The 60,948-nt window shown below is 37.0% G+C and overlaps 1 protein-coding gene and 1 long non-coding RNA gene across 6 annotated transcripts; both read left to right on the top strand.

Moving 5' to 3' along the window:
* The first annotated feature begins 354 nt into the window (after positions 1-354).
* ZDHHC21 (zinc finger DHHC-type palmitoyltransferase 21) lies at positions 355-42,724 on the top strand. Of its 5 annotated transcripts, XR_010386316.1 has the most exons (9): positions 355-537; positions 2,237-2,435; positions 4,798-4,896; positions 7,756-7,867; positions 9,561-9,699; positions 18,523-18,639; positions 33,476-33,519; positions 34,048-35,587; positions 37,529-42,724. XR_010386316.1 is itself a non-coding variant. In XM_064502708.1 (8 exons), the coding sequence occupies exons 2-8, from the start codon at positions 2,282-2,284 to the stop codon at positions 34,178-34,180; spliced, it is 798 nt and encodes a 265-aa protein (XP_064358778.1). In that variant the 5' UTR covers positions 355-448; positions 2,237-2,281; the 3' UTR covers positions 34,181-42,724. The 5 variants fall into 5 exon arrangements, 4 of the variants coding, with proteins under 4 accessions (XP_064358778.1, XP_064358777.1, XP_064358779.1 ...); XM_064502708.1 differs by having other exon boundaries at positions 355-448; positions 34,048-42,724; XM_064502707.1 differs by having other exon boundaries at positions 34,048-42,724.
* A 4,542-nt stretch (positions 42,725-47,266) lies between these two features.
* Positions 47,267-51,737, top strand: LOC135324912 (uncharacterized). The gene is made up of 2 exons (XR_010386149.1): positions 47,267-50,585; positions 51,461-51,737. It is a non-coding gene; the product is annotated as an uncharacterized LOC135324912 (long non-coding RNA).
* Positions 51,738-60,948: the final 9,211 nt, after the last annotated feature.

The following is a 60,948-nucleotide window of genomic DNA, read 5'->3' as shown; positions in this document are numbered from 1 at the left end:
ACCCAAGAACTGCTGCAATAAGGAACCCAGAACGCAGGGGTGACACTGTTTTCAGGCCTGTAGCTAGGGAGAGAAGGTTACTGCACCACGACCTCTTCCTGCGCCAAGAGGGAAGGGAAGGTGCGGAAAAGCTAAACCCACCCCGCGCGGATAACGTCCACGTTACAAGATGAAAACTCCCTTTCCCAAGCGGGCTCCGCGGCCCTGCCCCGGCGGCGTCGCGATACGCCGCAGGGCGACGAACGGCACTAACGGCCGACGGCGTTAACAGCCGGCGGCGACGGGGAGGGACAGCGCAGCCTGACCCCGCACCCGCCCTTCCCTTTCCGCGCGGCCCCGCCCCCTCCCGCCCCCGCCGGTCCGGCGTGCCTTCAGCGCGCATGCGCGGCCGCGGCGGGCAGCGTGCCGGGCTCGCGGCGGCGTGGGCGCGCGCGCGGGAGCGGCGGAGGTAGTTGGTCCCCGCGGTTGCTATGGAGAGCGGGGGAGAGGGGGGCGCGTGACCGCGGCCCCGCCCTTCTCCTCGGGGTCTCGCCAACGGTTGGTTCCGCCTCGCGCCCCGGCGGGGGGCGCTGCGGGGGCGGGGGCTGCGCGGCCCCCCGAGCGGCGGGGCCAGGTGGGGGCGGCCGGCGGCTGCGCTCGGGGGCCGCGGGGCGCTGTGCCGCCGGCGCGGAGCTCCGGGCTGCGGTGGGCTGCCGCCGCTCTGGGGCTGCCGCCGCTCTGGGGCTTCTGTTTCAGCCGCGTTACGTTTAGCGTGGGAAACGCGATTTTCCGCATAAAGCGCTGGGGGAGGCGGGCTCGTGGTCGACTTCACGAGGCCTTGCTGATTGGTGCGAGAGACGAGTAAATGCAGTGCTGAATCTTCTTTGTGATTGCCATAAATTTGCAAAAGATGTTGAGGGCACAGTGACTGTGTTCAGAATGCCGCATGAGTTTACAATGCATTTCTATGTATTTTTATGCATTATTTGATGCATTTTAAAATAAAAACTAGCTCTTAATGTTCTGCTGTACTTGAATAGGAATACTGCTAGGCTGGAAGACAGTGAACAAGCGGTTGGGATAAACAGCGCATAGAAGAAGGGTGGGAAAATTGCAGTTTGTGTGGGTCTGATTTTGATTAATGATCTGGAAAAAGAGGAAAACAAGGAATGAATGGAACTTGTCGATACTGTTAAGCAGGGGAATTGTTAATGCCAGCAAGTGGCATGAAACAAGCAAGTAAACAAGACCTTTTCACATAGAGATGGTGTCTGACTGATAAACAAGATGAAATTTCAATGCAAAAAAAAAGATTGTAGGAATGGGAGGAAATCCATCTGAAATTCACATCTTTCCAGAAGCAGAGAAAGCAGGGAAACTAATGTTTACTGGACTGCCTGTTGGGTAGGAGAGTAGTTTAAGGTTTGTGTGTGTGTGTTTGGGAATAAGATCTGTTGCAATATTAAGATACTTAGGCAAAGGCATCCTGCCAGGAAAGAATAGTAGCCCTTCCCTTCAAGGTCCTGATGAATGTTGCTTAAAACTTTTAGTCCTGGTAAAGAACCAAAAAAAAAAAAAAACCCCAAAAAACAGGTTATGAAGTTCTGAAGTTTTTAATGTAGGACTTGGGGTTTCTTCAGTATAAAAACTAAAGCACAGCATGCTAAACACTATCAGAATAGAAACCTTGATATTCTGAGTATGAAAAGTAGTGGGAAAGCATGCTATCGTAAGATTCCTCTTGCTGATCTGTGTGAAAGATGTCAGGGAAATTTGTGGTCCCATTCTCTACAGATTTGTTACAAATGGCGTGAAGGAAAATTTTTGAGCCATGAGGAAAGACAGTAAATTCCCAGGATGCTTGTGAAACTTTTGTCATATCAGCTTTTAAAAATCAGTCTTCCAAAATGTGTTGGGAAAATACAATAGGCAGGTAGGAGGAGAGCGTTTGTATCCTTTTCTGCTGCCACCTGGCAGACACTAATTGCTCGCGTTTCTTACGACTTGCTGGGTTTCCCAGGCACTTGTTTTACTTGCATGTTGGTGATAAATGTGACTTTTTAGTGAGGTGTAGCTAGTTAATGATATCATAAGGTAGTTCTCTTCCTGGTGCACTAACTGTGCAAGTGAAACACAAGTTTTAATTTAGTTCCTTAAATCATAAACTGACATTTTTTTCTGTTGAGTGTATATGGAAACGTGTAGGTGGCATGATACTAGTTTCATTTTCAGTTTTGTTTTTTTTTAATCTCTCTAGAATCATTTTTTCTTCCTGGATGTGACAAATTGTCATCTGTGTTCAATGGGTCTACGAATTCACTTTGTGGTTGACCCTCAGGGTTGGTGCTGCATGGGCCTCATTATCTTTGTCTGGCTGTACAACACGATCTTCATTCCCAAAGTCATCCTTTTTCCTCACTATGAAGAGGGACATATTTCAGCTATGGCAGTTTTGTGTAAGTCTGTTTAATTTGGATCTTTTTTTTTCTCTTCACAGTACACGTAATGTCTTTAGGCAATAGTTAATATATGTTAGGTAGGAATATAAAGGGGAGGATGAAGGTGTGTGGCTTTAAGAGCACTGGGATACATCCTATATTTTTGTGTTCTGGTAATTTGAGACACTTTCATCCTTTCAAAGGTATTATGGTAAAACTTGCTTGTGTGGAACCTGGGAGAAAGAATTAATAAGGCTAGGAAGACCTTTAGCTGGAACTCATATGCTAATAATAGTTAATGAACTATTATAGTTAGGAAAAGTTGACAGAATTTCAGGCCTGCAACCCTTAGTGCCTATAAGAAATTGGGTGGTAGCATTGATGACTGACAAATTGGGTTTTGCTAGTTTCATCCTATGTCCCTTCATGGGTCAGCCGGTAAGAATTATGCTGGGTAAAATGCTTGAAATACAGTTGGAGCTGACTTACTGTGAAGATGGACCATTGTGAATGTCCTTTCACAAAGAGGCTATGAGGTGTAGAGTGATTTGGAATGAAAACTGTATCTGGAACTGAAAGGAAAGACTGAGTAATTTCCAACTCAGTGCTGGAGCATCAACATTTTGGATTCAGTGGGATGTATATCCTGGACACTTCTGAAAATTAAATTTGTTGCTACTGGAGACCAAAAATGAGAAAACATTACTTACATATGGCTGGTTCCAACCATGGATTGTTTCTACAGTATGGTTAATATATATCTTCCTAAACATTGATATGTTGTCGTTTGAGGAGCATTTGCATCTCTTTAGGTGGTGGTTTGTTTTTATTGTTTTTTAGTATAACCAGTTCTGCCATGATAAATGTCATAATAACTGTGTAACTAATTGTGTAATTGCTTTGTTCGTGATGTTTCATAGGTGGGGATGTTTTGGAGTGGAGAAGAAAAGCCTGTGTTAAATCAAGCATGAAAATGTGCTCTATTCAACTCAGAATTTTAATTTTTCTTTTGAAACACCTTAATGTTTTTGCAATATTAGTGTAAAAGCAAGGTGAAGAACATTATATTGGCGGTTTGGAAAGTTATAAGAAAGCTGGCGATTATTTTGAACTACTCATCCTAAAATTTGATGTAACTGTTGTTTCTTTAATACAGGGGCTAGCGTTACTACATGCTACAGTTGTTTCATTTTTGATATGTTATTAAGAGTTTCTTGAAATCAAAACTTTATAAATAGGATATGAAAGATTCAATATGACTTTGAATCTTTGCCAGGGTGAGGCTGAGCTATCTCTACCATTACTGCAAAGTTTTGTGAAAAAGAGGCAGAGGCTTGCAGGCACGTACATGTTCCTCACATCAGTGTTTGAAATAGAACTTTGGATCCCAAGTTTTACTGCTCTTACACATCCAGCATTCATGGAGGATAGATTAGGGGTTAGGCCCATCATAAGCTAATAATGACAGGTCTTTGGGGGTTAATGAAGGAAGTTAGGGAAATGTGCTTGTTGCTAATAGCTGTAAAGCAAGCTGAAGGATCACTTTATACTTGCCAGCTTTTTGGTTTATTTTCCTGAGTATCATTGACTAGCCACTGAGAGCTAAAGTAGTAGGCTAAAGGGAGATATAGGTAGCTGGTCCAATATCACAGTTCTTGTGTTTGTGAAACCAACGGGCCAAGTACATCTTCAAGAATACGTTCCTTTGCAGTTTTCAAACTATGTCCTGTGAAGTTTGGTGGGTGGCACAGAGCCAATTTGAGGCTGATGGATCTGTGAAGTTATGCTGGTTAAAAAGTTAGGTTTACAGCTGTTCCAAAACTTTGGAACGTCATAAGTTACTCTGTAAGACCAGTTGACGGAGGTTTATCCAATGAATGTAAGAGTTGATGAATGATGTAGATAGCGATACAATGTGTTGTGATGGAAATTTTTTTCTTTCAGTTCGTTTAAAAACTAAAGAAACTACTTGTATGGACCATCACTTTAACATCTATTAAAGTAGGTAGGGGTCTTGAAAAAGCAGTTATCTACACTTTGTATGATTAAAGACTGTTATAATCTGTCCCCACAAAGGTAATAAAATAGAGTTGTAGAAAACTTTTTTGAGTGTTAAACACTTAAGTGATTATTCTTTTAACACTTTGCTTAACATTTGCTTCGTAGAGAGGGTTTATTATTTATGTTAGTAAGTACATTTGTTAGCAAATCCGAAATACTATTGACTATAATCAGATGAAATTTTTGGTATGTTATTTTATCTTCATTTTTTACACTTCTCTTTTGCAATTTTTACTTGCTTGAAGTAACTTAAGTGTGATGTATTATTACTCCTGCTTTTTTTCTGCCAAAGTGTAACCACTGTTATGTAATTTTTCAGGTTATTACTTTTGCTCGTTGTTTTGTATAACTTCGTTACTAAGAGCCTCAATAGCTGATCCAGGAAAACTACCTGAAAACCCAAAGATACCACTTACAGGTATAAGATATTTTTAAATAATACAGGATAGGCTGCTGCAGTTGTTTTCTTAACTTAATTTTAGTAAGTCCTAGATTATAAATAACAATAACAATGAAGTTTAGGTGCTTTTGAATTTTTGAATAAAAACCACTTTTATGCCCTCAACAACTGGGATTCAGTCTCATCTTACGAGATTTAGTTGAAACTAGGAGCAGTCTATGCTGAAACCTATGTGGTGTTAATGACATGAAAAAGGTCATTTTAATTTACTGTTTCTAACTCACAAATTGCTAGCATTTTTACTTGTATAGACCCAAAACTTCTTTTTAAAGACTAATATTTTATCAGCATTTTTGTTATGCAGGATATTCTGCTAGGTGGTTTTTGCTGGAAAGAATTGTTTTGGGTTATAGACTTTCAGACACGTTGCGTATACTTCTGACTTGCTTATATTTGCTAAAAAAATGTTTAGAGATACTTAGTGATTATAATTTATAGCTTTTTTCTAAGTATGTTTATGAGATATTAAAAGCAGTAGTGTAGGATACTGTTATGTTGGATTTTACCTGCCTGTGAGGGACACATTTCACTTCAGTGAATTATTTTTGTATGGTGTGTTAACCAAATAAAGGTGGCACTGGTTTACCCCACAATTCCTACATGATATGCAAGGCATCTGAAATAGGAGAAAATTTAGAACATTCTTAATTGTCCATGGAGAAAGCCAATATTTGAATGAACTACTTGTTTTATGATATTAAGGTATTTTTCTAATGGATAGAGCTTTTACATTCTAAACTGCCATGTAGTAGGGCTGTTAAACTGCATGAGCTTTGTCACATAAACAGAAAATACTCTTTGACTGTAGAAGATGTATCAAGTGTAGGGAGTGGTGAATGTTTCACTCTCCTCCTACAACGTGATGGAGGCCAGGAGTAACATTGCTCTCTTTAAGCGCAGTGAGAGTCTAGGATGCATCTGTTTAGAAACACTACCTCTTTGGCCTCATCCCTGATGTTATGACACCCTTAAACTATAGAGCAGGAAGAGGTGTATCTCCCTGAGATTCAGATGTGAAGTTGATCTTAGAAAGTCTCATGTCAGTGTTCTGCTTCTGATAACTGAGCCTTCTACTAAATAAAAGGAAAAGTGGCTTAGGCTTGGGTTCCTCAATCAAAGCTGCTGCTGCAGGAATACCAACATGGAATCTGCAATCTGATACAGTGAATGAACATACTTTATTAAGTTACAGACAGGTTCATGACTGAATTTCTTGTTCATTTCCCTGCAAAATACCAGGATTAATACAAACCATTTACGTTCATGCACAAAGGATTCTTGCTCTTTTAGGGGATACCTTTGAATAGCTCTTCAAACTTTGATATTCATGCTTCACTTATTTCATGACATCTTTGTAGACAGTTCTGAGAACAGAACACTTAGGCTTTATTATGATAATGATATTATGGTTTGATTTGTACTATGTAAGGGGTTTTGTCCTTTTTAAAGTAGCACTTCAGTTCTGTGGTGTTCTGTAGGTTGGTAGCAAGACATGTTTTTGCATGGTCTTAATCATATTCGATAATGAGGTTGGGGTGCTTCTGAACTCTCCTGGTAGCTACCCTATTACGGAGTGACACCTTTGTGACATTAGATTCATGGGAACAGATTGTAAATCAGTTTCCATCTGGCATCATCACTAGTTCAATGATCTCAGTTACTGGGTTTCTTTACTTCTAGTGTCAGATGAGAGCAGCCAGCAGGTGGCCCAGAAATGCTAAATTTAACTCTCTTTTCTTTACACAGTGAGAATTGTTTTACCATACAAGATTTCAGAATGCTCTACTGAAAAACCGAGCTTAATTTTACTTTTCTCCTTGGAATTTAATAAATTTCTCTACATTTAAAAAAAAAGTGCTGTTTAAATGGAAACAATCAGTCAAAGCATTTTTTAATATTCTTAGGCATGCACCTGTTTCCTTTAAAAGAAAGAAAATATGTATTTTTGTGAGTTAAAGTATTACAGTGTTGTTGTGATTTTTTTTTTATAGCTCTGTAAGGATGAAGTACTTTCTGAACATGTCATTAGAGTTCTCACCTTCAAAAGTTTCCTCTATTTCAGGGGAGCCACTTTGAGATAAATAATGTATAAACTGAACGATAGTAGCTCTTGTTAGTTTCAGCTGTGGTACTTGTGAGTATTCCTATTCAGTATCTCTGGAGATCACCTTAAAGAATCTCACACTGGGCATTCAAAACTAGTGTATAATTTTAATTACAGACCTGTCTTGTATCTGTGTGTTCTTTGGTTGCCCTATGTATAAAACTGTGTGTTTTGAGATGCATATCTTAAAATGCTTTGAGGTGGAAGATAGTTCAGAAGTGTTCATTGTGTGTTTAATTTTAGTTAGCTTGTTTTGACAAGTATGTGTAGCAGTCTTTCCTCAGAAGAGTTTGGAATGGTAGGGAGATAGTACTATGATTTTACCTAGCAGGTATGTTTTTTCGCAATAAATGTATAACAAAAAAATAGAGCTAAGGAGCTTTAGAATGAAAAATTACACTTTTCCTTGTTTATACCGTGTTTGAGTGACAGCTTTTGTGCTGTAATAATAACTCTCAAGAAATATGTGAAAAGAGAGAATTTTGGAAAAGGAAATTGGCACAGAATAGTAAAATATATGGTAAAGTAGTATCTTCTGGTTTAATTAAGGTGGCAATGGGAAAAGAAGTTTCTTACAACCTGCTTAGTTGTGACCCTATGCGTTGGTTATAGTAAGAATTTTTTTCACTTGGAATTACTTGCATATGCATTTATTATGAGCTTACTGTATTGTGTTAAAATCTGTCTAATCTGTCTCTAACCTTTTTCTCTAGAACGAGAATTTTGGGAATTATGTAACAAATGCAACATGATGAGACCAAAGCGCTCCCACCATTGTAGCCGTTGTGGACATTGTGTTAGGAGGATGGATCACCACTGCCCATGGTAAGACCATGCCATTTGTTCTAACAATATGCTCTTGTTTTAGTGAGTCAGGTCTTTCTTATTCATTTCAAAGTTCATGATCTTTATTATTGCTCATTTTTCATTTTTCTTTTCCAATTGTGCTTAATTGTTTAGGCATTTAGAGCAGGGTAAGAACAGCTTTGGGACATCCTTATGCCTACAAGTGCAGCTGACAGTAAGAACTGTTGCTGTGTTTCTTTTAATTATTGTCAAATTGTTATATGCTGATCTCAGGTTGATTTGGAGCATTCACATATTTTGATTAAAGAATTGCACCTTGTATTCCTAGAGCTGCCATCAGCATAATTCATTTGTAACTTTTTTGTTGCAGTTTAAATTCTCATGCTGAAAAAATTATCCGTTGTAGGAAGTAAAACATAGAATATTAGACATAGAAGTAAATGTAGACATCAGACGTAGTAGAACATAGAATTTATGTTTATTGGGTTGAAATAAAATACTGGACATCTTTTTTATAATGACCAAAAAAGTTCTGTTTTTTAGATAGTTTTGATTTTTAGTTTACTGAAAGATACATGGATGGCTGTGCTGGGTAGAAAATGTTACTGCCTCACACTGTACCCCACTTGTTATTGTATTTCTGATTTCCTAGTGCAATTGGTCATGTGAGTGTTTCCTAACTAGTTTCAATCAAAATGAACTAAGTCAAGCTGTCTATTTAAACTAAGTCAAGCTGATTGGTTGTTGCTTAAAATGAAGATGAACGTTTCTGCCAGTGATCTGAGGGGTCATTTCCAGCAAGACAGCAACGATGAGCTGCAGAGGACAGAACTGAGGTCAGGATCCTCCTACGTTGATTTAGACATTTTTCAGATTAGCCTTTCTGTCTATCTCCAGTTTAGAAAATAGTGCCAATATAATGCTTTTGTCATTATAGCTTAGCTTGGTATTAATGTCTGTGCCAGAGCTTGTACTAGAGTTATTGTGCTTGTATGAAGTTGCACCCTTGACCAGCCTGGTTATATCAGTGTAAGTTTTGTGAAGCAGTCTAGACCTAGTTTTCAAAGGTTTTGAATCTCGTAGTTAGTATTTACAGAATCCTTGCCATTCTTTTACACCTTTGTGTTCCTGCCTGAAAAAGAACTTTCTTAACAGAGGTGCCTATTTTATGTCTTCCAGTGTCTTGCATTCCTTCCAAAGTCATGCATATATTTTATTGGGGTACTATGTGATTATATTTATTTCAAACTGTTCATTTGCTTTTCGAATTTCTGCGTCCTACACAGTTCACCATGGGTGAAAGCTATTGAGTGGCAATAAATTAATATACAATAGTGTGAAATTTTGCAAAGTTCTTTTTTATAATCTTGTTACTCTGGTATTACTTGAAATTGTAACATACCACACAAAGTGTGTCTTCATTACATGAACATAGGGAGAACTGTCTCCTGTTCTAAATATTCACTTCAATAATTTAGCCTACATTTTAAATGATAGTGTAGGCAAACCTTTCTTCACAATAACTACCATCTTTGACATAGAGACCATCACTTTTATTAGGAATGGAGTAGCTCTTGCATATTGCCTGTGAATTATCATAACTTCTCTTATACATAAGTGGTAGTAATCTTCAGTTGTCTCTTTACATTGTAGCTACAGTGTTAAAAAGCCTTGATATTACTGTCTTTACATATACCTTGTTTCTCCGCAGGATTAATAATTGTGTTGGTGAAGACAATCATTGGCTGTTTTTACAATTATGTTTCTACACTCAGATTCTTAGTTCCTATACGTTGATACTTGATTTCTGCCATTACTACTACTTCTTGCCACTGAAAAAAGATAACTGGGTAAGAATCTGATTTCTCTACAAAGGGAATAAATAGCTAATACTACAATATAATTTATTTTGATATCTAGCTACTAAACGTTACTGCCATGTCACCTGTTCACACAGATGTGTATTTTCAAGTGAGCACATAGATTTGTGGTAAGTAACAGAGTGCCATTCTGAACTGAGTACCATCTTTATGTTAAAAAGACAACATTAATTTTCTTAGAAATTTAGGAAAGGAGGATAAAACCAGTGAGGTTCCTTTAGAAGTGACTGGTGAATAGTGGGAAGAAACACCGTAACTGCTTCAGTTGTATTAATATTCCTTTTGGCTTTCTCCAAAGTAAATTTATGCAGAGTGTATTTTTCTATCCTGAATCTCTATTGGATAATGCTGATATCACCAGAGAAGTGAGAGAAAACATAATAATTCTGAAAGGAGAAAAATGTACATTGCTTTTGAAGCAATATTGTGTGTTGCTTTGAAAAGATTATAAGAAATGTAGATAAGAGGAGAGTGAAAATTGTCTTGTTAGAGTTGGTGTTCTTCGGTTATGAAGTTGAAGTCATAAGGTCTCTGTAGCCAGTGCTTGTTTATCTGTATTATCAGTAATGTTCAGAATATTCAAGAGTTTTGCTTGAAAGTTGCTGAATGTTTGACAGTCTTGAAACAGGAAAGCCGATACTGTTTTGAAAAGATATTATAAGATCTTGCTCAGAAAGAAAAGTAAAAGTCTCTACCCAAAATCTGAAAAAAACTTTGTATTTGTCTTGGGCTGTGAAGAGTACAAGCATACTGAACAGAAAACCCTAGAAAGCGGATTCTAAATTAGATTTAAGATTATGTTCCAGGTGCCCCACGTGAAGAAGAGACCAGAACCATTCAAAAGATTGGTAATGTGTACTAAATTTAGTTTTATTTTGTTTTTTTTCCCCCAAGTCCTGAAGTGCTGCAAACTTTTTACTCCACTTTGATGTGACACACCAGCATATTCTCTTCTGGTGACTTCACACCCATCTTTCAAGAGTGCTGGAAACTGGCACTCAGTTATAGGTAAGGTAAGTCCTATTTTTCCCATTCTGTTGAACAATGTAAAAGTTTATTATCTTATTTTGTATCCTAAATGGTATAAAATAAGATTATTAAACTTTCTGAAAATTTTCTACTTCTGAAAAAGAATTGGACTTACCCTTTTAAGCTTCTTATTTGCTCCCATATCAGTCTGCACTGGGTGTGAAGTCCCCAGGGAAGCATATGTGAAGATGATGAGTCAAATGAGAGCTGAAAAGTATAGGAGGATTGTACTCCTTGCAGCATCCAAAATTAACAAAAAGTCTGAAATTGAAGTTGATAATGTCAAATTTTTATTATTTGGAATCTACCAAAATTGTGGATTTTTGCAAATCTTTCTGAAAATAACTTTTTGATTCTGAGGTGATTTTTCCATTTTAACTTTTTCATTTATATGAATATTTTCATTTAAAGATTTTAAAGGACTCTAGAAGGATTGAAAACAGAAGAGGTTTTGTGTACTTTGATTGTCTTTAGCCACTGCCTTATAAACTGAGACAAATCTGTAATATATGTCTCTGAAAGTGAAGTGCCCACATTAATCAGTACATCTCCAGTTTGTTGCCTAGAAATGAGCTTTTTATACTCACCTTCTTACAAGCATTGTGAGATGTGAGGGGACTGTTTTTATTTGCTATAGTTGCGTTCAAGTTAAAAGAGATATGACAGTTGCAGTGTTTCTATAGTAGTGATGAAGACAGTTATCTGAGTAAAATTATTGTGGATATGTTATGCTTTGACTTTTGAAAAGTCGACATCTTTGAAGATGATGAAATGTAAATGTCTTTGGGTTTTAGTTTCATTAGTTCTTCCAGTGCTTGTAATTTTTAAAGTAGATTAGCCTGCTGCGTTGTAGAGGTATAATCATACACTATCTATGTTCTGCAGGCTTCCTGTGTAAAGAATTTTCAGGTTTTAAGTGCAAGGAACTCTGTATGTTTTAGTATTAGAACTGAGTATTGTGTTGGGCATTGCAGTGCTTCCCAAAGGAGTGTTACTTTCCTAAGATAAATTCTTTGCACAGCATAGGCAGAGCTTGTCTAATAATGTAGTTTAATGGTTGAGAATGTTTCCTTTTAACTTGTGAAAGCCTCTTGAACGCTGCAGTTTGCTGTAAGTAATTACATTGTGTTTGGACAATGAACCCAACTTCTGACTGTTGGCCTTACTTTTTTAAAGGAGGATGGGAAGGCATCAAATTCTTTGTTTGGAGATGGTAGGCAAGAGGAGAAATGGGAAATAATGTTTACTTTGGTCAGATTAGGACTTCTTGATGGTCATAATAAATGGTTCTGAAATTGAATATGTATACAACTTTGATCTTGTTCAACTGGGTTAATTTCAAGCCTTTTGGAGAGAGGCCTATTTTTAATATGTACCCTTAAGGAGATGTGGCAAGTTAGGATACAGAACAGTCAGTAATTGTTGTAATCCGGTTTAGGGCATTTGCCTGAGTAGTGCATTTGATTCCTGTGTTTGGATGTCTAAATCTGCAGAGAGTCATGAAAAAACATAGTTCAGTGCAGGGGGTTGTTTTTGGCATGATGATCAATTTGTATATATGGACACTTCAAATGACACTCTTTTGAAAAGCTAGATCTGTGTTATAGTATGTCTGTGCTCCAGAACGATAAAGCTGTTTACACTGTGTATAAACTTGGTAGATACAGCAGGTCTAATCTATTCCTGGTTGCACTGCTTTATTAAGTCTAGACACTTAACAGTATTTGGCTTTCTCAGTTTTTCAGCTGCAGGATGGGATGTCCTAGTTGAAGTACAGGAAATTAAGAATGGTTTGTCTAGGAGTCTAGTCAGCATTTCTGCCTGGAAGAGGATGTCAGAGTTCAGTTTAGCTGGTTTTTGATAGTGTTGCTGAAGATTTAATGTCACATAACTGTATGCCACACAATCATTTGTCAGAATTATGTTCTTCTGACGTCACATGAGCAAGAGAAGTGATAAAATGGGGTCACCATTGGTTAGGTATTTAGGCAAGCATCCTACAAGATTGTTTTAATCTCCCAATGCAAATTAAGCCTGAAGTACCATGGTGTTCCAGATAGCCCAGTACATTCTGCCTTTCACAGGAGTGCCATCCCTTGTAGACGTTTCTGGCTTTAACCAAGAGCTTTTTTTTTCTTTTTTTTTTCTTTCTTTAATTGATAGGAGCTAGTATGTACCACAGACTCAAATACTGGATAATTTTTTCTAAATGGCCATCTGGAATTCGCTTACTTCCTGCTCATTAAAAATACTTGTGATCTTTTTGGCTGTGTGCCTTCATCTTTTTTTATTTTTATTCTTTGGATATAAAATAATACACAGTACGGAAACTGCAAAATTAAAACTGTTTTTAATGCTTTTATGAAAGAATCACTTTCTCACAATGCTGGTTAATATGTTGTGAAAATATGATCACTGTGTGCATTTTAGCATTTTTTCCTCTAATCAAAACTTGCATTTTTATTTTTAACAGTTTAAGTAAGAAAAACCTGAACAGTTTTTAATTAAGTATACTAAGGTAAGGGTGATAGCTTTAAAGCTAATGAAGGAAGGTATTTATCTTAAGCAGAGGTATGATCTTTCAGTGTTGTGCCTTATAAGCAGAAGGCTGCTTTGTAGTATTTTTGGCTCTTGGAATTGATGTACTTTCAGGATGATGTGTTGCCGTTATTGCTTCTGTTTGTCCAGCAGGAGGAGTACAATTACTGCTAGAACTGAAAGAAATAGGGTCTAGTAATTAAATCATATATGTAAGATACTAGTAGAAAAGATGTAATTCAAATAAGACAGCATATGAGTTCCTCAGCTAGCTTGGGTGATTTTCAGAAGCTCAGTTTGGGATGTTCGTAGTTTTGCACCTTCATTAAAACATCCAGAATAAGAAGTATCACTCGTGGTTCTGCAGTTATACACTGTATATTACAGAAATACCATTACTTAACTAATTCTTGAAGAGTGTTCTGAGCTGTATTGGTAGAGGTGGAAGGAAACATCAGGTAGGAAGCACTGTAGCATGATCCACCTGCTAACCAGAACTCAGATTTCTCAGTTTCAAATAACAGGTGTTGGGAAAAATTCATTAAATTTTGTGAGAATAATTTTTAAGGTAATATTTATTTGTTAATTGAGTTTTTTTAATTAACTATTAAATTAAAAACTGGAAAAGTGTGTCATCCTCTGAAATCCAACCAGCTTTTTTATAAAGAGATTCTAAAGCAAAATTTTCGCTTAGGGTTGTGAAGTGTCCTAGGGTCATGAAGTGACCAACAGGATAGGAGAATTTGTTTATAAAAAAGGACAAACATTGCCTCCTCAATGCTCAAAAAAAAAAAGCAACCTAACCCTGCTCTCCTACTATGTAATTATAAGGACAGCGTATAAACCTTGAATGGAACGGGGAAAGTAAATTACATGATCTACAGGGGAAGATAGGAATGAAAGGATAGTATTTTGTTAAAACTGAATATATTGGTAGTGTCATTTTTATGCCGAGATCATGTTGCCTATTGTTAAAGTCTTTTCTACGTCTGTGATTGTTTCAGAATTATTACTGTAGAGTGAACTCTGTGTAGACCGTCATTTTTAGAATCTCTTCTAAAAATACTCTTCCCATTTTTACTTTAATCAAAATCAGACTTGGATCAGACTTTCAAAAATTAGAGATTTAATAGACCTGAAGTAGGTTTGAATCAAAAAAGTGCTTAACTTAAGCATCCATCCTTACTCATAATAATTGTGTTTACAAAAGGACTTATTCAGAATGCAGCTCTTGAGCTATGAATTCATTTTTTATTTTGTTAAGCTGAGTGAATATTCTCCCCTCTTTCCTCTTTCCTCTTGTTAACCCTGTAGCCTGTATTTTTTTCTTGTGTCTTTTTTCAATCTGATAGCCTGGCTTTGTTGTCTGTTTTACACTTTTTTTTATTGTAGCCAGGTTGATATACTGACTTCATCATCAGCCTGAGGCAGACATCTGCAACTGAGAATAGACGAGCAGACTACCATGTGTTACATGAGGTTTCTTCTGTATCCATCTCCCCAAGAGAAAGATAAAGTGTCTCACTTTATTTTGTTAGTATGTTAATTTCTGTGTATATCATATTTCAGTAAAGAAGCAAGACTGAAGAAATAAATCTTACATTAAAAATGAAATGTTACGAAGGCTGTTCTGTACCTTTTCTCTTCTGGAACCGATACTGTGGCCCTGTGTTGTCCCTGCAGAAAGCTCTGCTTTCTCTACAGAACATGCTGTTCTTAGATGCTGGAGTAGTGGAAAGTAACCAAGGCTGCACATACAAAGCTTTGAAAATAACCCAGTGCTCCTAATGGCAGAGACCCATTAAAAGTTTTTGTGCCTGTATTAGCCGGGTAAAAAGAAACTTGCATTTGGAAGTGGTGGTCATATGTTTTCAAAATGCTTATGACTTCCATTAATCAGTAAGGGAAAGGATTTGGTTATGACCTTGAGCTGGAGCCTTTCAACCCATCCTCTGTGTTAACGTAAATCTGTAATACCTATTTTTCTTAATCACCATTAACACTGATTATAGGGAGCATCTGTGACAGTTGATGCTTTCAGATAAAAAAGCAGTGTATGTTCTGCCCTGGGGCTGAGGAAGTCTTGTTTGAATCTTTGTCACAAAGATTAGCTTTCTGTGGAATATTTTGGTACTAACTATGAAGGTAAAGGTGCTAGACCTCTTGGTTTGTAATGCAGCCCTCAACATAAACCTCCATATGTACACTGTCAGTCTCATTTTGTGTTAAGTTTCTGTTGTACATCTGCTATACATTTTCTGCTCTTCATCTCTTTTGTAAGAGGCCAAGAATCCTTGTGGTTTGACTGGAAGGCTAGAAGTAGTCCGAAAGGGTGCCCCCCCCCCCCCCCCCCCAAAAGAGGAGCTAAAAAGTTTGCAACAGGCACCAGGCGGAAGCAGGCACGCTTGAGCAGAGTACTGTATGTAGAAAAAAAAAATGGCAATAACCCACATGAACTCTGAAGATGAGAGGGGGCAGTTAGGTTGTGGTGCTTGCAAAAAGTAAGGAGAAAGGAGGCTACCTGAAGTGCTGGTCTCATTATTAAACCTCTGCACAAAGTGATGGCCTAAACCGAAGTCACAGCCTGGCCCAGTGGAGAAAAAGTGCTATGGGACAAAACCCTGCTGTGCCATGAGAGACAGTTCTTGTGTTGCTGATGTTAGCTAAGATGTGCTTTGCAGCTTAATCTGTTTAGTTCTTCTTTTGAGCACATACAGTGTGATTTTTTGGGGGGTGGAGGGTGTCAGACAATCTCAGTACTCACTCTGCACAGAGATGGGTGAATCTCTGTTGGTGTTTGGACTAGATGGATCTGTCCAAAATGTATTGAAACAAGGACTGATTAATTGTTAACAAATTATTTTTGAGGTGATTTTATAGTCTTCAGTGGTTTTCTTAGGGGGAAAAATGCTTCTGTCAGTCTTGAGAAGGAATAATAAAAAAAAATTGGGGTGAACTTTTATGTAGTGTACCAACATGCTAGATGTGTAATTACTATTATTGCTGTGATTTAAATGGTATTTTTTACAATGTCTTCCCCACCCCCCCAATCTTTATGCAGTTGCTTTTCTGTTTCAAGATATAGTGGTGAAAGTGGTTCTGTTGTTAAGGTCTGATTACCAAAAGAATCTATTCCTAAATATGCTGAGGGTCTTTCTAATGAATGTAGTCCTGTCTGTACAGATTTCTAGGTGAGGGCCCAGTATTGTTTTCTAGGCCATCATTGCCTCAGAGACAAATCGTCTAAAAGTTAGTACAGTTGGTTTTGAGTTGGTGCTCCTAGGGACAAGTAATAGCTAGAAAAACGTTGATGATACCGCCACCTCTCACTATTTGTTCTGCAAAAGAAATCCTTTTGTGGTGGATGCTTTCTTCTTTTAGGGAGAAAGGAAGGAAAGACAGACCAAAATTCTGTGATGTTTGCTACTGTATGAAAGGTCTTTCCTTTTCTGTACCACTTGCCTCATAATACCGAACAGTTAAAAGACAGTTTGTAGTTTTAACATGATTTAGAAGGATGAAATACAAAATGCATACTGCCTTCTTTTTCACTAGGATTTCCTTTTGTAGTGTGTAAGTTGATGTCTTTCCTTCCTGCTGAAAATGGTCCCTTTAATTAGCATCTTAGGGGGGTGCTGAGATTTCTTTCTTTTTTTTTTTTTTTAATTAAATGGAGAAACTTGATGCTAGATCCAGAATGTGACTTCACTTTTGGAACTCCTCTTACATTTCTATGTCTTCTGTCAAGTTGAATTTGAATTGAATGTGCGATTCAGTTAAAATACATTAAAACGTTTCTAATAATAAAGAGACAATACATATGGAATTATGAAGAGAAAGTGTTTTAGAACCAATAGATCTTGGTGTCTTACCCTGTTTTTCCTTAGAGGTTTGATTGGGGGGGGTGTGGAAAGGAAAATAAAAGTGAGCTTGCCTGCTTTTTTTGGGTTGGTTTAACTGTGAATGAAGTAGTTAGTGAGTAAACAGAGTTCCAAAAAAAAAAAAAAAAGGAAATGAAGAATACTTTCTCTAAGTTTTGACTTTTTTCACAGCTTTGCCAGCCAGTATGAACATCTTTATAATCTTTGTTTAATGTTCCTGACTTTATTGTTTGAACTTCCACATAAATAATTCAAATCAGATTTTTTATCTAAAATAATTTGCCCTAACTGTTCCTTGTGTAATTAAAACCCAGTATTCCTAGATCTAAGAATTCCTTTTCCTTAAGTCATAGTGATTCTAAGGAAATAAAGTTCAAAAGCAGTAGGGTTTTTTTCATTCAGTTCACTTTTATGTTCTAGTTGTAATTTAAAGTTTACTTGAAAGAGTTTTAATAGTTCCCTGCTGTGATCAGGCTTTTCTAAGTGAAAGAACAGATGTGTATATTCAGAAGACAGCCTTGAGAACATAATTGTAACTTATAAATAAGGGAATGGGTGTGCTAACTCATTATGAAGGAGTAAGAAAAGGTGTGAACTTATAGTACGTCTGTAGTAACTGCCATGTACGAGTGTTTTCCTGTGATAAAAATGAGGTAATTTATCCTTTGAAAATGATCTAAAAAACTGTCCTCTATTTACTGCTAGGTAAAAGCAAGCTTTCCAGAGCAGCATCTACCTTAAGGCAACTTGTTTGTGCTTCCATACAAAATTATAATAAGCCACTTGAGGTCAAGATTTAATAGAAAAAGAGAGGTTTATGTTGGATAATAGGCAGCTTTATAGTTAGACCAATCCAATACAGATACTTTGATTTTATAGGTACCATCTTCAGGAGTAAAGCTAGGAATGTTACTGTTTTTATTACAAAAGAGGTGATGTTAAAGTGAAATTTGCTGTGGCTGGGAGCCAAAGTTAAAAAGCCTTATAACTGAGATGTTTTAACAGATTGGTTTTCTTACATTTCCAAGCTTTTGTGTAGCAGTCCAGCATGGTCTGAGGTGGAAAAAATCAGGATTGAACCATCTGAGTTTACTGTATTCCTGAACCTCAAAATATCTGAGTGAGCTTTTTGGTTATCTTGTGTTTACATATATAAATAAAAGATTCTCGTTTATAATTTTAGCACATAAATACATCAATGAATTGCCATGTAGCTCAAAATCCACTGTTTACCTTTAGCTGTAAGTCTTTGAGGACAGCTGTTATCTACTACTACCGCTGGGTTCAAAGACTTAATTTAATTTTTAAGTGCTAAAGTCTCTTTCTTCTTTCTCTCTTCTTCTAGGATGTTTTTGTATATAGACATGAACTTGCTCTTCTAAGAATATCTGCCTTCATGGGTCTAATAATACTAGGTGGAATAAGTGGACTCTTTTACACTCAGCTAATGGGTATTTTCACTGTGAGTATCTGTTCCCTTAATTTTAGAAATATATTTTAATTTTATTGTCAATAGAATTAATAAAAGCAGAATGCATTATAAGGAAATAATAGAGAAGCAATTCCACCATGGGGCACCTCTTTGGTATATGCTCTGTCAGGTTTCTTGTCTCTAAGCAAATCTTATGAAGCCTTCTTGTAAAGAAGTGTCTAATAATTCACCTATTGAGGCAATTTTCTGATTTATATTAATGAAATAAAATCATACACTGCCCTGGAAATGAATAATGGATTTACAGTGAAATACAAGGTATATATTTTGCGGGTCTTGATTTTTGCTTTTATGTTAAACTCATGTGCTCTGGTCTCAGTTAGACATTGTGACAGTGAGGCCCACTGGTTAATCATACATTTTGAGAACACAGTCTTTTTGTAGAGTATTTTAATCTGATTACCTTCGTATCTTTCCAGTTAATACACTGCGGCGTGGGATCACGTACAACATACAGTCTAAATGCATATTAATGCACATTCTGTAATTAAAGTTACAGGAAAAAAAAATTCTGCATGGAAACATTTACTTGTTAAACGAATTTGACAATGTAATAAATATCTTCAAGAACAAGCTTTTCTTTTCTTTTTTTTTTTTTGCTGCAACGTGCTTTTCTGTAGCTAGAAATTAATCACTGCCAGTGAATCATCTGAAATTGTCTTGAGAGTCTGTAAAAGTGAAGTTCTCCAGTTCTGAACAAAGTATGTTAGTCAAATCTGAACATGTCTGAAAGAGTGTATGATTCTACCTGCAAAACTTTTATTAATGACAATAATGTACAAGATGACAGCATCTTCTGCATGGTGAGTTGCATGGTGACTGCAGCTGATTCTGAGGTCTTGCTGAGATTCCATTTTGGGGTTGTGAGGATATACAGAATCTTAACCCGTGTAGGTGCATAATGGAAAACCTCCTAACCATATGGCAAAATGCCTACGTATGGAATAAAGGACAAGAACTACTATATGGTTTTTACTTGTTAGATAAAACCGCAATACTGTTAATATTACCTTTCTCTAAGTTATTGCTCTTTTTTGTCTGACTTAATCTATGCTGTGTATTATTTTTGCTGTTCTCCAGCTGCTCAACCAGGCTGTTTTTCGCACCCTCTTTTGACCTGCTGGCCTTTTACCTTTGCCCCTGTTTACTGTGTGCCTCTTCTGCTCTGAGGTTTGCTAACAGGATGTCACCTCCGTGTAAATGCTGGCAAACAACCTTTGTGTCTGTCTACTATAGAGTCAGGAATTTATTCTAATCCTGTACTCTGCCCTGCTGAGTATCTAGCTGAAGTGGTGCAGACATCTGGATTTTGCTGCCCCTCACTCCCAGTGCAAGGAGAGATAGAAGTTCAGGGAGCCTTAGAGTTCAGACGTTGGGATGGAGATGGCCTTTGAGTTTCTGTTAAATAGATATCTGAGAAGTACTACAATAACAGATGGAAATGATTTGGAAGAAAGCAAGGGACAAACCCTAAATCTACAGCTGTGTTCAAGTCACCTGTTTGTGCTACTGGGAGCTGGTCTCAATTTTGGTAGTGGTCATTAGCATTTATCCAGATGGCACTAGTATACATGAAACAAACTCTCAGACTGAAGCTGATTCTGTTTACAGAAACACCTGAAACTTGGGACATTTCTGTTTTGGCACAAGGTACCAGCTGTGCTGCCTCTGAGACAGGCATGAATTCCCAGAATGTTCTTCTACCCTTGTGTGCCTTAACACCTTCAGGTGGTCAGCAACATTGCAAACTCTATAAAACAGTATAAAGCTTCTTTATTCTTCGTCAGTTGTACAATATACTGTGATGTATGTCATTGTACTTACTGAGCTGACCACTACCTTGGAACAGGTGTGAGCTCATAGCATTTTCAAGTCTAACCTCCTTTTTCCTGCTCAAAATCATAGTTCCATGGACGATTGAGCTGCAGTAGCCCTGGATGCTCTCTCTTCTGTGCTCCTTGTCAAACTAAATAATTGCGTTGTAAGGGCCTATGGCTACACTTTCTGACTGTGGTGGGTAGAGAGAGTGTTAGGCTCTAACTCTACGGTACCCTGAGGGGGGCAGAAACTGCAAGCATGCAGAAGCTTGCCACAGCCCAACTTTAGTGCGGGGTTTATTCAGGTTTGGGCCACTGTGAAGGAATAAATATGTAAAAAGCATAAGTACCTGCCCAATGTTACCCAAGGAATATCCCCTTTTGGCTGCTTAAACAATATGACATGCTGCTATTTGTTTATTTGAGAAACTCTAAGGGAAACTGTACTGGTGAAAGAAACTGGCTTTGTAATTCAAAGTATGGGCACTGGATAATATTATTTAGAAGGGTGGCTCAAGGCATCCTTTAAGTTTCTGAACTGCCATCCTTTACCTTTTTGCAGACCTTTTTTTGTCACAGAAATTTGTGGCTATGTACATGTTGAGTGATGTTTGGATGTCGGTAACCCTCCTTTCGGCAGTTGCTGGTCTACAGAAATACTCCTGTATTTGTTTAGGTGAAATTGGTACTTTCTTAGACAGCAAGCTCAAGTGAAAACCTTTAACATAGTATTTGTGGATAAGCGGGATCTTAAAGATTCTCTTGTGATTACTGTCCCTGTCTACTGGCCTTGTTAGTACTTGAGGATTTTTTCTCCATAAAATATGAGTGGATTCTTTAAAATTTTAGTAACTTTACCTGATCAGAGTGTGTTTTGACTTTGGTAAATTTATAGAGTGTTCACCAAGTTCTATCTGACTAGAAAGGTACCCCAATTTCTTTATATGATAAGGCCCAAAATGTTGGCAAAATAAATAGAAATAGGATTGGAGAAACAGCGCATGATTTAGCGGTGACTAGCAAGGTTTGCAGTTTGGGGAAACACTGCTTTCAAATACTGACATGCCTCAATATTTAGTCATGTGATAGCTCCTGCTTGATGCATCTCCATCATGATAAGGAGCAGTGATAGAGGAAGTCACAAGTTTCTATAAGACATTTATGAATTTTCTCCATGGACAGAAGAGCTTGTTTTCTAAGTGTATGTAATATGCGTGCACAAAATCACCCTTCTGCAGGCACCCTACCTTGTTCCATACCAGCACAACAGTCCTCCTCTTTCCTTATGTTGCTTCTTTCATGGGTACAGAATTGCTAAGAAAATCCAGTGTGGTCATTTTGAGGAATTCTGTGTGGAAACAACTAATCAGACTTCAAACAAAACCAAACCTAAGTTAATTGGTAGGGTGGCTATTGATTTGCAGGTCATGTCAGATAGATCTATCTGTAAAAAGTGCTTTTGATTGTCAGTATTGCAGGGTGGGGCTCTGCTTCCTCTGTACGCACTTGCTAACAGTTTTGGATAGCCAATGAAAAAGACAGATGAGAGGACAGCAATTGAGAAATTGCAGAGTTTTTATGACTTTGACACTGCAGAGACTCTTTCTTCTTAAAAGCTGACTTGAGTAGTTTCCTTCTAGGATTTCCACAGACATTCCTATGACATATGATGTATAGGGGGACAAAAATACTGGGGATGCCCACTCAGGAGCGCATTGTGTGGAAGGTGTTCAAATCCTGTAGGAGCAATGAGTCATGATGACTAAAAGACAGGTGTCCCTCTAGACATGCCTGCTGCATATCATGCTGAAGTCGCTGTTCAGCATCTAACCTTCCTGTGTAAACTAAGCAAATTATATCTGTAACTAACTTTATTTAAAATGAAATAATCAATTCATGATGAAATTAAGCTTCATTTTGTAAAAGAATGCAAATCAAAAGCAAAATTTATTTAAGGATGTTCTTACTGGCAGAACACCATCATTAAAGCTTGGTAGCTCAGATTTGAGGTTAAATTGAAAGAAAGTTACAGTTAAAGTATTCATGTTACATTAACTGTCCCATAGCAGTTCTTGAGAGCATACACTTCAGGGACTGTTGAAGCTGCACAGGCATGTGTGCAAGAGAGGTGCACAAGAGCATAGGCTCTTGGCCTTGGAAAGGTGCAGCAGAGCAGCAGCTCTGTTCTTCCTACTTATGTATGTACAGAAGGAAACGCAGTAAATGTTTTTCTAATTCCTGCTCCATGCTTCTCTTTGCAGTTAACATCAAGTCAAAATTAGTTCTACAGTTTCTGGATAAAAGTTATTTTAAAATTAGATACTTCTCACTACAGTTCTGTGATCTAAAGTTAACCGACAGATTGTTACTAGGTGAGTCCAACAAGTTCAGGTTTGTTGGATATTATCTATGTTATTTTCCTATCTTTTGAAAACTGCCAAGGTTATATTTTTAGAAAAAGAACTAAACTCATGACTTAACTAACTTTGAGCCTTTTTATAACAAAACTTCTGGTTCTCCATAAGGTAAACTTGCTTGACCTTTATAAGATTTTCCAAAAGCCAAGCCAATAGTTTCTGTTTCATGTCACTGAACAAGAGTAATATAAACAGCTAAGGCTGACTTCTTTTCAGTAGTATGGGATATGCAGATATAAAAAAAATGCTGTGTTCTCAGTCTCTTTCACTATCTTCTAAACATGTGCTCTGCTTACTGTCAGTCCTGCCAAAGCAACTTGTTATATGAAACTGCAGAGTAGTTCTCCCCTTGTTTAGTATCATCAGTAATAAAGAACTAGGCCTTGAAATGGCACCTTCTGCCTTTGTTATTTACGGTCCATACCCACAGTATCATGGCTTTGCTCAAATATAAATGATTAGTGTAGCAAGCAGCTCAGCTGTGAAGTGTGACATACTTCACACATAGTTCAGAGCTCTTGCTTATTTGCACCACTTACTAACAATAGTAAAATTGCTAAAAGTTTGTATTTTTTTCACTGCAGCAAGACAGATAAATTTGAATGTATAGAAAAAATGTATTAGCGTGAAGTTACCTTTGTATATAATATTTATCTGGGCTTCTTCTGGGCAGAATTTACTATGAATTGAGCTAAGTGATAGCTTGACAAGCCATATGAAGAAGCAGGTGTTTTTTCATAGGATTTTAAGGAAAAATATTGGCATTTTTTTCCCATGTTGAGTAACAGTTTTCAGATGTTGAAAAATATTATGAAGCTTTATATATAATGGAAATGATATATTTCATATACCTTGTTGTGTTTGTCTAAAATAGGGCAGTAGCTAAAAATAAGAAAATAAGCACTTTATGAAGTATAGGTGATATATTCTGCTGTATGTACTGGCACTTTCCAAAATGCAGTGTTGCAGTGCAGTCGACTGTCTTTGGTTATAACGGAAGATCAGCTATGTAAGAGTTCTTAAACTAGGAAAAAACCCTACATTCTTTACTGTTATCTTGTTTCATGTGTGTTCAGTAGATTCTAAGAGGCTTGGAAATAAACACACAAACACATTCCATAAACACAGAAACTTTGTTCTGTCTCCAGTTTGGCTCTTGCACAGACACTGTTCTTAAGGCTATGCTATTTGTGAACATGATTAATAGACAAGGTTACTTAATATGCAGTAATCTTTCGGAGTCTTACCACCTCTCTGACTGTGGTAAGACTGTTAGTGTGTCCTAAGCACACAGCTATTTGCATCTCATCTGGAGATTCAGGCAGCCAAAGATCAAGGGAGGTGACTTCCTATGATGAGAGGAGAAGTGTGAGAACAGTTGGCAAAAAACTGTCCTCAGAGGAACTTCTGATATGAATTGTTCTCATGGAGAGGGGAGCAGCTGAGGTGGTCACTTTATACCAGATTAGTGCTTTCTCCTTAGAAACTAGCATATGTGAAATATCCTTGTAGCAGAAGGGGCACATGGCTCCTTTCATCCTCCTTCTCCAGTTGCTTTCCTCCAGCCCTGATTTGCCTTTAGTCTCGTGATGATGCTGAAGTTGTATCCTGGATCTCCCTTGGTGAACCTATATTTGGATACTTTGGAAATAGAGGTAGCGAAGGTTCTTCTAGTTCAAAAGTCTCTGAAAGGTGGGAGAAATGAAAGATCATAATTTAGAAAATAAATACGCTTTTTAAAATCTGTGCATAACAGTGAGTCCTCTTACATATAATTTTCATGTTTCTAAAGAGCAGAGTGGAAGAAATCACTGTTTAAAACATTACCCATGAAAACAGTGTCATAATTTTCAGCATGGATCATGTATATTCATTGAAGGCCTGCCTCTCTTCTTTGCTTGATGCTTGCTTTTCTAGTCCTCTATCGTTGCTCACCCTGCAAGATTAAATTTGATCTTGCTTATTTGGAAGTGAGTCTGCATTCGTTTCTGAGCAGAGCAAGATTTTTTAATGACTTTGCTTGAGAAGTAAAGACAAACTTAGGATAAAACAATAAGTAAAAAAGACAGATTTTTGTCAGTTGCACCCTAGGACAACTACATGTTATCTTCCTACTAAGAGTAACATCATTCTTTTTTTTTCTATTATTGCTACCCTTTACTTCAGATTGCTTCTAGGTAGGACACTCCCATGTTGACCTCAGCTAGTCAACAGGGTAAAAAGATAGCTTTAATACAGGCACTTCAAAACACTATCAAGGCAGCAAGATGTATCTTTTATCTGCTGGTTTGTCACGTCATTCTTTACTACAAAAATACTATTTAAATGTAGACTATCATTTTGCTTGAGACAGTTGTTTCAGATAGATTTAACTTTTCCACAAAAAAAACACAAAACATTTATTGTATTATGTACTCTACTGTCCGTGTTTATTAATGGCATTCAGCTGTAATGTGAATGCAAAATTTATCTAGAAAAGGCTATTTTATACTTAACCAAAAACCAAATATTGAGGAGCACTTTTCCACGTGTCTTTGCTGTATTGTCAATTATGTTTTTCTGTAGTTATCCTCACATCAAGTAATTAAATTTAATCAGGAAGTAGATAGAATGATATCCAGAAACTTGCCTGCTTTTCCAAGGCATGGATTTTTCCAAGGCAACATATGATTTTTAAAAAGTCCTCTAATTTGGTATATGGTATTTTTATATACAACATGTGCATGTTTTCCTTAACTCTTTTTTTTTTTAACGTATTTATTCATTCATTTATTGATAGGAAAAGGCATAGATTTGCTTGGAGAGAAGAGTGTCTTTTCTATCAGTTACTGATCACTTCTGGTTTATGTTTGCATGAGTTAAAGAGCTGTAATCTAGGCTGTTTTAAAAATAGGAACTGTCAGGTTAATTGTGTGTAGATTAATACAGGACCAGCACTGGCATTTTTATTTGTCTCTTTCAATCATTCCATTTTTGCTTTAAGAGTGTATGTTCTGATGCATCAGCTTTGTATGTAAAAAGTATTACTGTAGTACAAATAATGAACAATTTGGTATGCCTTTTTATATAGTGCATTTTCATATATCTGAGGTTTTAAATTGTGTCAGACACTACTATATTCATTTTTTTTAAGGCTGATACCTTTTGTGTATGTCAGGACTTCTTCCTCTCAAGCTTTGTCTTGTTCTTTATTTTGTTGGCTGCCACCTGTCTGAAGCAATCAGCCAGTTCTCTCTTTCGCTCCCTCTGTACAAAAGGAAAATCCCATCTTCCCATGAATGGTGGAAGGTAACAGGATAATCAGTTCAGCAGTGATCCTCTGATGTCATTGTGGGAGCCCTGCAAAAGCGGATTAGCTGTGACCCAGATAAAATAATTAGAAATTACTTGGACACTTACAAATAACAGATCTACTAATCTCATTTCCAAAGTTAAAAAAGGTCTGTCTCTCAACATAACGCTACCAGATGTTTCAGTTGAACGGCATCCTTTGCAGAGACTAATCTGAACCCTAATTTCAAAGGATTACCTTTGATTGTTTTCTATTTAAAACACTAAACAGTTTGTGTTTTCATTTTTCCATATGTTCTAACAAATTATTTATATAGAATTAAATAATTTTTCTTTAGTTTTCCATTATAGTCCATCAGATATATTTTTTCTGTAGTTTTTATATGTCAGTATTGCAGCGATGTGCTTTTCATTAATATTATTTACTACTTAACTTGTTTCTCTGGGGCTAAATTTTGTAGTGGATGGGCTTTCATAAATTTGGTAGATCCCATGTGGTCTTTCTACAATGTAGTGTGTGAATTATCATAAACTAAGTGGACAGTGACTTTATTAATTTAATTAATGCTACCAGGGTTTCCTGTTAATTAACAGTTTAAATGAAGTACAGTGATATGCCAATATCCTGGAGCATCAATGCTATGTGGATATGGTAGAAAGAATTTTCCACTCATTTGCTTTGAGGAGGTTGGAAGAGAAAACAGTTTAACAGCTGCTGTTCAGTAGTCTGGTATACAGTGCAATGCCTATCCATATAACCTTTTCCCTCCAGAAACATTTTAGATATTTGTTAAAGACTATGTTGTGTTACTGTTGCAGTGTTTGTCCTTTTAACCTTCAAGTGGCAAATGCATTTCACTGGATTATTTTTGTTGTTCTAGTAAATATATCCATCTCAACATAAACATAGTAAACCTCCTAATTCAGGTATTTTAACAATTTTCCTTAATGTAGCTGATACCTACAGTGAGTAAGTAGTGAAGAACACTGATTATTTTGCTATAAGGTTCTTGTCTTTTAAAATGAAGAAAACTTCTTTTTAGAGCAACAGGAAAAAGTTGAAAATAGTACAAATGAATTTTCTGTGATACTTTTATCCTAAAGGAAGATTTTCAAGCACTTAGTTTTGTTTAAAGACTAGTATTCCGCTTAACAACATGATGCAAAAATCAAATGTAAACAATAAAATTCCAGTGAAAAATTTAAAATTCCTTGTGTAATGAGTAACTCATAAAATTTTACCAAAGATGAAACACTAAATAGTGAAAAAAATCTGCAGTTATTCATGAAAAAAAGTTTTTAATTCTTTCCATATTTTACAGTATTGATCCATTGATATTTAATATACACAGATTGCACAAGTGATGTAGTTATGCTGAAATGCTTTTTGTCTTGAGAAATAAGTATCTTATAATTAAAAATATTTGTAATCATTTCTTTAATGAGATAATCTATTAAATACTATTTTGATTAGTGAAATAATAAGGGCTTTACCTGTTTTTTCAAACATGGCAGAAATGTAATCAGAGAACTATTAATCCTCATAATTAAGTTTAGCACAGAAGAAATTGGGATTGGAAGGGGAAATTAGGATTCCCAGGCAAACATTTTCTTTACTTCAGTATAATAACATGTAAAATATAAAGTAGTCACAGAGGGAGAGCAGAGGGCCAATAAAGTAAACCCAAATAATAATTTGAAATTTGAGAATTAACAGAAAATAGGTTAATGCCAGCACTGTCTGTATTTATCTTCCTTGTTCTCCTTATCCCTTCCTTTTTTCCTGTGTCTCCCTTTAATCCACCTATAGGTAAATTTCCCATTAAAGTACTGTATGAAATTCTATAAACTAAATTGTCAAGCATTAGTCATGTTCTGGTCTTTGAATGGGAATTTGTTAACTGTATAAAGTCTTTTGTATCTGTTTGTATTATTACATACAGTAGGTTTAATTTTTTTAACAAACATATCATTAGTCTTAAAAGCCTGTTTACCATCAAAACCATATTCTAGATTCTTTAAAAAAGCCTTTTGCATGAACTTTTTAAAATGTAATAATTAACTTAAAAGCAAAAAATACTGAAGGGTGAAAGATTTTATCTGTTTTATTAAGATCACTGTATGGTTCACATAAATCCCAGTAAATATATGCTATATATTTACCCATAGGTCACACTATGGGTTACTAGGGAATATTTTTGTCGAAGTTCATTATTTACAGTGTTATTAAGAGAAGGTTGTTTAATTTAGAAAATTTAGTCAATGAAACATAAATATCTCCTGTTGATCATTCAAGGAAGAAGCCCTTTTGCAACTCAGTTATTTTTCTAAATAACAAAGGAGGTACCTTTGAACAACTGGAAATAAATAACTGTAATAAGGATGTTAGAGTGTTCTGGGAGATAAATACCTTTTGTTAAAATATAATGGCTGTCAAATGTAGACTTCAGACCAGTAAGATAATTTCTGTGTGTGAAGAACAGCCAGCCTTGCCAAGCATTTTTCACTAACATTTTTGTCTTAAGAGGGTGTTGTTAAGTACTGAGAGAAATACTATGTTTTGTTATATGTGATGCTGTTGTGCACCTATCTGTACCTAAAACACTGGAGATTTGAAACAGACTGAAGGAAAAAAAATTTTTTTGTCTCTTTTTTTTTGTAGATATATTTCTAATTCAGTGATGGGTGCTTCCTTGTTGCTGAATCATTTTCTGGTGTCTGACAAATACCAGAAAGAAATAGGTTAGAAATCTATTTCACTAAATTCATCAGACATCAGAGAATAGAGATATTCCCTAGAAATAATATAATGTAGGTTCATTTTTCATCTTGCACACAGACAACTCTCTCATTTAAGGAATTTAAAAAGAACGGTTAAAATGAATTATTTTCTTTTAGTATTTTTCAGGCTGAACTTAATTGGAATTGATAACATCAAACATTTTTACATGAGAAGTCTAGATTAACAAAACTGCTAAAAAGTGGTTAACTGTAAAATCAAAATGTAATTAGTAATTTCTACACAGGCAGAAAAATTACCAAAATGTTAAGTATTCTTTTTTATGAAGTGTTCAGTATTTGATATTCCTGAAGTGCTCACCTGTTTTATCCATATGCACAATGAAAGGATGATAGGTAAAAAATGATGTATTGTTCAAGTACATTATGTGCCAACTTGCCTTTTGAGGTAAAAGCAATGGCTGCAAGTCTGGAAAGGTTTGCAAATTGTTTAGTTTTCCTCTTTCTCCTTTATTATACTTTTTTTTGTTGATCCCTGTATGTTGAATATTTGAAAATACTGTACTAAGCAAGTATGGCGTAATGCTTGCATTCTTCTAGTGCAAGTATTAAATAAAGCTGTGTTCATTAGACATCGCTTTAAGCAAGCAAAGAAGAAAAATTGAACCAGAGATTGTTGCTGCGTGCTTTGGAGTTAGTCCTGCGAGTTACAAATTACTGCTTCTCTATTGGAAAATGTGAATTGGTTAGAGGAAAATACTCTTTCCATGTGTTTGTTCCGTCATAAATTAGTTCATGATGAATCCCATCTTACAGCACAGTTTGCTAACCAGTGCAAATATATGATCTGCTTAAAAAAACTTTTCTTGAGGCAGTGGGTTATGCTAATTAAAAATAAAAATGTGAAAGATCTGTTCCTTTAGCTAGCACAGGTGCATTCATTTGCAAATGCATCTTAAGGCGGTCTGCAGGAATCAGTTGGTGCTGCTAAGTATATCTCTTCATCCCTTTCATAAGTTGTTGCAGCTGTTGTAGTACCTTAGCTTACTTAGAGCAGGCAAGCTGCTGTTGTAGACTTGTGTTAAATCTACAAAGTAGTAAGACAATCGGCATCCCCTCAGCGGTCTCTGAACTGTCTGGCCTTTGTTTCTCCTATTAAAATTACATATTTTTTGTGTTTTCTGTGTTTTTTTTCCTCTAAAATCTTCACCGTTCTCACTAAGATACTTAGGAGTTTTTTTTCTTTTTCTTACTTGTTTTAAGATGCTTATCCATGAGTGTATATTTCTGAATAACCAGGTGCAGAAACAATAGTTGTTTCCAGTCTGGATGATGACCTTGGTGGTGCAGAGAACGCTCATGTGAAATTAATCAGTCGTGTTTTGGTCATTTGGTCCTGTATGTAATTGTAAATTTTGTATTTCTTGAAGATAGAAGCTACTAGGACTCAATTGATGTTTGCTCATTTCAAGTTCCTTGCAACTTATGGATGAATATCTACTCTCCAAATTTTAACATCAGAATTAGCAGAGAGAATTCCTCACAGCACTCCATTTGTATTAATAGTAATCCAAGCTGATAGTTGACACAGACAGTCAAAGCCTCTTAGGCTGAACAGAGTAATACTGATGTCACAAAACCTTGGTATGCATTAAATGCATAATAAACAAAAAGATGACAGTCTGTTTGCAGGCCATTCCTCAGATGTGTTAATGAACACCTTGTCATTCAGTGGAATATTGATTATTCTCGTCCTCCTATTTCTGAAGGAAGAATTCAGTTGTCTGAGAAAAAACTTAAAATACCAGGCCAAACCTCAGTTGTGGCCTCTTATCTTTCTTTACTCTCTCCTCTCCAGTGGGGCTGCGGAATTAGGAAATGCTAAGAAGAGTTTCTAGAAACACCTAGTAATAGGTGCTGTGAAGTTTCACTTTCATGTGAAAGGTATATTGATTCACTTGCAAATGAAAGTATATTTCAAACGAGCCCACCTGTTTGGCCTTTTTTCAAGGGACGGAGGGATTGAGGGAGAGAAGCAGTAGAGTGAATTTGGTTTCTTAAATTCAGTCATCAGTACTTGTTAAGCAGCTAAACTTCAGAGAAGAAACTTTTCCTTCAGTTCCCTCCAGCCCCAGTTTACAGCTTTTAAAATATGTCTATAAAGCTTTTTTAATACTGAAAAGGTATCCCAGGAACAAAGGATTCACTGCTTGGTCCCAGTTCATTTGTAAAGCAAAGCTATTATCAGGTAGATTTTGGCATTTTAATACAAGAAGGAAGGATTTTCTTTTACTTCCTATCCAGCTGAAATCCTTAGTGTATCTTGAAGGTGTGAAAGTTTTGCAGTCTTTTTTACAGTAATTATCTGCAGTTCCTGTTTTAGTGCTTTCACTTAATTCATTAATTTAATGGGTTATATTTTTGAGAGAAGCAGTCCATGATGAGCATCTTCTGCGTGTTGGTGCTATGATAACAATTAAAGAAAAAGAACCCAAACCAAAGACAGTCAGGGAATTCCTCCAAAAACTATACCAAACAGTGTTCAAAATTGCAAATACAGTATTTTAGGAATCAGTACAAACATATTAACGAATAAACATATTCAAAAAGAAACAGAATATTCAAAAAAGAAACATAACATAAAGCCATTTCGAAGATGTTTTTTTTTTATGCAATGAAAAGTTGTTCTTAAGCTCCTTTTCTGAAATGAAAGTACAAATTTTTGATAACTAGGTATCAGTTATAGTCTGTACTAGTATACTGGTGTTCCACAAAAAGTCATCTAGCAATCATTGATTTCAAATGTACAAGTATTCTTTGTTCCATCGGGTAGACAGTTTTGAGTTGAAAGGAGGGTTACAGTCAGATTCTGCCATGATGAAGAAAATGGCTCGTGTCTCTTAATGCTTTCCTGTTACTTGTGGAAGATGAGAGAAAGACAAGCTAATACACTAGACAGGCTCCTAAGGTGAAGAGGAGAATCAGTTTACCTGTGGAAACTGAAACGACAGACATTGTGTACAGTGTGCCTTCAATCACGCCTCTCACTCTTAACAGTGGTTCACATCCACCTAATGATGGGGCAGAATGCATTTATGTAATTTGCTGTGGGCATGCCTTTTCTGCAGAAACTAGGAAGAACAAGAATTCAGTTTCTAAATAAATCAGAGGTGGGAGATGGATTTAGAAGAAGGAACTTTGGCAGGGGGGCTTGAGGCCACCTATATCTGGTAAAGTAGGAAAGCGGCTTCCTTTATAGCATTTCCCACTCTGCTCTTTCCCCTGCAAACCTGGTATAAAGGATGCGCTGATTGCAGGAATGATCAGTAAATGCACTATGATTTATTGCCAGGTAGCATTTCCAGATGACTTAATGAAGTTGCAGCCTTAATTAAACAACAGCTCTTGTGTCTCTGTATGGCTGGGACAACAGAGACAAGCTCTCAGTTTGATTCAAAGCATAGTATAATTTGACAGGTGTGTTATGTACATGCCTAAATGAGCCAACAGTAAAGGGAAGTATCAAGCTGTCATGAAAAGAAGTTGGAACCATGGAAAATATTTGAATTATTATATTTTAGATTTAATGAAATATTTTGGGACATAATGAACTATGATTGTGCATTGAAAACACTGTAATACTGCTGGAGTTAAAATTGAAGTAATACTTAAAAAAAGAAAGCTTTTTTGTTAAATATATGTTGCTGAAGTATGTAAAAGTACCATTGTGGATAGCTTTAAAGTTTTATTTAGAGGTGATCTGAGCTTAAATTGATATACTACTTATAAAACTTTATGAATAAAGAAACTAATCATGTTCAGAAAAGTAAAGTATGAATTTAATTTACTGTTAGCTGTAGGTGCCTTCACTCTAGACTTTTAGTCTAGACTATTCAGTTTTTGTTAAATTTTAGGAAAATCATTTTTATATTTAGTATTTTCCTCTAGAGAGCATAGAAACTGTTTGCATATCGTTGGTGGTGCTGTTCACATTGTAATATTCATGAAGATAACTATTTTAAAACTCCTTAGTAGGTTCTGCTTTTCAAAGGACTACTTCTGTTGATGGTCACATTTTATTAAATTATGTTATAAATCTGTTTTGTTCCTGTGGTTATTTGAGTGGAATTTCCAGGACTGGAATAGGTGCTTTCAAAATGTATGGCAAAAGTGCACTTTGCACACATTATTTTTAAAAGTCCATGAATTAACTGTAATATCTGAATTAGTTTTAGCTGTAATAACGTTGTAATTTTGTCTTGACTTTCTGTAATTTGTGCTTTCATAACAGAACTACACAGTATTCTTACACTTCGTGTTTGTAAAAGATCAGATTTAACAGGTTGAATAAATTTGCTGTGCATAAAATCTCACATCAGTTTAAAATTAATATGGAGTATGAGTAATATGTAACCTACTGGACTGTTGCCAAAGCATTATGTGCTAAGGATTAATTCTCTACTTTATTTAGCTCTTTTCATAATGACATACAGTTAGGAATGTAAAGAAATTTTTTTCATCGTGTTTTCTTTTCTTCAACAGGACACTACAAGTATAGAAAAAATGTCAAACTGTTGTGAAGACATGTAAGTACTGTAAAATTTCTAAATTTAGTTGCTGAAAAGTTAGAGGAGTAGCTGTGTTTTGCAACTATGTGAGAGAGGAACGGAATGCACTGTTAAGATTATTTTGCATGCTGCTGTGCCCTGTATTTCTTATCTATAGCAGTAGCTCACTGATCTTTTAATACTGTTTTTACACAAAATAACCTCAGATTACTTTTATTCCCTCCCTACCCAAAGTAAGTAAAACTGTGTTTTCTTTCAAAAGCACAGATCAAAAGACACTTGCTACTGTGTTGTTGATGTACATTTCATTGATCCTGAGGTTCTCCTGTGCTTCAGAAGTTGGCTTTGGTTGATTGACGACACAGTTTCTTCCCTCTAAAGTTAAGTCTCAGCTGCATGCCATAATGAAAGAAAAGCTGCATTTGTGATGCTGGGATACAATTCATCGGAGTCCAGTAATGGATCCCTAGCCAACCTGTATTGTTCTAGCTGACTGAAATGCACCATGGGAGTGCTGTCTTTCACTAATAATGCTGTTTTTTGTAGATCGAGGCCCCGAAAGCCATGGCAGCAGACCTTCTCAGAAGTTTTTGGCACTCGCTGGAAGATCCTGTGGTTTATTCCTTTCAGGCAGAGGCAACCACTGCGAGTTCCCTACCACTTTGCCAATCATGTCTAAACAGATGGATGGTGGGCACAGATGGGTCCTCCATGTTGGAAGTGTGTTGCAGGTTTTATGATAATAGGACTATGACAGTCCTCAAGTCAATTAAAATCCACCCACCAATCTTAGTCATCATAGTGTGCCCCAGGCTTTATTTTAATAGTGATCTAGATTCTGTTGCGGGATTAATACAAGTTATATGTTTAATTTAAAGCATATTTAATTTCAGATTAGTTTTCTAAAGGTGTTTCTTTAGTGTTTGACAATGATAACAAAAACAAATGACTGGAATGGAGTCTTACTCTATTTGTTTGGTACTGGCCATTTTGATCTTTTTTTTCTTTGGTAGGACACACTGAAGTTTACCTTGATTGTTAGTGTTCCCACTAAGTAGTTTCATGCTGCATTTAATTTTTTTACTGTTTTTACCAATACATGGGTCTAGATAGTGTGCAGGTCATTTTTCTGGTAAATGTGTGTAACATTCCCTGCTACTCCTGTTTATTTATGATGCACAATACTAATCATGCAGCACTGCTCTATAAAAAGGTGACATCTGAAACTGGGGCAGACTTCTCTTACATATTTCTTAGAAAAGTTTTTATAAATACACACACACATATATATAGATATGTATAGATGGAGAGATCTTACATCTGAAGTTATCTTTTTCTATACAAAGGATCATTCATGTCCCTATGTCAACAAAAGCTATGAAATGTTCTATGGTAAAATATGCAGATAGTAAGCATGTTTTCCCCCTTTTTCCCAAGGATTTCTTTGCAATAATTCAACAGAGAAGCTGTATAGTGCAAATATTAGAATGCATATACTTTTTAAAACAGCTGATTTAATTAGCATAATATGCCGTAGAGAATAGTATATAGTCATTAAAGTTATGCATTTTATATTTTCTTTTGTTTAGTCATGACTGGCTGGAATTAAGATTGTTTTTAGGTGCTTATAAATGGGAAACATAAAAATATTTTAAAATACTTCTATATAAATAAAGATATTTGCTATTAACATGTACAGTAATGTATTTTAGCTGATTTAATGGGGTACTACGTTGATGTATGATAGCTTTATATTCTTGTTGTGGGCCCTTTCTTCATGGAAGTAATCAACCAAAGACAGCATTCTTAAGATTAAATCTGGTAAAATGACAGTGATTCACAAAGTATTGCCTTTGTTTTGCTGGGTCTGGAAATATTATGTGATATATTATTCTGTGTCTGGACGAATATCAGCATGAGATGTTTGTGATTCTTGAAAGTTTTATGAGAATATTTATGAGAAATTTTTATGAGAAATTCACAGCTGAGATTTTTCAAGTTACGCTGCTTACTATGTTTGTTGTCTTATCTAGCAACAGGACTAATATCCACCTCAAATGACAGCCCTGCAACATGATAGCAAGAGGTACAAAGTCAGGATGTACAATACATAGATTGTATTTGGAGAGAATCATAGTTCACTTGTGAGCAGTTCATTCAGCATAAAGGGCTAAATTTGTAATGAATGTTATTCATAATGAATCTTTAGATCAGCTCTTTTAAAATCTTAATATTGCATATCTTCGGCCCACTTTCCTTTATTAAATTAACAGATTTCGATGATGCATTCAAAGTTCTAAAAGGGTCATCTTAAAAATTACTTGATTTTAAACTTTTTTGTAAACTTCTAGCTTCTGAACCAGCTTTGCTTCCTCTGTCCTTTGAAAATAGATGCAATACTTTCTTCACTTACATTTCAAGCATTATGGTCAACCATTCTTTCAGAACTTTCTGCACTGCATTTTTATACATCAGTTTAGATTTTCTTTAAGATGGAGCGAGCAGCAATATTTAACCAAAGCTGGGCATGAGCAAAGTAAATGAAAGGGCTGAGGTAGCACTTGAAATTCAAAAATGCACACATACATTATACAGTAGCTGCTGAATTCTTTCTCTCTCTCTTTTTTTTTTTTTCTTTAAGAATTCAATTACTATATTCTTTGTGAAATACCAGGGGAACATAAGGCGTCCCCTTTGTTTTATGTGTCAATATTTAAATGTTTCATGATGCAAAACAGAGTTAATTTTCTCTCAAGTTTTTCATGGTTATCAATTTTCAAAGTTAGCAAATCATACGGCTCTGAAACCTTTCATTAAGAGAGAGGTTCAGGAAATTAACTGCTCTTGATTTATTCATTGTGGAGCATATAGTTATTCTCTGTGTTCTCATGTATCATTCTTTCAGTTAATTTAATTACCCATGGGGAACCAAATCTGTAATACATAATCTGCCAAATTGTAAGAACCTTAGTTATAACTCATGTATTTAAATTTTGTATGTGATTTATACAGTGAAGCAATAGGAACATGAAAGTGTGCTTGCTTTGTGGGATAAAAATCCATGAGTATTCCAGATTTAATACTGTGTACAAATAAAAAGAAATAAGAAACATTAAATCTAATCCTGAAATGGCTCAGATTGGGATTAAACATGGTCTAGATGTACTACAGACCATACATACAAACATCCATGAATGTGTTTATATGCCTGATTTATAGGTAGTATTCGTAAAGCTTTGAGCTTGGGACATGTGCAAGTATTTGATCTTCTGTAGTGATGCATACTGTTTTAGGACTGTAGTATGTCAGGCTAATGTCAAAGCCCACATACGTTCAAATCTGGGGTATAGCCTTTCCTCTCTTATTCTCCAGGTGCCCTCTTTTGGCCATATTATGCAAAGACAGTTCACTCTTCAGCTGAGGCAGCCCTGCTGTTACAGTTCACAGACTGCTGAAACTTTGTTATTACACAGTGGTTATTTGGAGCAATAAGGACATGAATTGAATGGGTGTCTGTGCTGGTGATGAGGTTCATGTCTGAGGACTAGGTTATTTCTCAGATATGCAGACACTGCTTTGAGGCTGTCTCAGATAAAAGTGAAACATGTCAGATTTTCTAGAAAATCTTCAGAACAAGTCTACAGTCTGTATTACTGTGTCTCTGCATTAGGTAGGGCAACATAGTCTGCATCTATCTTTGACTTTTCTTTCAAACAATGGATTATAAATTAAAAATCTGTAAATTCTAAAGTACTTATTTAAACTACCCAAAGGTGAACTCTGTAGCTGAAGTACCAGGTATACCTTCTAGTGAATGGTGTATATATATCTTGCCAGATTCTCACATGAAGATGCTAATTTTGCAGTGTAAGGGTTCTCAAATGTTTTTGTATTGTTAGATTTGGCAAATGTCTGTCTTCCCTGTCTCCCATTCACCCTTAACTGTAGAAACTGATGTGTAAAGTGATTAAAGCAGCTATTTTACTTTTTAACCTATTTCACTTTGGCAATGTTTATTCCAATATAGTTTCTGAATGTGTGGAGGAGAGAAGGGAGAAGACAGAATTTGGAAAGGCTTGATTTCTACGAAGTGATGAGTTTTATTCTCTGAACACTAGGCTTCTAAACAGTAAGTTACTGAAATCTTGAACATTTAGCAGATGACTGTATCATGTTACTTGTTTATTAATGTAGCATTTCTAAAATTGATTCTCAGAGCTGTTGTATCAAGAAAAGATGTTAGACTTTTAGCAGTGAAATTTTAGACCAGTACTTTGAAGTCTCACTTCATTCCCTCCAGCTTTTCTTCAGTTTTTTCTGTTAGAGGAAACTGCATTCTTAAGACAAATTAGTGCTTGTAGTTGTTGTTCATTTCAAAAATCTTTTGGACAATATTAATGAATTTTGTCGTGATATAATATCCATGTTTCGTTCAGTGTAGCGGGTGTTACCTATGAACTTAATATTTGATTTCCTGAGGAGTACAAACAGAAGCTGAAGCACTGACGAAAGATAACCTGAAAACATTTGAGAACAACTGGGTTTTTATTGCAGTATGGGATAGTTAATGGCAAGACTGATAGGAATCTGAACAGTACTATCTTTTGCATAATATCAGAGATTTGATATTTCATTTGAAAAATCTTCATGAATAAAATAAAAGATTCTGCATTAAATAGTCTTTACAAACATATCCCCTGTTCTGTCCATCTAAAAGGCAAGTTGCATCAAATTCATTATTGTTAGTTACAGCTGGTAGAGAAGTTGAGGTATACAGATGTTTTTAGGTTTGGGTAGGATTCATAAGTAAGATGAAGACCTGTGGAAGAACTTAGAGGAAGGATAGCTTTTGGACTGGGCAGCTTACTGTTTATGTTGGATCTGAAAAGCTGGTGAATATGAAGGGAAGATTCATAAAAGTACAGAGAAAATTGGAGGTAGGACCAAAAGAATTGTTTTGATTCAGCTTTACCAAATCAGATGAGATTACAAAGAGCAGGAATTGTGCAGTTTAAATATGCATGCCATTATTATGTACTTCATATTGAAATCTTTAAATACTCGTCTTAAAATTGTCCAGTTTTATTTAGTAAATGATACTTTTCAGAAAGAATGAAACCATGTTTTTGTTTGTGCTATAGCCATCCACTGTATACCTGTGTAAGCAATGCAGATGACAGTATCTCAGCAGTACTGTTAAAGAGAATCTGTGCTATGTCAAATTTGCATTCAAATGAAACGTAAGATGGGTTTCTGGTAACCTGAAATTGAATTGTCAAATTGTTTATGTGAAATTTTCACATAAAAAATCTTTATATAAGGCATTATTTAATTGGCCAGCCTGCCTGCCAGCAATAGATCACTTGTAGCACAGTGTCACTGTAACTTAGAAGATGTATTATTTAATCCTATTGTTGTTTCTGCACACTTTGTGTTTGCCACACACTTAATTTTGCAGCTGCTCACAAATAAGCCACTGTAGCTTTATTGGAACAACTGTATCGCAAATACAAAACTAACAGCTTAGAAGTTAAATACTATTGACTGGCTTCTCTCAATTTGCTAGCTGGAAATACCTTTTCATTCCTTGAAGGTATATTCTGTATATGCTGCAATCTTGATCTTTCTGGTGAAAGATTGTTGTTTATCCTACGTATGTGCCAATCAACAATACTGTATCAGCACCTCTAAACTATTCATAAAATAAAACCTAAGTGTACTTCCATGGTATGTGCCACAGAAGGATAAGAGCTGTTTAAAGCAATGTGGTTATTACCACCTAGTATTTCTCATTCAGTCTTGTATTATAACAGCCTTGTTATGTACACAAGAGTAATAAACCAATTGTTTTAGCATTGTGTGTAAGAAATACCTTTTCCTTCAGAATCTTGCCGCTGAGGGAATAGAAAATTAAGTTGTCAGAAGACAAAGGTACTGTTCTGTTTTCTGCACTTCAAGAAATTACTAGCTTTTCTTTGGCATCAGTCTCTCATACTTGATGTTAAAGTCTGTAGCCAAAGATTTGGATCTAATGGAGTGATTGAACTGAATGTTGTATCTATCCAGCAGTGCTAACAGACAGAATCTTAGACAAGTTTATAGATGCTCAGCAAAAGTCAAATTTATGAGCTTCTCAGGGGGTTTCCCTTCTCGATCCCCTCTGGGGATTTTCCTTTTCTGCCCTCAATATAAATTGCTGTTAGTTTTACCAGATAGCATCTTTGTAGCTCTCTATTAGCTCTTAGCTATGCTGACCGATCAGTAGTGGGTATATCGTGCCCATTACTGAGTCCTAATGGGTTTATCTCCCAGCTGCTTCAGGTTGGTGACCAGGCAAGAGGTAGCAGCTCTTTTCATCACCTTTTCAGATTGTCCCTTGATTGCTCTTAGATTTTGTGGTGTGCTAACTCATGTAAATTCTTGAAGAACCTTTGAAGCAGGATGTCCCAGGTCTCTGGGAACCTAGTCTGCATTTCCTCTCAACCGGATGACTTGTGTAAACTTGGCTAATTTAGTTTTCCTCTGAGTAGTTGATTCTTAGCATTAAAGACATGTTTAACTCTTGTGTTAGGGAGTTAGATTTAAAAAATAACTTCAGTGTGTGACCCTTCAGAGGTCCTGAGTTGAAATGCAGGTACGGTCTCCCAGAAAATCAGAATTATAACAAATTGTCATTATGTTCTGGATATGTTATCCAGTTTATTTGCTGTTTGACTCTTAATATTTCAGTAATATTTCTTAAATAAGCAGTGTAAAGGATCAATGTAGAGTGCAAGTGAAAATGTTTTCAAGGACCATTTGCTTGACTTGGAAAGAAAGTCTGCTTGTGGACAGTAATTAGTTGTGATTTATGTAAGAGATTTGACTTTTCTTGGCTGTGCTTTACTACTCATTTAGTCAGACAAAATCACTTCTGATGCAGTTGAATTCTGTACCATGGAAAAGATGCTACTTTGAGTGAGTTCTGTTCATCCTTCAGCTCTCAGGCACTTATGTCTGGTGGTTCTTTTATTGTCTTTCTCATCATGCACACAGCAACATTGTCTAGTTGTAGCTTCAGTCATGTTCAGCTCTTCTTGGCCAGAGAAGACAGTGTAGTAGAGTAGCCTGGGAGGGTATGGAGATGGTTGGGGTTATTTTTTGTTTGTTTGTTTGTTTTAATATATTATTTCTGGCATTCAGATTCTCTGGTTCCATTCTTTCTCAGGTTGAGAACAAGAGGTTAATTGCTTACAGTACTGAGATTTGGAATCTCTTATGGGTTTTGTGCACTGAAATGAGAAGTTATCACCTTTTATAGGTTTTAAACAAATGCTGCCTTTTTTTTTTTTTTGGTGTGATCACAGCTGGATATGAACCAGCTTTCTATATAGCTTAAGTATTATTTTGTATGTAGTGTCCAAATTGTTTTTATCTTGCTGTTGCCTGAGTCAGTATCTCCCAACCTAAGCCATTACATGCAATGTTCTGGTGCTGCCACAATAATATTTAGCAACTGGACATCCATGTCTTTTACATCAAACATAACTTTTTCTGGTTGGTCCAGTTGGGAGACTTGAATTCTCACATACTTACACTTTTTAAAACTAAATCTAATTCCTTTGGATCGGTCTTTATTAAGAGACATAATTGTTCTCAAATATATGTTTTAAGCAGTTCTTTAGATATTCCTGATAAAATTATTGATTAATTAATAAATGCATATTTATTAAAACAAGTGTAGTGTCACAACAAAAAACATTTGACTTCTTCGGGATAAAACCAGTAATAATATCAGCATGGCCATTGAAATATAGATGCAGTCTTCAGCTTTACATTCATTAGCAAATTATGCATGTAAAATACAATGTTGAAAGTATTTGTCAACAGAAATTAGTACAGATCTTAGATTAATTATATATAGTTATTTTAAAATATGCCCTTAGAATACAAAGGCCTTACAAAGTATAATTTTACTGCTGTTTAAAGTTATTTAAAGCATTTGAGATATGAAAATTCCTGCTTGGTTTGTTGTTTATATCAAAATAGAATTGCAGTTATAACTACTACGCAGTAAATCAGGCATCGTATTTTCCTGTTAGTTGTTTTATATATGTAGTTTTTAAGGCTGAAGGTAGTTAAGAGTGCAGAAATACTGGGAGTTGTCTTCTGCATTAGCAAAGTTAAAATTAATAATTATTTTTACCCTGATAAGTTAAATCTAATTCTAAATTACTCAGTGTCAAGACTTCAAAACTGTTTAGGTGACAGAGGATTCTTCTAGGGATTGCTTTTGGGAAGATTTCGAACTTCCAAATACAGGGTCTGTTTCAGCTATTTTTTACAGAATCATTACTTGATGTTTCAGAAGGCATTGCTCTTCAAAAAAATTTTGTACTACTTTCACAGTGACTGAGCGTTTTGGACTTTAAGATTTATTGAAGACCTTGTATCTGTGCTTTACTTTAGGGCTTGGGCTTCAGTCCTGTTGAAACTGATGAATGACATTTTGTGTCTGTCTTGCTGAACTATGACAGAATGCTTAAAGTCAGTTCCCTTGCAACAAGGGCTTATTATTACCCATATTACTGTAAGAATAATTTGGCTTTACTATAAAATACATGCTTTTTGAGTTAGAAGATATGAAAGTAAAATTGTGATCTATGTGCATTTGTAGGTGAGTCATTATTTCTAAGCACATTCCCAAGTCTCACATGCAGTATGATTTGTAGATAAGAAAATTATCACTCTGTCTCCTTAGCAGTTTTCAATCTAAGTGCCAGAATAAATTGTATCAAGTAGCAAATTAATATTAGTATTTGTAAATTAGCATTCTGAATTTTGTATGTCACGTAAGTGTGTGATTGTGATTTACTATTTTTTCCTCTAATTTTGACTGTTCTCAAACAGTGCTGTATAATGTTTATATTTGGCTTGTACAGAATTATTAGTCTAACACAGGATTGCCTGAATGGATGATATGAGGTGAATGGCTGAACTGTACCAAAACAGGGAAACTTACTCTGATATTCTTTTAATCAAATCTAAAGGTTGAAAAGTATCTCCAACTGAGAAACAAAGTATTGTCTTTTTTTTTTCTTTCTTTAGTTTATTCATGTAGTATTTGTTTTTCTTCTCTGATTGATTTACATTCTGGATTATTTTTTATTCCTATTGAAATTTATTACATACTGTATTTCTAGAAATTTTATTTTTAAATAAAAAAATCTAGGTTTCTCTTTTCTCCTCTGAGTTTCATTTATGTTGTTCTAAAGTTGTATAAATATTGGGCTAATATATTCCAAATCTGTTTTCACATTTTCTGTTTTAAATGACTCTACTCAATATTTGTTATTAGAAAAAGATTAAACTATAATTGCAAATGACTGTTGAGGAAAAAAGTCACTGAATACTTTTTTTGTTACCTATTATCTGGGTTATGTTTTTTGTTTTAAAATGTACAACTGAATGTTGATGGGAGCATTGAAAACCTAGACGTATCTGTTGGTATAACACTCATTACAATATTGATCAAATGTCTTGTTTAAATGATTAAATGATGTGGATACAGTGGATACTGATATGTTAATCCTCAGTCCCCCACACTTTCCCTCACACCCCCCAATTATGCAATGTAAAAACAAGTAAACCTGAAAACAGTGCCGATAAGCTAGTACAGCATAGAAGCCCAGACATTTTCTGCCCTGTTTTTCCCAAGACAGACATCACAGTTCTTCACTGCCCTTTCAGAGCAGAAGCCTCTAATGTAGATATAACCTAGAAGTTATGTAAATTGGCATTTTTCAAAGGAAAAATGTAGAATTTTGTAGAGTCTTTGGCTAGTTTTTTTCATGCTTAGATATTATCTCTCATAACCACTCTTGGAACCCTGTTTTTCTTTTTGAGCTGGTTAAGTGGATCTCAGTTGGTAACCTTTCAGTTTGTTTACATGTGAAGTGATGTCATGAAGTAATGTCATAAAGTTCCATGCAGAGAGAATTCACAGATTTTGGTGTCTTTTAAATGAGACACTAGGTTTAGACTTACAAAGAAAAAGGCCCATAAAGATTAGACTTTACAGGTATGTTGCTGTATTCAGAAGAAATCCTTGCTTTATGCAACTGCAGCTTGAAGCCAACTCATTTTGGTTTATAAATGTGATTAGCTGCAGAAGTATTAGTGGCCACAGAAAAATACAGCATAGAGGAATAAAAATGAAGCTGCTGGGTACAGTGTGAACAGTAGTCTCAGCTATAGTGGAAGTGAAATCAGGGAAGATTTCAGACACCTGGGATGATCCACTGCAGGAATAGTGAGCAGGAAAAAAAAGCTAATGAAGGCCTGCAAGGAAATGATTAAAATAGCTGAATTGTGGCACTTCATGAATAAGGGAGTATGAATTGCATGATGATGGTTTGTGGCACAGGACTCGCATCTTCTGTTTCAAACCAGGAACCGAATTCTGCAAATACCTATAATAAAAGTCACTTTCATACTGATCCTTCCACAACAGCATAAAACCAACCTGTAAAATTCTCTGTTCTCTGTATATTCCAGAAAAAGCTATTCATTCCTGCTGCCAACAGTTTCAGTTTCTCTTGTCTCGAATTTTATTGGGCCTCTTTTCCCCACGTAATAATTTCAAATCTGGTTGATCTCTACTACTAAATTTATTTAGCTTAGTATTTTGCAAATTAGAAACAACTGAATTTTTTGTGTGCCTTCTTTTTGATGTGTGGAAATGACTATCCATTCCCACTTGCTCATAAAAATAATTTTAATGTGTGTAATTTGCAATATTTTTAATGCCTAAAGCTCCTGGAAATAGTTTGGATGTGTTTTGTCCTTTTATAAACTGAATGAAACAAGGTATTCAATAGTACTTTGGGCCTGTAAATTCATTTTAAGAGACTGCCAGGTAGTGTAGATGAACAAATGCATGCAAACACTGCTGTAGGCTGACCAATTACCCGTATGAGCTGCAATTATATTAGTGTGCAATGGCAATTGGAGGGAAAATTGGACCCTGTGGACATCCAGCTGAGTAAACAGGCTTGAGGAAGGATGGAGGTTGTGTTAGTCTGAATAAAATACAGCTAAGCAAATTTAGAGAAAAATAGACCAGAACTTGTATCAGTCACAACACATTCTTTGTATGCCCTCTAGTTTCACAATATTTTTCTCATTAGACTTTCCCTATCAAAACATTCCCTTTGCTGAAGCATTAGTGTAAGGTCAGGTATGTGCAGCAATAGACTGTATGCATCTGTATTTCACTCACATAGAAGTGAACATAAAATGAACTGGACAGGTGCTACTGAGGAATAATGAGTCTTTCAAGCCCAGGTAATAATTTATCCCCAAATACAGCATGGTCTTTCTGCTTAGGATATGTTTCACAATGTCACTTCTTTTATACCATGAAGCTAGGATTTGCTTGTGCCTGTGGCCAAAATCCCTGCTTCCACAGTGTGTTGGCTGCCTGTTGGGTGAGACGCTTCTTTTTTCTTCCAAGTGGTGTAAATATAGACGGTGCAGTAATTTGAGAACCCTACAAATTTGAAATTTGATAATTTATTTTGATAACTAATGGATACTAAATGGCTAGTAAATGCTCATGATGACCCACTGTGTTAGACCACAGGTCTGGGACTCAAAAGATCTGCCTTCAGTTTTCTATTTGACCTCCAGATTTTGTGGCCAAGACACCCAGGTGCCAGAAGGAAGAGCTGAGTGGAATTGCAGTGCCAAAGTTCAAAACCGCAGTCCCCTGCTCAAGACCCCTGCTCACCTTTTGAGTACTGCTTCACCCTGTGACACAGATGCCAAGCTGGTAATCCTTCGTTTGCTTCCCAGAGCTCCCAGGACACCCAGAGCTTTGCGTCATCACCACCTCATCCTGAAAAGCTGCATGTTTGCTTCACCCCTGCAGGACACCAGTGACCCTTCAGGGAGGCTGTTGAGCAAGCCAGTCCAAACACAGCTGGCATGCATGGAGAGGATTCACCATCTACAGCAGCAGCCCTCTTTAAGTTACAGCTGTAGAAAATGATTGGGTTTACTTCTGAGCAAAACATTGTATTTGGAGCAGTTCCCTGGGGTGGGCTATGTGCTTGTGAACTCTTAATAGTTGCAGCATGTATGTTGGGTGCTTTGGACGACCATTCACAAAGGCCTAACTCTCACTGTGTCCTCCCTGGGAATATAAAGTCCAGAATTCACATCCTTTGCTTGGGACAAGGTAACAGTTCTTAACTGCACCTAGTCTCCATTTCTTTGTGCATCTGTTGCTCATTTGTAATGGGGCTAAAAACACTTTCTATCTCAGAGTTCTAGTAAGGAGAACATTGTTAATGAAATGTTTGGATGCTGTAAATAATCCGTTTCTACAAGATACTCTGGCAAATGAGGTGAAATTTTTTAAATGATGTTGAAGATCACAAAGGTTATAGAGGACTTTAACATGACTTTTTGTCTGTCATGTAAATTTGCAAACTTGACCCCTCTTATCCTTTCCAGTGTTATGATAAATATGGAAAAAATTAAGGTCTGCAATGACTTCATTACAGTGGCAGGAGAAATGTGTAGCTGTGTAATAAAGACCTTTCAGCTTTAGAGTGAATGAAGTGACATGAGGAAAAAAGAAAGAAGAGACTTACAGTCCCATATGCTTGTGTCTGATGAGATCTGTATTCCCATCAGAAGTAAATACTGTGTTCCTAATATCCTTTGTCATGTAATGTTCCTTTACTGAGGATTGAGGGGGAGAAGCACAGACTTCAAAAACTTGATCTTTTTAATTGACTTTCTTACTCATTATTTCCAGTTGAGGCAGGTCACCAAATGTCTGCTGATGATAAAATAACTTTACTTCCTACCCTCTTACTGCCAAAAGGAATTCTGAAAGACCAGAAAGTAAATTTCCTCCTTTTTCCCACTTTGTTAAATAAGTCATTATTTGTGTTGAGGAAATGTAAGTGTATTTTAACAGGGCAATGAATGATACACTTGTAGGAAATTTTACACTGCTGCTCTTTGACAGCAGTGTCTGTTTTATATGAGCAAAAGAGGACCACTCAAAAAAACTGAATTTAAGTAAAAACAAACAAAAAAAACCCTTGCTTTTTGCCCTGAGATAAACATTAAATGCAAGTAATATCTGCAAGTCCTACTGCACATATGTCAGCTTTCAACTTACTATGGGTAAGTAAGTTCAGCTCACTATGCTGTATATTGATCACTTCTCTAAATCAGACTGTTACCAAATTCAGGGTTGAGTCTAACTAGGGAGTCATTTTCAGTTTTATCTTCCTAAAGACCAAGATTTGTCCAGTGTCTGACTTGGGACTCAATAATTCCATATCCCACTGTCAAGTTCCACCAAATCTGATAGGTGGGTGAAGATGTTAGAGAATAATTTTCTACAAGATTTGTGAAAACGAAGAGCCAGGTGGAAAATTTGGGAACTATTGTAACTGAAGGACAGGATGCAACTTGGGTTTATGCTCTGGTAAGGTATCAGGGGAGTCACATGTAGGTATTTTGTTAACTGAGCTAGTCCTAGAAGTATTTTTGGTCATGTGTTTTTTTTGCTTAAAAAAAAAAAATCCTAATTTATGCTATCTATACAGAACCATAAAATTGCAAAAAGTATTTTCTGGGAAGATGGAATGTAGTACTGCCCTTCCCCTGCCCTACCCCTTTTTTTTGAAGCATTTTGGAAATGCTGTTAGGAAATAAAAATAGCGCCATCCAAAAAAAAAAAAAAAAAAAAACCTGCTTTATTTTTGGAATGACCTTGTCTTCTGAGAGCCATTTCTTGAAGTGTGACAATAGAAAGGTAAGTGTTGGTGACTAGACAGGTGCATTATTTTTAAATTCCGAAGAGTTTTTTCTTTTAATGTACAAATTATAGTTGTCAATCTTCCAGCTTTCTGCACTGCCAGAAGTCTCTATTAATACCCAACATTCTTTTTGGAATGGGTAGGTGCCTGATTAGCTGCACAGATATGTTTAATTAATCATTTTATATTTTGCTGTGTTTAAAACAAAAAAAGCTGATGAAATGTTTATTATCAAATATTTTAGTTACAGAAAATATTTTGAGTTAGTTTTGCCAGTTTATTCAGTTAATATAATATTGTCATAATTGTTACCAGATAGCAAAATCAGAAATTTTGAGAGTGATTTCAAAAAGAGTATGTGTTTTGTAAAATATTTTTGATGGCTATTTTGATTGCAAAGTAAAGAGGGTTAAAAGATTGTTAGGGGAGATAAATCTTGCTTTGTCAGGAGAGGCAAGGGCTTTTACATAAAGCAAGCACATTGCGCTCATCAGAACAGAGAAACAACAGAAGCCTTATACACTTAGTCTTACTGACAACCTTAATACTAAGTGTGAGTAGAAGTCGGGGGAGTCTTTGTCTAAGAGAAAATAAAGAACAATTCATATGCCCAGCAAGTAGGAATTTTGCTCCTGTTTCCATACAAGGTCCAGCTGCCATATATACACAGTCCAAGAAGCGAAAGGTAACTGTGGGAAAGAAGAGACCTCAGGGAATGTAAGGTTTGCCCTGATGTACGCTCATCTACAAAATGAAGGAGGAGTAAAAAATGCCATTCAAAGGCGCTCATCAACCCTTTCCCAGCAGGTAGTTATGTAAGAGCATTTAAAGGGGTGAGGAGGGCACTTGGGTGTGCTAATGATTGCATAGAATTCAGTATTTTAGCCTGTGTATGCAGAAAACATGGAAGCACACTATTTCACATGCAGAGTGTGGCGTTGTTTTCTCAGTAGACAAAAAAGAAAACTTTGTTAATGTGTTGTTAAAGGTATATGTAGTAGAAAAATAGTCTTTCTCCAAATTCTCCATTTATACTCCTTTTCCAACAGAAATGTATTTTCTCCCTTCCACACTGGTTAATTCCCCCATGGTTCTGTGAGCAATTGCCATTCTTTGGATAGTACAGGCAACTGGTGTCCAGAGATGATTGTATAATTTTGTAGCCTCTCTGTATTCAGTTGTTTTTGCCTTCAAGAGCTCAGGCTGATGAAGCAATAACCTATAGTGCATCTGTTCAGACATCAAAGCAGCATTTGCAGTGTCTTGCAGACATTCTTTCTTTAAAGTGTTTTTTGTAGTCTTTGCTCATCTGTCACAACAGATGCATAAATACATTCTAAGTTCAAGATCTTAACTAGACATCAAAAACAGGCATTATAATTTAATTTGGTTCCCCTGCTCCTGAAAGAGCATTCTTCAAGGTCTCAAGAAACTGAAAATCAATCACTTAGCTTGGTAGCTTTATCCCTTGGTTTATCATCTTTTTCATCCTTTTCATTTTTTCACTGTTCTCTTTTCCAGCTTGAAATTTTAAGGTTTTAATTTGAATGCATTTGGCTTGTACCATGCCTTTCTCTGCTAACTAGAAGAAGCCTTGAGCAGGCAATATTTTCTTTGCCTAAACTTACTTGTATAATAAAATCAAGTTGCCTTTCAGACATATTTATTTGATGAACTGAGTGAATGTACATTTACAATCTTACTGAGGGCCTCCTGTGATTTCTGCAATAACAGTTTTATTGTAATCGTGATCATGTTTTAAAGTTGCAAATATAGGCATGATATTTCATTAATAGCCTTTTAGTGGTCAGGGCCACCCACAGAAGTAAAATCCTCTTCCTTCTCAGACTTGATCTGCTGATTATTTACTCAAAGATCACATTAGTCTTTTTTGCTGCAACATCATTCTGGGATGTTGTCCATTACAATTCTAAATTCAAGATACAGTTACCCAGGCTTAGCTACATTCTTTGTTCCCATTTGTAACTCTGTATTTCACTCTGGTAAGACAAATTCTATTGAATTAGGTTCAGCTAATTAATGTATCTAAATTTCCTTATATGATTACACTCTATCAGCCTTTCAATTATCGTTGTGCTCAGCAAATTTTAGCAGCAAAATTTTTTTAAAGTGCATTGACTCATGTTCAGTGATGTAAGTTCTAATAGTGCCTCTTACGATAGTGCATTCAAAATATCCCCATTTAGTTATAATTCCTCATAGACAACTACTTTTTGAGATCTGTTGATTTGCCTTTAAGCATTTCTGGTGCTGAATAACACTGTTTCAAAAGATAATGCAGAACATCTCCAAAAGTCTAAGCACACAATATCTGTGCAATAATCTTTTTACAAATCTTATACTCATTTAAGAAAGAAATTCAGTAGGTCCATCAACATTTGATTTTTTTTTTTATTCCTATTTCATATACTGATTAGAAGAAATTCTAGAGCAAATCCTTTAATTCTTGATTAGTTGAATGACCTTTTCTTTTATTGTGCTTGGGATTGAGGTCAGCCTGTGACTACACAGGTTCATTCTGTCATTTCTCTTTATTATCATCACTCATCAGGTTTCCAGGCATTTCTTTGCTACTCAGTATCAGCAGGTGATAAAACTTGTCAGGCAACTCATCTAAGATTTTGGTTCAAAAGTATTTAGTCCTGGCTGCATTGAAAATACGGTAAGTATTGCTTAGTGTTTGTCTTAGTCGTTGATAAACCCTCTGCTCTTTGTCCCAAGGGCTAGGACAACAGATTTGGGATGGCCAGCAGTAAACTGCTTAGAAGCAGTGAAACGTGAAGAGTGGTTGAGGTACTGTGCTATTACAGATGCCTAAGGGTGGGCAATAGCACGGGACCAGTAGATTCAACACAGCATTTATGGGGCACTCTGGCTTTTCTAGACCACTAGCAAGAGGTCAGGCGGGGTAGTGAGAACACCTAAAATGACACAAATAGCTTTATCATTCCTCTATTATCTCCATTCCTCCTTCAGCTGACGGTAACAACCATATGATCTGTGGGGTCCTGGCTTTTTCTGGACAATGTGCAGTACTTACATTAATCAGTCTTTATTGTTAATCTTACTATCTAATTGAGTTACTACAAGCAGGATGCTTTTGGATACTGTCTCTCCCATTACATTGAATTATCTAGGTCACAGAAGCATAGATGATCCTACCAAGATCCACTTCAGAAGAAATGGCCATCCCAAAAGTCAACTAAGAAGGAAATCAGGCTAAAATACAGGAGCACATAGGTGAGTAGAATTTGAAATATCTGCATACTTTGGCTCATAACGATAAAGTTGTCATGTATATCTATGACACAAGTTTAGAGCAAGAAGAAAGATCATATTAGAAGCTATATTTAGTTTTCTGCCTTTGAATTTGGATTAAAATAGTAGAATAATAGATGAGAGTGTCTTTGATGATCATACTGAAATTTAAATTTATTTCCCTTTAAAATTATGAAGTTTTGTATAAATACTGATCATCTATTATAGAAACTGCCTGCAGGAAAATTGAAAGTGCCTTGCTGTATCCAAACTGACTGCTTTATAATTAGTTGCATATTCAGTGCATACTTCCATAGCAAAATCTACATACAACTTGTGTATGGTCTGGGAGAGTTTCTAGTAATTCATCACTAACAGCCAGCACTAGAAATATGAACCACATGTCTCTCCACTGGCCAGTGATACAACATCCTTGGCAAACAGGCTGTAAGAATTCTTCTGGGCAAGACTTTAAAGATTAGTTGTTGAGCTTTACTTCAAGGTGTTAAATCTTGGCACTGAAAAATCATGTTATGAGTAGGGAATTAAACAATTCCCTGTCCTCTCACTGTAATACTCCCCAAACCCAGTAACTCAGAATTTCTTTTTCTTAGAGTAGTCAAATGCGGAATCTGACACTCTGAGCACTAGGGAAAAATTATCTTACAGGGCCAAATACAGCAACATTTGTACGTGTTGGTAGAGAGAAGCTGCAGCAACATTTATGGTTGGGAAAGGAGATTCAATGCATTTTCCAGTAGTCCCAGTGTTCTTTGTTTTACTTGATTCCTGAAGAATCAGGGAGCAGGTTTGAGGAAGAAAGTAGTTTTCTGAACTGCTTTTTTTGTTGTTTTCAGGTAGTGGAAGTGACAGTGCTCAATTAGCCACAGCACGAAAGGCAGGGAGGAGGGTCTGGAGGAGCTTCTAAATGGCAGGGTCCACAGCCCTCCTTCCTTCTTCCTCTCTGTTCCTGAAAAGCAGAGAGGTCCAGCCTGCACCCCAGACCACCCTCCATAGCTCCAAAAGCAGCATCTCCTTGTAGGTGGGAAGAAGATGAATCTTTTCAGTGATGCATTTGGTGGTCTAGAGCAAAATGTATTAAAAATTATAATAAAAATGTCAAAAATTATTAAACATTAGTACCTCTGATTTTATTAAATGTCTAATTTCGTGCTGATCAGATCTGGATAGAAAATACAAACTATGCTTTTTTCTTTTTAGGAAAATGATAGCTTAGGCTTTTTTTTATGAAAAAGGGTTTGACTTTGTTTTTAAGCATAATGTTTTTCACATTTTTGAATCAGTACCATTGACTCTTTGCTCAGTATTTAAGAATTTTTGAAATCTTTGGTTTAGCTACCCAGCTATGATGCTGGTAGAACAGTTTTGAAGTGACATTTTTGCAGCCCACAGTTCTCAAATTGCTAAAATAAATTATTTTCAACAGCACTGGAACCGTTTTAATTTTGTTTCAATAAATCTTAATCTGCACTGTCTCTAATGCTCCCTTATTACTTTGTCTCTGGTTGTATTGCATGGAGCTCAATACTTAGTGCCATGGGAAATGCGGTGACATTAATACCTGGCCACTATGAAACAGGTAAAACTTATTAGTTCACTTTATATGAGCAGATGATTAACAGTGAGCATTTAGTCACTGACTTCATCTTGATTTTGAATATAGCATTTATGGTGAGAGAAAAATCATTCACTCATTTAGTTGTAAGAAGAAAAACTATTGAAAATACTGCATTGCTATCTATTAATCTCTGCATTTCTGGAGTCAGTCGTATTTTCTCTCTAATCAGTCACAGGAAAGGAAAATAATATAATCTTATTCAAGTAAGAAAAATTCCATTTGTATAAGGAAAACAGCTTGCATATAAAATGAAGAGTAAGCACAAGCTGGTGAGAACCACCAGAAATGTCATTACTGCACACAAGCGTCAGATTAGGATCATGCACACAGTCCAGTACTGCAGGTCAGGAAGGAAGTAGCAAAAGTTTAATCTGTTGTAACAGGATTGCTTGAAATTGTCTGCCTACACCCCGGGCAATTTTCAAAGAAATATTTCAAAATGTGAAGTGTCTTGTCCATATCACTTTGCTGAGAGCTTGAAACAATAATTCTGACTATTCATTTGAATTGGAAGCAAACATATTACAAAAATTTTTGAACTGTGCTGTTGGCCCTTGTACTGTTTACTGTAGTACCTAAGAAAGATCAGAAAATATCATTATAAAAAACATTTAGATAAATGCTTCCCAAACATGTCAGAAAGGTGTGTGAGCTGGACATGCATTTATAGGAAATGTATAAGTAAATATGGAGAGACATTTAGAAACATGAAGGGCCGAAGATGCAAATCTGGTTTGGTTTAGTTTCGCGAATGAGGCTGGGGCTTTGCAAGCTTAAAGAGCAGTTCCACTAAAGCATGGCAGAATTCTTCCAAATGTCAAAGTGCATCTGGTTCAGCGTTGTAATGAGAGATGCAAGGAGCAGTATTATTGTTAGCAAGCCTGTGTGTGAAGATGAATCTCTTTATGCTTACTACCACAGTCAGTTTCTTAAGTTGCTTTTATTCTATTCAAAACAATTCCTCAGAACTTTCCTGCAGAACTGCTGAGTTATGAATGCAAGCACCATGCTGGGAAACACAGTCCACTTTCCTCAAGTCTTCCTGCAAATGCCCCAGAGAGACAGCTTTTTAAAAATCAGACTTATTTCAAGTCCAGCAAAACTACAGATACTTAAAGAAGATGATGTAGCTTTGATGGAATTGTTGAACTTCAGCCACAGCCTTGTCGTTCAGTTTAATCAGATTTCCCCCGCACGTGCTTTTTTCAAAGGAGCAAAATGATTCTCTGTCTGAACATGCTAGCAACTCAGATTTATATCTGTGGTCTATTAGAGAGTCTTCTCATCAAACTGTTAACAGCTGTTTTCCAAAAAAATGAGCTCAAAGACAATTTAAAAGCCACAGGTTAATGTTAGAAATTCTTCTGAGATGTGTCTGTCTTTAGATAGCCTATTCTAAGTCCTCAAAAAAAAGGGGGGGGGATGGGGGTAGAAAATTATTTGAAGCAAAATTTGAATGATTTGAAGTTAGTATGTGTGTGTGAATGTGAATGGACACTCACAGTTTTGGGTAAGTCTGAACAAAACTATGAATCTTCCAAATAGATCATTATTTAGGCTTGAAAGCATGTGATATGGAGTAGTATTTAGTCAAAACGCATCTCAAGAATTGTATGTCTTCTGTCTGAGAAAGCCAATAATGGCAAATTTTATTACAATAATTTGTGGAAAGATTTAGAACAAAGGATGTTTTCTTAGCATCTTGCTTCAGTTCATAGATTTTTTAGGAGAAAAATTTTGGGAGTAGGTAGAGGAGGAATTTGTTTCTCATAAAAGACATGCAGTAAACAATGTTAATCTATGGCTTAAAAGAAAAAAATGGTAGTATCACTGCATTTGGGAGTATACTATTGAGGCTGTTACTTTAAATGCACAGTCACCATTGTTAGGTGTAGTAAAGGTTTTGGCAAGCACATTAAAAATGTTCTTTTAGTTATAATTCTGAACGTTTATAAATGCAAAGGTCTGTATTGTATTACAGTGGTAGGTGAAGAGCAAACCAATGCTGTGTAAGGGGAAGTTTATTTAATTATCAGATAGAATAGACCGGAAAAAGTGCTGGAAAATTGTTTGAGAGGAGAAGGGTAACTGCAGGTCTGTGAAATTAGCAAGTCTTTTTAAGACTATCCTAACTCTATCCATGTATTTTGTGTAGTTCTTTCACAAAAGCAAGTGGGCACTTGAAGGTAAGCACCTGAATCAAGAACTAGATAGCTTGTTTTGATTATTATCACTCTGAGGGCCTGGATAGGCAGTTGAAAAGATTCATTTAATTTGTCTAATACATCCTTGGAATTACAAGATGGGTAGGCATATTGAGCTCCATTATTGTATGGGAACCTTTCAGAAACAAGCTTCAAAAAAAAAAACAAAAAAAACAAAAAAAACTTTCTGTGGAGATCCCAGAGCCATTTGCAGACAGATAAGCATTTTCCCAGGTGGAAACTGAGTAAAATTTTACACTTCTTTCCATTTACGCATAGCTCGCTATTCTCTGTCTGCAACAAACTATACTCTTGCTTTTTGTGGCCCATCAGCATGGTGAACTGGAAGAAATAAAACTGGTTTCTCCTAAATGCTCTCTCACTGTGCTGCCTTTGGAGTTCAAATTCATTATACTTGCTGTATCCTGTAGGGAGATTGATTTTGTGGTGGTTAGTGTAGAACTTGTCAGTTGTTCAGGTTACTTCATGTTCTACCCATAGTGTGCTAACCTATGTCAGGAAAAGCTTGATGAAAGGAAGACAGAAACACATGGATAGGATACCAGGTGCAAACTTCCATTAAATTGTAATAGTACCAGACATTGCTAACATCCAGCACATATGCATGGGGACCTAAGTCATTCACTCATGGGAATACTAAAAACTACTTATTCCAGCTACTGCATTTGTTGGGAAAAATCAGAAAGAGGTAACTCTGGCCCTACTCTCTGGCAAAAGACAGTTTTTTTAAGGTCCAGATAGTCCTGCACCACTGACACTTGACCTGGCTTACCCGCCAGGGGCTCCAACTTGAGCAGTAAAGGATTAAAATCAACATGTCTCTTCGGACAGAACCCACTTACCTACTGTTGACCAGCATAATATAACTTCTGCAGTATTAAAAAAAAAAAAAAAAAAAAAAAAAAGAAGTGAATTGAGCAGGAAAAGTGTGATGGCCCCCATTCCATTGAAGAGAGACTTACAGCAGATAAAATCCTTGTTAACATCTGGACAGACTTGCTGGCACAAAAGGACCGGCTTGACACTGCAAGTAAAATTTGTATACGCAGGCTGCAGCTGTAATTCCTGTGCAGGGCTAACAGGGATGAGCTGATGATCTGTTTGAGGATGTAAAAGGAATTGGACTTATGCCGAGGAAGGCAAATGCTCAGCTCCTGAGCAGCACAGCCTCTGCGACTGGGTGTAGCACCAAGACACATAGCAGTAAGAATAACGCCGGGCACCTTTTAATAGCCTCCCTGTGCTTCCTGCCTGCAGTCTTCGTGCAGCGATGAAGTCATCCAGGTAATGCATTAGTGTCCATCACAGGGCGGTGCTGGGTGTTGTGCTGAACCGAGTCAGAAGTCTTGCTTAGTGTCAGGAAGGGATTATGATTAGCACCAAGATAATCTAGATGATCCTTAAAGGTCCCTTCCAACCTCAACCGTTCTGTGATGAGAAGAGTCCCTTTTGCTGCGAGATGCTTTGAAAAACATTATTTAGTCCGGGAAAGTTAACAGGAGATGGAGCTCTTCAGTTTTTAATTTGCTTCCAACTTTCCTTCCAGCCCTTGCCTATTATTACTGTTTTCTTCTCTCCCTTATCTCATATAGCTTGGTGAAATCAACTGCAGTCCTTTAACAACACCAAAAACTACATACAGCTTAACCCCCCAGTGTGCGTGCTTTTCTCATTATAAACAAAAAAAGCTTTCAAACTGCTAACTGCAGGAGGATGTGAATGAGCCTGAAAATGCTCATCATGGTGAGATCATTAGCCATTAATACCTAAACAGCTGGTTGTGGTGAAGGCAACTGTAATTCTTACTCAGAGATATGCCAGCAGCTACACCAACTTGAGTGCCCCCCTAGTGAAGTTCTCAGCAACACAGTTACCTGATGGCCCCCAGACCAAAGCGGCTCTTCCTTGCTTGACAATAGGTCATTTTTTCAATGAAACTAAACCATTTGATCCACCACCAGGCATCGTCATTCCATGGTGTCTGCTTGTGCCATGGCACGGACGGCCCCGTCTCTGCACTGCCACATGCCACAGCAGTCACCGGCCTACCCCCAAGGGAAGGCCACCTCCTCCCGAGCCAGGCATAGGGCCCTCGGCAGCCACCTCCTGTCTGAGGAGGAGATAGAGAGACAAGGCAGGGGGGCACAGACCCACAGGTGTCTGCAGTCCCTGCAAAAGCCTTTCAAAGACCCCCGCTCTTGTAGCAATACGGTCCTCTTGGTGGGGCTGAATAGGTGGGTCAGCTCACATGCTCTTTCTCTGCTTGGAGGACCTGGGCCTCTGCGTGCACACACACACGTGTGCACACATGCATGCATACACATACACACACAGAGGGTTCCTGTCCATCAGTCTCATGAGCTCTGCACGAACTGAACAGCCACAAAAGCACATCACCCCATCACTGGCGGGCTCCAGCAAGGAGAGGCAGCCCAGCAGCATCCCAACACCAACACCACCTCATTGCTCATGGGAGACAGGCCATCCTCCACACTTGCCTTGGGCTGAAGGATTTCTTGGAGTATAAGATGGATAGGAGGCAAGAAGGAGGAGGTGGCCCCCAGGCCTGGCCTCCTACATGGCTACTGGAGGCAAAAGGAGGGCCCCTTCTCTGTCCTGCCTCGTCAGTTGGTTCAGCCTGGAGCTGGACCGCCAAACAGCCTAGAGAAGCTCCTGTCAAGGTACCATATCAAGTGATCACCTGCAAAAATACCTGCCTAAAGAGCAATGATTACTGTTCCTGTATCAACCCCACGTCTCTTTACCCAAGGGTAACTAGCCCTGACACTTGCCCACCGGGTGAAAGAAGAAAAGCAGCTTCCTCAGCATATGTGATGATTAGGGATTCAGGATCAGACCTGTTTGCTTCAGGGAGAGTGCCTTCTGAAGCCAACACACAGAATTGTGAAACCAGTAGCAAAGAAATATTTTAAGTCTGTCAAACTGGGAGCAAAAAGGTGGTATCCTCTGACTGGTGACAACCAAAGGGAATACCTGTTCTGAAAGCAGAAAAAGGCAGCAAAGGTCCTATAGGCAGCCTCCCCTCATCTCAAACAACCACCTATGCTGAACATAGAAAGAAATACTGAGAACAGTTAAAGTTGTGAAAGTGAATGGAAAGTGAAACTGAAAGGCAATAATGATTTATGAAAGCATGAGCAAAAATCTCTCAAAAAACTTTTTGTAAGATAATTGATTTCTGAGGCACAGGAAATCCAAGAGATCCATCTAGACTTTGTTACAGCATTTAACATCTCCAACAATAACCTGAGTTATGCTGGAGAAGTCAGGATTAAAAACTGCGAGATGAGCAAGAAATAGGATAGAGACAACTGAGGCAACGACAGCGGTTGTGACATCTGGGAGCTGTATGTGCATGGCAAGCTTCTGAACGGGACAAGTGATGTGCTTGCCCAGAGCAGGTGGCGGCTGGGAGGGGCAGCCTTGTCCCTGTCCCAGCCACCCACCGCAGCTTTGCTTGGCGTGGCCGTGGGGGCACCCAGTGGCAAGGCTCCCTTTGGAGAGAGCTGTGCAAGGGGCAGCTGTGCCACGAAACAGCAAGGTGTTGCACCACGTTTGGCTGCTGAACCTTTACTGTTTGCGGTGCCCTCAAGAAGAGGAGCAATTGGCTTTGCTCTTTGCTTGCTTTTGGCCAGATTTGCAGTGATGTCTGGGGAAAGGGACCTGATTTCCCCAGATTCCTCTGCCCTGTTCAGTGCTTCATGGCAGCGCAATGTGAGAGCCAAGTAGGTGTTTTGGTCCTGGCAAACAAAGCTGTTTTAGCAGGCTCTGAACAAAAGATGCGCTGCAAGCAAAGCGCTCATGCTGCATCCAGTAACAAAAGTGCGGTGTATTTGTTAAGCGTATCAGTATGCCTGTCTCTTCAAAGGGAAGGTGGAAAGCATCCATTCCTTCCTCTGAGGAGTTTCTGAACAAGCAGCATAATGACTTTCATTTATTGCTGGGCTTCTTAGCACTGAATCTCAGGGGATGCAATTCAGATTTCTGTGATTCTAGCACTGTTGATAGGGATGAAACCCAATCCACAAATGAGATGTGTGGAGTGTTATCCTGTACTGAACAGTCATCACCATGAAACAAGGCGCTTACTGACAGTGAAAGAACACAATTAGACACACAAGTCTTAAATATCAAACAACTTTCTTGGAAAACAGCAAGTGTACCTCCAATTCCATCTTTGAAAAACGGATTTCCTCCTGGGAAATATTTTAGAAATGAAGAAAAGGTCACATAGTTCATTTTGTAAATTCTTCTTTTTTTTTTTAGTTAGCTTGCTGTTAGAATTTCAGCACTTCAGATTTAGCACTTTGGCTCCATTATTCTGCATGAACTATTTTTATTAAAGGATGCAATTGAAGTATTTTCTGAGGATGGTTTAGAGCACGTAACTGATGTCCCAAGGTCTGGGCACGACCCCACCACCCAACGGCTGCTGCCCAAGCTGTGCTGTGCCACAGCACACAGGGAGATGTACAAGCTGCAGGAGTCCTGTGGAGATAGTGACACTTTCTGATTAATTAGTTTTAAATCGTTATGCTTGATTCTGAGTTTGACTGATTTATGCTTTTAAAATGTGGGTGTTTTCACTTAACTGTTTTGCCATATCTGCTTCGTTAATCCATACTCACTATTTGTTACGCCAAAAAATTGCTCACACACTGTTCAGCATAACTTTCTTTTCTAAATCTCGCCAGCCTGGGGACCAGGTCTCCAGTCTTCTGCAAGTCAGCTCGACTATGTCCCTGCGACTACAGATTCCTGTCTTGAACAGGCACCAGTTCCTCCAAGTGCCATCGGCCGTCCTCCGCTTTCTGTCTGCTCTGGGAAGTTTTATGTTGTATGACTATCGGATACTTGCGATGATAGCAAAATGAGGGTGTTTTGAAAGGACGCTGCCTCGTGAATCTTCTCGATCACTTTCAGCTATGTCACTGCTGTTAGTGGTAGCTCTTGCTGAAGACCTGCAGATGTTTCAGTCTCTGCCAGTCAGGACTGTTTGTGACTTAAATGCGGAGCTCTCCACAGTCCTGTAGGGACCGTACCAGCAGTTTGGTATTGGGTAGCTCTAGAAAAGAGGAAGTGTGTCTATCCACAAAACGTAAAGTGTTAATATGGAGATGGCTGGTTATAAAATGTCTAATAATGACTTGATAAGAATAGCAAAGTTCATTACTCTGACATTCAGCAAAGATGTTTCTCAGGCAAATTCTACCATGATTTGATTTCTTTTCCCCCAAACCTTTTCTGTTTCTCTATTCAGGTCAAATAGGGAAACAGAAAGGCTGAGTAAGATAAGAGTCATTAGGTTGGGTTTCCCCCCTGCATTATGAAGAAATGATATAATTTTGATTTTCTAGGGAAAATAACTGAGTTACAAGCAGTGGGTTGTCAGGCTTCTGTAGCTAAACGCTGCTCCCTAAATAGAAGGGAAAAGTCCTGGTGCCGGAAGGCCCTCTCTCTGTGAATTTCTCTGAAGGGTTTTTGTAGGTGCCTGTGGGTATAGATGGAAAATATTTACTGTAGAACAGCAGGGCACAGAGACAAAAAGTACATGCTGAGAGGTAACGTGTGAAAGACTCCAGAGAGCTGGTCCTGTTGGCTTCACAAGAATGGACAAACTCAGAAGAGGTCCTCCGGCAAGGCCACCAGCACACCCAAAGGTCATGGCTGCGACATGCAGACAAGGGCCATAGGGCTATGTGTGCACCTGGTGAAAAAACGGAGCGCCTGAGGGGCTTCCTATACCTAAAAGCCAGCGGTGAGCCGATACAGGTTGTCACCCCAGCAGCAATGATCATGCATGTATGCATGGGAACTGCGTGAGGTATAGACAAATGCAACATGTAATCAGCTGTCTGCTATTAGTAATAACAGTTTGGATCTACTAATGATAACAGCTGGCTCAATAAAAAGTTTTCTAAGAAATATTGTTTGTGATCTGTGTCAGCAGGTCTGTTGACTGCTGGGGAAAAGGAATTGATGGTACTGTGGGGGTCTCTGTGTATATACATATATATACAGACTCTGGAGATGGTTACTGTGTGGCTTCCTCGGGGAATAGTACACTTAGGTTTAAGCGTAAGGGGTGGATGTAGCCTTCACCTGACCATGGCAGGCTCTTTCTCCTTAGTTCACTAGGTGTTTTGCTCCCTGAAATGATGGAACAGAACTACCTTAAAAATTACTAATAAAATTTGTAAAGTGGAGCTATTTCATTCAGGCAATTAGCTGACGACAACAGCCTGACCTATCTTACTCCCCTTTTTCAGGGAAGCCATCTCCCTAAATAGTAGTAAAAAATGTGCTGTTCCAGACCAGGAACAACAACAGGAGTTTTTCAGAACCACTGCTTTTTAGACAAGATCAAATTCTTGGGATTTTTCTGCATAAGACAGTTAAGGACTTTTTGCAATAGTCTTTTCAAAAAAAATTCAAGTTCACCCCCAAACCTGAATGTTGA

The sequence above is a fragment of the Dromaius novaehollandiae genome, chromosome Z (genome assembly GCF_036370855.1).
Source record: "Dromaius novaehollandiae isolate bDroNov1 chromosome Z, bDroNov1.hap1, whole genome shotgun sequence".
NCBI lineage: Eukaryota > Metazoa > Chordata > Aves > Casuariiformes > Dromaiidae > Dromaius > Dromaius novaehollandiae.
This window is presented reverse-complemented; position numbering and strand designations above follow the sequence as displayed.

Coding starts and splice junctions, on each gene's coding strand:
- ZDHHC21 (XM_064502708.1), top strand. CDS start 2,282: ATGGGTCTACGAATTCACTTTGTGGTTGACCCTCAGGGTTGGTGCTGC. Junction 4,897..7,755: donor CCCAAAGATACCACTTACAG/GTATAAGATATT, acceptor CTTTTTCTCTAG/AACGAGAATTTTGGGAATTA. Junction 18,640..33,475: donor AGCTAATGGGTATTTTCACT/GTGAGTATCTGT, acceptor TTTCTTCAACAG/GACACTACAAGTATAGAAAA.